Source organism: Pyxicephalus adspersus, chromosome 10, assembly GCF_032062135.1.
Source record: "Pyxicephalus adspersus chromosome 10, UCB_Pads_2.0, whole genome shotgun sequence".
Lineage (NCBI taxonomy): Eukaryota > Metazoa > Chordata > Amphibia > Anura > Pyxicephalidae > Pyxicephalus > Pyxicephalus adspersus.
The window spans coordinates 38,231,106-38,302,240 of NC_092867.1; the positions used below are offsets into that span (position 1 = coordinate 38,231,106).

At 37.3% G+C, this 71,135-nt stretch overlaps 1 protein-coding gene across 1 annotated transcript; it reads right to left on the reverse strand.

Moving 5' to 3' along the window:
- Positions 1–25,809: 25,809 nt before the first annotated feature.
- On the reverse strand, positions 25,810–60,402 carry SLC29A3 (solute carrier family 29 member 3). Its single transcript, XM_072424213.1, has 6 exons — positions 60,203–60,402; positions 54,604–54,884; positions 43,931–44,013; positions 39,503–39,729; positions 31,280–31,442; positions 25,810–27,004 (listed from the first exon to the last, which is right to left on the reverse strand). Coding segments are annotated over exons 1-6 (1,392 nt in total). The 5' UTR covers positions 60,204–60,402; the 3' UTR covers positions 25,810–26,367.
- Between the last annotated feature and the right edge of the window lie 10,733 nt (positions 60,403–71,135).

The following is a 71,135-nucleotide window of genomic DNA, read 5'->3' on the forward strand; positions in this document are numbered from 1 at the left end:
TCAAATGTCAGGAGTACTGCTAGGGTTCCTAGACTAAACCCAAATTAGGAGAAACAAAAATAAAATAAGTAGCACATCATATTTTCAGATATATAAGTATATAAGTATAGAATATCGATATGATCACTACACATAGAATACCTAAAAAAGGAGCCTAAAATACTTTTTTTTTTTTTTGGAAATCATCTGCTCAGGTTCCTAAATAGGCTACAGCCTCACTGAATGTTTCATATTCACAAAGCCAGGATGGGGTTTTGGAATGACCCCCAATATGCACTAGAAGTTTGTTTCACTGATGAAATATTAAATCTATACTCTGCACTCACTCAAAGATATTCTGTGGCACTTTTTCCCTTTACCTTCTCTTTATTTGAATACAGTGGACCTTGACATACATACTGAGTGCATAGCTCACCTGCAAAGTCATATGCTACACAAAAAGCCTGAAATAAAAACATTGTCACCACAAGGCTTTACTTACAGTCATCAGCCAAATTTAAACCTTACTGATATAGGAAACACAGTGTGATGAATAGATACACCACAGTCTACACAGACTTTGTAGGCAATCTTCATGGTCTTCTCTTGCAGGGGATCAGAGTCATCACAGTATGACAAAAAGAACACACTGCTGTCTCTCTCTCTGACACTTGTTCAGAGGTATTGGTTCAGCAGACCCAAACTTTGTGAGACCTTCTGGGCTTTCATAGCATCTGTGCCCCCTGGCCTCAGGCTGCAACTCCCTCTCCAGACAAGACAGGTGCCCTATTAATACCAGCCAGGTGCTTCCAATCTATCCTCAATTTCTGGCCTGGAAGAGGGACAGAATGCCTGGCCCACCCTTTCCTTCAAGGACACTCTGGGCCTTGATCCCAAATAAAGAGCCACAAATCTGCAGTGACACAATTACACATGGCCCTATCCAGCCCCCTGAAATCACTTTTTAAAGTTAATTGAGGTACATGATAGTTTCTGAATTTGGCATCACACTTTTCCTTCTTCTATACCTATTACACTGGGACAAATATAATTAACAGTAATAACATGATTGTAGGTTCTAACCCATCTATATTTTATTTAAATTATTTTTTTGTAGCCTGATAGAGGTTACAGCCCAGCCTTACTCTGCCCAAAACTTACAATAAAATTTACTGGATATAATCTTGAACAATATTTTATCTTTCTATCCATGACACATAAATACCAGTACTTAGCTGGTTAGTTTAAACCTGCTAAACTCCTCTGTACCTTTTCCACAGTCAGTTATATGTGTTATTGGTGTACGCATAGTATGCATAGTTATAATCAGTTGATGTGACGTTCTCTACGTTCTCTTGAATCATAAAAGAAAACAATGACGCTAAAATATTTTCTCTTCTTCTTCAGTCTACGGATTCTGCAATTAATTCTCTAAGACTATTTTCCAAGAGATTTACCTCTGCATTCTGATGGATCTGACCTCTTCTGAACATTGTGCTCAGGTTAGCACACGAGAGAGACTGCAGGTATTATTGTGCCAGTCATGTCTGTCCCTTTTAATGCTGTCCACCATCATCCCACTGCCATGAATTCTCACGTTGTGTAGATGATTACAAGTGTATACAAAGTTCACTGTATAAAAAAAATAATATATTTTCTTTATACATTGAAATAGGCAGATTCAATGAGGGAATTTATACATTGATTTTTAGTTTCTCTCTGAACAAAATCCATGGCCATAGCCTGCACCCAATACATTGAGGTGGTCCCAGTCTGCTCAATGCCACACCTTAGGCATGCATTGCCTGGGCTTCACGACCATCCTACAATGTAGGACCAAAATGGTCTTTTCAGCCCACCACTTTGAACACGAAATATGATGAGTTATAACTGATTTATCAAACTAAATAAATATTAAATCAGATTTATCCTAACGCAGGCTCAATAAAAAAAGTGCAAATTTTTCATATTAAAACATTATTCAACATAACACCTCTCAGACACTGTCATTTCAAATAAATGTCACGCTTACCTGCAAAACACACCATGTGTGAGGACAGCGATTTTTCAATAGTTTTGATTTATTAAATTCTAAATATGAAAGAAAATCTTTTGGATGTCATGCACCCGATAGATGCAGAAGAGATGAAACATCTGATAGAGATGTAAATTATTAGAGATAGGTAAAAGAATGTTGAATAACCAAACCTCAAACATGCTTTTTTGTATTACTCAGGATCTGTGCAGAAAGTTTGCAACTCCTTCAATGGATTTACCTGATTTCTGCAACAAAGTTTCAATGGGAGGCAACAATTCTTGACAACAAATGCAAACCTACACCTTAAAAATACCAGGAACCAGCTGCATAAACACTTGCATTATTATGTGCAGATCATTTTTTTCTTCTTTAAAATCATCTTTACACATTTTTACAGAATAGACACTCCCTGGTGAGTGAGGCTCATACTGCTTTATTACATACAGTGTCTTATATCGCTTTAATACACACAGTGCCTCATACCACTTCATCACACACAGTCCCTCATACCTATTTATTACACACATTGGGTCTGATTTATTAAAGCTCTCCAAGGCTAGAGTGAGTACACTTTCTTCAGTGAAGCTGGGTGATCCAGCAAACCTGGTATGGATTTCTTTAAAGTAATTTGCTGTTTGCTAGCTTGCCTGGTGGTATGAATAATGAGGATTTTTAAATGTAAAAGCCTCCCCTGGCCTCGTGTCCCCAACGCTCATACGCCAGGGAAAGCAGATGCCAGTCATCGCTGGAGGGCGCCACAGACATCGTTGGAGGATGCCGTGGGAACTGCTGGAGGATGCCACTGGAACATGAGAACTAGTTTGGACTTTTAATCTCCCTGGAAATTCCACCCCGAGTGTGGTTACCGCTTTTTGTATGGAAAATCCACCCCAAGCCACACTCGAGAATACCGTCAGGGAGGCTAACAAATGTTTTGAATACTGGACCAGATCCATTCCAGATTTGCTGGATCACCCAGCTTCACTGATAAAAGTGTATCCTCTCCAGCCTTGGAGAGCTTTAAAAAATTAGGCCCATTGCCTCATAGTGATTTATTTCACACAGTGCCTTTTACATCATATTACAGACAGTGCTGCATACTGCTTTAATACACACGTTGCTCCATATGCTTTATTACACATAGTGCCTCATACCGCTTTATCACACACAGTAACCCATACTCAAACCTCTTTATTAAACACAACATCCCAACTTCTATGTCACAGGCTATGTAGCCAGCATTACATTACACGGCAGAATATTAACAGAATCACCTTTAATATATGTTATAAACAAAACAAAATCGTTGGATGACATCAAAAAGAAAACATCTTACTTGTAATGCAAAGTTTCCAGGTCAAGTTTACAATCAAAATATTGAACGCAGATACAACTTTTTTTTACATTTGGAACATTTCACATTATGGAGCATAATGTGATCAATAAACAATATTCACGTTAGAAAATGGGGATTGTCTTCCTTGCCAAAAGACCTTATAGTGACAGTTCATTACATAACTAACCTTTAAATGAATCTGAAATTTTAGTATTTTAAACATCCCCAATACATCATACTAGAGCAATAGATTGGTATAGATTATGCTTTTAAACAACAGGTGATTCTAGTGCCCCCTTTCTCCTATATGTGTAAATGTGTATTATAATTATCTGCACTTACTCATTATATATCCGAAGTCCCAAACGCCTTCTCTTTTCAATGTTCTGTCCAAATTTGGATACAGAGATTCCACAAAACACTAGGAATTATATAAAAAATCCTGTTAGGAAAGTTGTCAGTCATATTCTCTTACACCTCCTACAGAAGTCAGATTACTGTCCCTGGAATAAATCTTTCATAGTTGTTACCAGTGACAGATGAATGAATGAGCACTGTACACTCCAGTACCATTATGTTCTACAGAGAGCAGAATGGGGGAGGATAAGCAAGGCAGCACCCCGCTGTTTTCTCCTCCATATGAAAGCACAGCAGTTGTTTTTGCTGAGACAAACATGATTAATCATCTTGGGTGACAATCTGACATGTTGTATGTAGCTTTACCCTTCTCCAAACAACAGGTACAGCAGGTTACTTTACCCACCAAAATGAATCACCTTAAAAGCAATAATTCAGGTTAGTTATTGTAGTTAAAATTCACCTTGCAAAGAATACCCAATCATGTGTAAGGAAATGTAAAATACCACAACTGTACTTTGTTTTCTTTACTAAACTAAGTAAATTATCTCTTAAAATTGATGATTTGGGTTGCTACGTGAACAGCCTATATTCTTTTCTAAAACAACCCCAGTTGACAATTTATGACCATTGTTTGCAATAAATAAATGTAAAAGAAAAAAAACACATAAATGGCAAAGCATAATGAAATACTAACAGCTAGAATAATAAAATTATGATGTCCAGAATTCCATTATTTGTGTAAGTATTCCCTAAAACTAACAGAATGTACAATCTGATTGTATGACAACATATATAGATTGATTATTGTCCACTTATAAACCAAATTAATGCATTTTAATAATTTTCAGATGTTGTTTAATAATAGTCTGCAAAATTCAATAGAGAGGAACTCATTCTTGATGAGTATCAAAACACAAGTTTTTATTTGTTGTATACTAACAAAGATCCGCTCGTGTTCAAGTTTATCAAAAAAAACTCCCATGAGAAACAAGGGGGAGATTTGTCCACTAATAAAGATGATCCACCCAACGCGTTTCGTCAGTAAGCTTCTTCAGGGGAAACAGAGACATCAATCAAGGTCACTAAAGTGAGGAATGAAGGACCTGTAAAAAGGTTTGTGTTGATTTGTGAATTTCATTGAAGTAATGAAAAAAAAAATAGAACGTTATTTCAATGAATAAATGGAAACTATGGGAAGTCCTTAGTATAAAAATCTTTTATTTTTTTTTTTACTTGCCCCCACCCATACCTAATTTATTAATAATCGATGTTAGTTTTGGTACTTTCCTGTATATGTGCAGAGTAACATCACCATGGTAACCGAAACACTAATCAATCAATGCTCCAGTATCACCAGCAGATGGAGTCCTATAGGCTTTTCCGAATACAAATAACAACAGGAATGAGAATATTATGGTAACCCATAGCAACCTATAAAACTTCAGCATTATGTAGTCAGGTCACACATCGCACATGATCTCTCTACTCCACATAGTAGCTCCATATATTGCCAATAGTCTGTGTTAGATTTGGTAGTATTTCTACCCCCAGCCCCGGGCTTTCTGGTATCTGCAGACACAATTGCCAGCCTATATAAAACTAAACTAATAATTATTTTGTGCAGAGACTATACAGACCTTATACACTACATTTACAAGGTCTGCAGTACATGAGGGCAAACGGAAGTGCCTGACTGAAAAACAATTACATAAGACAATGCACAAAATCACCTCATAAACTGCACTCTGCATGAAGCTGAAGTCACAAAATGGCTGACTGAAGTGCAATGAGACATTCCCACAGGCAGCAGCTGATTGGTTGTCACAGATCAGCTGGTTACTTCACAAGCAGAAGGCTGCCTAGGTAACAACTCAGCTGCTCCCTAATTACACCTGGCTGGAATCTGCACTCTCACAGGCTTCATGAAATGCCACTTTGAGGGTTTATTTATATCAATGAACACAAGATGTGTGTCAAAGAACATAAATGTGTGTTGATGAATTTTGATATGTTTCTGTTATTTAATTTATTACTGCGTCATTCAAAAAATGGTGTAAAAATGCCTGTGTAATCAGGACAATAAAAACATAACCAAAACAATAAGTCAGCAACAAATGCAAAAATCAACTAGATATATGGTGAAAAGCATATCAAATGCCCTAATAATTTCCTTTCCTCTGTGCCCTGACAGAATAAGGGCCAACACAAAATGGCTGCAAGGCCTCGTGTGAATAGATTTCCGCAGAGAAACATAATAAAGAAATAAAAATGTATATTTCACCTCAGTTTATCATGTATTTTCTCATCATTTCTTACCTCTATTGTAATACACCTCACATTGACATAGGTATGTCCTGGTAATGTAAATGAGGCCTATATAATGGGCCCATCAGGATGATGGATTGAAGTGAATCCAATTATGCAAACAAGCCAATTATTGAGTGAATTTTAGTAAATTAGCCTCCATGTTTAAGTAAATTTTCAAGTGAGAAGACCAATGAGAATCCTTGGAATACACACATGATGGAGCCACGACTTCATATGTGTCTGTACGGCCAGTCTATTAACCTGTGTAAACTCTTCGAGAAATATGTAAAGCATCTAAAAGGATCCTCTTGTTGGCTGCACAGATATTTTAAATATTCATATATAATATCAATACTGACCTGAAGGTTTTTTTTTTTAATAAAAATTTATTTTTTAGTCCTGACAACCAAAATAAGAACAAATATAAACAAAAGTAATATACTTCACATAAAGAAAAGAGGCTGAAAGCAATGTTCTTGTTATGATGGCAAAGCGACATTGGATTATCCAATATTTTCCATATTCCCAAAATTATCATCACCAGGCCTATTCAGCATCCGTATGACTTCAAAGGATGTCAGAAGCCTGGGTTAACTTCACATATGAATAGCTGGACATATGAATGAGAAGTGGGTCCAAGCAGAACCAAAAAGCTAATAAATTTGTTAGAGTCCAAATCCATACCCCTATTATTATGGTACACAAATTTTCAAGTAAAGATGGTTAATGAAAAGCAGCAAATTCAACTTCTATGCAAATTCCATAAACTTAAAACTGAACCAATCTAATACTACATATGCTGTGCTTGATTGGCTTAGTTTCAAGTCAGTGCATTAAATGTGAATAAAACACTGTATCCCAGAAAATGTGGGTAGGGCTTCATTTTGTTAGTGCTTGAGAAAGTGTTACTACCTGTGCATTCCTAAAGGTGATTTAAGAGGGCCAGAAATTGATTCAATAACTATGCAATCATTGCTCTTATGTTTCAGTTCAAATACATTTCTAAAGCACAGTTTAGAAGGTCAGTGTGCTCTTGTTTTTGTTATTGTTTTTATAGCACCATCAGATTCCACCGTGTTGTAAAAAATATGAACCAAAGTGGAGGTGGATGACACAGTGGTAAACAGCATTAACCACCTGAGCGTTACACTGAGGTCTAGATTTCTGTACCAAAAGTGATCCACTGTTCTTCATGAAACTTTTTTTTTAAATGGTAGACCTGTAACTTACAGAAATATGTACGAACAAGGGTTCTAGTAGATATTATGAATATAAAAAATGTTTGAAACACACAATCATGTAAAAAAAAAATACTTTTAATAAAATTAAAGGAAATTAGGCGAAGATCAGCAAAGGTAAGATAAGACACAGTGTTACACACTAGCCATCCAGGGAATACCTGGCAATTTTTAAAACTTTGATTCTGTATTTATTGGGGGTTTGTTTTGAATTATTTTGTATTTGATTGGATACGGGAGTTTGTATCCAATCCAATACAAAATAAGAATTTGAATTTGCAAGTTATTTACTTTTATTTTATTTTTTTTATTTTTTGTATTGGATTGGATACGCAAGTTTGTATCCAATCAAATACAAAATATAAATTTGAGTTTTCCAAGTTATTTACTTTTATTTTATTTATTTTTTTGTTTTTTGTATTGGATTGGATACAGGAGTTTGTATTCAATCCAATACAAAATGACAGTTTGAATTTACCAATTATATACTTTGTAATTATTTGAATCATTTTGTATTGGATTCAATACAGGAGTTTGTATTGAATCCAATACAAAATGAATGAATGAGTTTCTATTTGAATTTCCCGCACACGCGCCGACGTCATCACACACGCACAAGAAGCCGGCCGGCTGTTTTTTTCCTCCGCCGGACGGCTTCTTGTTTCAGAGATCACCTGGCGCTGGAACGAGAACGACGCTGGATGATCAGCGGGAGCAGGTAAGAAACCGGCCGGCATCTTGTGTTCCGCCGGCCGGCCAGCGGAGCACAAGATGCCGGCCGGCTTCTTACCTGCTCCCGCTGGTATACGAGAAGGCACCCGACGCTGGAAACGGAGACCGACGGACGACGATTGACGGAGGATGACGCTGGAACACGAACATGACGCTGGATGAGCACAGGGGGACGGAGATTTTCCCTACATTAAAATCCCCACTTACCTGGGTAAGTGGGGATTTTAATGTACGGAAAATCTCGGGCTTAACGAAAAGAGCAACTTTTTTGAGCCCGTACGAAGGTCGGGCTTAACGGCAAGGAGGTTAATGTCACACTAATTCAATGTCTACAATACCTACAACAATTACAAGAAATGGTAAGGAGAGGACCCTGCCCTATGTCTGTGCATATCGGTCCAAGTTACAAGAGAGTCACCTTTCATGACTTCTTGGCTAAGTGTCTACCTACTTGAATTTGGCTAAAGCTAAAGTTTTGAATTGTCAGTGAAACAGAATAGGACGGAAATCTTACAACAGAGATACTTGTTTAGGTGACAGTGTCTGAAAATGGAAGTAAAGTTAGGATAATAAGAAATTATGACCGGCAGGCTTAATTTTTTTTTATGAAAGAAGATTGTGAAGTATCCTCAGTTAAAGTTGTTGGTAGAAGACTTTTTTTCAAAAAGTGTATACCAAGCCACACACGTGCAACTCAGTAGTATCTAGGCCTTTCTCAACCTTTTTCCCACAGAGGAACCCCAAAAATAATAATCACTTCTCAGGGAACCCCTTTATTGGGGGTCTTAGGGAAAATGCCTCTTACAACAGTGTAAAAAATTTCCCCCTTGCAGTTGTGTTTTAAATGCAGCCTTATAGACAGCTAAAAAGAACATTAGTGTCATTCGTGTGGCTTTGCCAAGTAGCATTAGATGTATGCAGGCACCATCAGATAGGAGGTCAGTCAAACACAGCTAAAGGAACCCCTGGCAACCTTCAGAGAAACCCAAAAGTACCAAGGAAACCTGGCTGTGAATGGCTGTATTATGCCTGGACAAAGTAACTCTGGCACACATCCAGATCTAGAAAATCAAGGGTGAGGGTTTCAAACTCAGAAGAATTGGTGAAGAAAAAAGTTGAGGGGAGGAAATGATAACCCTGCCCCAGAGGGCAATGTTCTGCCCGGTAAGTGTGCCACAATGCAAGTTTTTTTTTTTTTGTGCATTTTTGTTCATTATGGTGCACAGCTCCTGGGTAATTAAAACTTTTAGCAAGTTACTTCCACTTTAAGCTCAGCACAGATGACGTGCAACCCTTATCAGGGACCATTTCAGGAGACAGCTTTACGAATAATTAATCTACAGATAGGCTGCTTGTTTTTTGCCCAGAAGCCTGTCCTATTTGTTGGAAAGAAAATGGGGGAGTAATAACGTTTTTTGGAAAAAACATCAGCCTTCTTTTTTTAATACTAATCGGCAACAAAATACATTTTTTAGTAGTTTTAGCTATTTATTACTATTATCTTTTATAATTATTTATTATTATTCTCTATTCTCTCGCGTTTAAAGCAGACCCAGCAGCTTGAATTCTACCTTGGTTCCACTGCTCCAAGGATATTGGAGAGCCAATTAACCTGTGTGCTTTAGGAGGTATGGAGGAAGCTGGAGCATCTGGATGAAACTGACATGAACATGGAGAGAATATGCAAACTCCATGCAGGTCATGGTCAGGATTCAAACTTAGGACCCAGCGCTACAGATTAGATAGTGATAAAAAAAATACTGCTCTTACAAATCCAGTACAGTGGCAACCTGTACTGAAGCTACATTTTCGCATACAGATCATTTTGGTGGACAAACCATCCAGTGTCTGTGCAAAGCATAAAGAGAGTTTTGCCCCCTGTTTTTTTGCATAAAAATAGATAAAAACAGACTAGTTTCAACTTCTGTACTGAAAACTGAAAAAAGGTTTTGTATTTAGCACAAATCTGCTCTTCCTATATAAGGAAAAAGACAGCTGGGCAGGCAAGCCAAAAATGAAGTCAAAGGCCAATTATAGAGTGAATCCAAATCACAGGGGTGCAGAGAGGATGATTTTGTTGTAAACGCAGATATGATAGTAGACATCAGCAGTACCTGCTCTTAGGCAGGACATTTATTTTAAATATTTAAAAAGACTGACAGGTATTCTTTTATAATATGACATTACAGCTGAAATGACAGGCCTTACGCTTTGTGATGATACATTTCTCCTAAGGCAGAGGCTCCAGGCAATTCCCACAAGTCTTTATTCACTGCTCTTCCCACAGCCAGTTTAGAGTTAACATTCTCCATGTCTAACAGTTTGCAGTGCTAATGTGATATGTCTCAGCGCTACTGTCACCGGAGAACATCCATATGTAGCGGCTGAATAATAGATGAACCAGAACCTCATCAGAAATGAGTACAGTTACACAATGGAGTTTTGCTATGCCTAAGAGATGGCACTGTTGATTGTTTTGTAACGGAGGACTGCAGTTATTCTGTATCTATATTATTCTGAATCACCTCATTTAAAAAGTTGACTTTGGGGAAGCGGAGCTCATTTCTTAGGAAGACGTTTACTTGTCTGATCTGTGAGCACAATGTGTATTCTACACTGCAATGCAGCACATGGCTATAAGGATCTATGGGATGGTGACAAATTTTCTGCAGATAGAAAATATCTTGGGATGGGGAATTATTTATCATATATTAAAAAATCATGAAACAAAATAATCACCAGAGAATTTAAAAGATGTATATACTTAAAGATGAACACTGCATAATTGTAATATATGTTGTAATTGTTGACTTTGTTCTTTAAATTGAATAAAAATCAGGCTATGTCTGTTCTTTCCCTTGATTCCTTCCGACATTGGGCTGTGGTCATGTCTCCCACCATCTCATGTAAGTCTGCCCATTCACAAAACACAGTCCGATGATGCTGAAGCTGTGTCATCATGGCCACAGTCCATGATTTGTAAATGTCAAGCCTACACAGGCTCACAGACTAAAACTAGCACCAGTGTTAATCATGGAAGCATCCCTGGTGTCTGCAGGGGGGAACTGAAATACAGCGGAAGCTCTATAAACAGATGGAACCATAACCTGAATTTTTACACAGTTTGAAACACAGAAGAAAAAAAAAGACAGGCACAGCAGAGGTTTGGTGATACTTAGTTGAAATATATTGAAATCAATTTGCTTTGAGTTTAGCTTTAGGAATATATAAAACATTTGTCTGAACATTGGATTCGGATAATGCAGATGCAAAAAAGGGAATATATTTGTATGGTTTAGGAAAGAAAATGAGGCGTGCATTGTGTACGTGCACAAAAAACAAATGGGATTTAATAGAGTCTTTCTTTAAAAATTAAAAATCCCTAGTGGGATAGTTCCTTGTAGTATTACAGAGGGGTCCTCACCTTAAACAAACCAGCTGTAAACAATGAAGGTACTTGAAGTACCAAATAAGGTCCAACCATGAAAATACATCAGAGAATTATTTTATTTTATTGACATAAGTTCACTGTCAGATTTTAGTAGATGCTTGTGATGAAGTAGTAAAAGAGTGTTTAGGTACCCAGAAATCTGTACAAGGGTGTACAAACTTTTCTTTAAAATGAATTGGGTCCATGATGCACATGTTCAAGAAGATCACCTGGTAAATGGGAGAATTTTGAAAAAAGAGGCAATGGCTTTTTCATCTAATGAAGGTTACAATGACACATAAAGTACACAAAAGTTTGGAAGGGGGGAATTGTTTCAGATTTATCCAACATTCCAATAATAAATCTGTTGTTTAAAAGGATTCCTGTTAAAGTATCCAACACCCAAAACTTTATATTAAAGTTTTATTGATGTATGGGATTTTCACCCATACTTTTCGTCCTGGTGACGATTGTCACTTGGACTGAAAGTAAAGGAAAATCCAATTTAATATGTTGTTGCTAGAAAAAGAATAGAACGGAAGGCTTCTAATGGAGACACGTGTTCCAGTTACAACTGTTTAAGAAAAGATTTCCTCATTTAGAGAGATCTCACCAATGGGACATGCATAACAAACCTAAAGTAGTTTAGCCCTTCCCTACTCTGCTAAAAAAAGTTTTGACTTTGCATATTCTTGCAACATATTACACCAATTTGGAGCACCATAATTTCTATACCACTCATGGTGCCACCCACAAATTTATTTGAATCCTGCTTCGGAAACAGCAGGGACATATCATTAAAAGAACAGTTATACTTTAAAGAATCCCCTGTAGGGGATATAAAAACTTAAGGTGCAGTAGGAAAGGAGCTAAGGCTTTATTTTATATGGTATTCAGAAGCAACTGGCACCATAGAAATACATTTAAAAAAAGTTAATAAGGAAATAATTAATGTAGACCAGGGTACCCATTTATACCCCACTGCTGTTATATTAAAGGAAAACTCCCCCTCCCTAAAAAGCTGGGGGGGGGCTAAAGGTTCAATATTAAAATCTTAAACCAGGGGTGCCCACACTTTTTTGGCTTTTAAAATGACCAAGTCAAAATGATTTACCAACAATATCAACTTGGACTTAACTTGTGATCCACCTGTGGGGCACCCCTGTCCTAAGCTTTGCCATCAAGCGCTTCCATGACATTACATAAATTTATTCATCCTTCTTTAATTCTGATGTAGTCAAATATATTTAGCTTGTGGCAGACTTCAGCAACATACAATATAAAGCTTACACAGAGCTGAAATACTCTGCAAAAAAAGATGACAGTACATCAATCCTTAAGAGTGAAATCTCAGTTTTTCTGCCTGGTGGAATACATGATAAATGATTGGATTTAGCTGCGCGAAAGCTTAGAAAAACAGCATATCTCTGGGTATGGCTTTGAACTCAGCAGGGGACCCAGTTCTGTGTTTTGAATGAAAACACATATTTATCTAACACACATTAGTTTAAGTATAAGACTGGTGAAATCTTTTGTCAGTCCACTTTGATATTTGTGAATGCTGTTTTACCTGCTTTGGCTGAGCCTGCTGTTCTTCTCTCACTGAATATGCATAATCTATTTATTTTGTTACCACAAAAATTCAATGCAGGCTATACTCACTTTGTGTCTCTGTTGGTGCGTCCCCCATGAAATTGCTGTTTGCTATTTTGAAAGTGAAGCAAGGAAATTCCAGTAGCATAATTTGCCTTGTACAGAAATCAATAGCTTCATATCTTCAAGCATTTCTACAATCAATATCAATACCCTAAGCCACAGCTGGAAATAATCTCTGTACAAGTTTTCACTAGTGCAGCTCATACAGCAGAAACGATGCTGTAATGAATATCTTTTCAGTCAGGTCTGTCACCTATTTGTTTTCGGCATGCTTTCCGTCATCGACTTTGTCTAGCTGAATGTATGAAATATTAACTTTTAAAAGCTGTTCAGATTTTGTGAAATTTTGCAAGGGAACTTTGTAGTCTTTAGTTTGCTTTTGTTCAGAAAGCCATATTAATAAAAGTTAAGTGTTGTGTCAAAGTGCTTAAAAGGTTTGTCAGCAATTGCAAAGTTTTTTTTTCTCTTTTAGTAACCTTGCATGGTTTAAAGGGAACCTTTAAAGACTGAAAAAGGAGGTGCTACTGATGAATTGTCAATTGTACAAGCTTTAGAGCATCCTAATCAGTTTAATTGTACGCAGTGCAGGGACTTTTCACTGCACAATTTTATTGTTGGTGGCGGCTATGTTACATCTGACACATGGATTCTGATTTCTTGATATTATTAAGTGTGATATTCTGTCTTCTATAAACACATGATCCGTTCAAGTGATTTAATACATGAAAAACTCTAGAAAAGCAGCAAGTCAATCACATGAGCTATGGAGTGAGGTTCAACTTCACTGAGCAAACACAATAAGGTTCATTCAACAGAGTTTCAAGGTAGTCACAACCACATTTCATTTATTTAATAAACGTGGTACAAGTTTCTTCCTATGCATGATTATTTAATAGTTCTAATTCAATTGCACTTTGTTGAAGAAGCTGTTTATTTGGGTCCAATTCAACTGCACCCTAATAAAACCTATTTAGTGAAAAAAGCAAAATTCCTAAGACTGACCAATGCTTCTGAGAAAAATGCCATAAAATCAGGTTGCACCTCTAGAAAAAGATCCAGAAGGCACAGGCTGACATTTCCCTAAAAATCTTTAAAATATGATAGCCAATGCTGCAAATGATGAGTGCAAATGTTCATGAATTTAAGGTTGTATTGACTATCATTACTAATAAATGTAATGCTGCCATAAGGCACATACAATTATCAACTGGAATTTCTAGGTAATTAAAAACTTTTTTTTATACTTTTTGATAGTTGAATTTTTCTTTTAACTTTTGGTCTGTACGTCAATCACAAAGCCTGCACCTTTAAAACAATTTCAGCCTTGGCAGCTCCTATATATTGTCCCTTCAAAAGTGCTTAGTTTTCAAACCATTATTCTAAACCTTGAGTCTTACCAGTTTACAGGGCCTCTTAAAATCTCTTGCTACACTCTACAGATTAAAGTATTATTAGGTGAAATACTTTGGGCAGTCAATTAACCATTTGAATGCTTGTTTTGAGCAAAAGAAAGCCTAAATAAAATTGGTTGTGAGAAAGAGGAGGGTCCGTTTGATGTTTGATGGATGTTAACTGCAGATTATATCCAGACGGGCAAAACAAATGACCAAGGACACTTCATAAGACAAGGTTTCCACATGAAAGCAGTTCATGCATCTTTGCCTCATGACAGCAATAAATACATATATTACAAATTGGGCTGCAAAACACTTTATTTATGTAGAATACTAAAGACTTGGGATTTTGCTGGAGGAAGTCAATTTACTGGCATGGCAAATTGTAATACAGGATGCTAATGGAATATCTATAGCAGTATACAAAATTGCAGATAACTCTAGAGATGAGTGAGTTTACCGCTTGAAGTTCTAAGCTGTAAGGCGATCAAATACTGACAGGCCAATAGATAAATGTGCAGGCGAGACTATACATGCATTTCCTGTAAAAGAATGGATCATCTCATGGGTGAGGGTTATGAAAAGTAAGCATTCATCCAAGCAAATCGAGTAGGATTGGTGTATGATGCTTTCCATTGGTTGTCACTTTTGAAATAGCAGATAGTTGCAACATTCTTCCTACACAAAATAAAAAACTTAGTAATTTTCCCAGCTATTTCTTTCCACAAGAATAGTTGGGCTGACAGTTAAAGAGCCTATGGTGTTCATTTTAGATTGCCTTTTTCTACGAGATTTCTTTTTACGTTTGCAAACACAGAGGAGGGCATTAATCAAGAAAGTTATTGTTAAAGTTGTTATGTGCTGCAGTTTGCAAATCCTTCACAACTTACGATTAGTTTATATTAATGTTTTATTTCATGTGATACATGTCTCTTTGTACCCATTATGTCACACTACTACACTATGCATATAAAAGTGCAGCAGATTAGCTGCAGATTTTACAATTTCTCTCAATCTCCCGAAAAGATTAGTAAAAAACACTGCAGAAAATCCATACATTTTTAACTAAATAATCATAAAATGTAAACTAAAAGTGGAACTAAATCCCAAAAAAAGATTCATGGAGGAAGAGGTTTGTGACAGAAGAGAAATGCAAAGTTTCTTTTGCCAAAAAAACTTTTCCCTGGCTTTGCTATTGGTGATCAGAGCATTGGGCGGGGGGTGGCAATAATTGGCAAGGACATCACTTTATGGTCCTTAATACCACAGCAGGACCTCAAATTTATTCAACAAACAAAAAATCCCGCTTTCTCACAGAAACAGCTTACTTTTATCATGTATTTTCCTTCACATGCCAAGTTTTGGTTTGCATTATTTTTGTTTAATTTCCTCAAACAAAATGTTATTGTCAATTCTCCATGTACTTTCAGGTCAATTGAATTACTGATGTGAAATGGAAAAGGCTCAGAGCAAAACACTTACATTAAAATATAAATGTGATAAAGTGAGGAGAGTTGTCAAAATATTAAAATGTACATACAACGCCTGCAGGATATTATGTGCCGACAAGCAGAGCTTCAGATTTTATGAACCGCACTCCAAAACTTCTCAGGATTTTCAAAACTTACTGATGGACATGATTTGTTCTTTGAACAGTAAATTCATCATGCTTAAAAGAGAATTCATTTAGATAAATTATTCTTACATAGTTACATAGTTAAGATGAAAAAAGTTCAACCTAGGGAAATAAACACATCCCAGATATAAAACCCTATAGACATAGTTGATCCAGAAAAATGGCAAAAAAAAAAATTACGATTTTCTTTAATGAGAAAACATTTCTTCCTGATTTTGTGAGGCAATCAGATATTCCCTGAACAAACAGTCTCTGTTATCCTTACTTTAAAACTTAAAGTTAAATTATGTGATTCCAGAAAAGCATCCAGCTTTTTTCTTGAAGCAATCTATAGTATTTCCTAAAACTACTTCCTGAGAGAGCCTATTCCACATTTTCACAGACCTTACAGTGAAGAGTCCCTTCCCTATCCGGAGATTAAATTTCTTTTCCTCCAGATACACACAGAGTATCACCTTGTCCTTTGTAGCGATCTCAAAGTGACAAATTAGGAAGAGAGTTGTCTATATGAAACCATTTATATATCTGTACAACAAGAGCTACAACAAAATGCTTCCTGTGTCCTGCTTTTCTGAGGATACTATGATAGTCAATAGGTGCTTTAGATTAGCAGTCGCCAACCCTTTCGGACCAACGGACCACTAAATTTACTAGTTCCGGACAGTGTATGCGCAGGGAGCCAGGTGTCACTTAAAGGGGAGGAAACTTCCCCCATAGTGAGATCATGATGCCAGAACCCACCCACTATCCCATCGCAGGTCTGAGCCTGTGATTAGAGAGTAGGAGAGTTGTGTCCAGAAACACAACCCACCCACTGCCCTGAGCCTGCAATCTGTACGGGGAACATGGTCCACGGCTCCGCTTGGGGGCGCACCAGCCAGAGCCGTGGACGATCAAAATTTTTCAGTTGGCTACCGCTGCTTTACACCCTTCCAATTTTACCCAAAAGTTTTTTGTCTGGGATCTTGCCAACTTCTGAGGAGCCATCTGTTGTTCATGAGCCTGAAAAGTAATATCTATTTTGTGTGCCACACAATGACAATTACTTAGCTGGATGTAACTGGCCACAACAACTTATGACAGCACTAGTCTGCTGGGCTTGGTAGAAAAAGGTTTCCCTAAAATACTATACTTTACTATGCTAAAAAGGCAAGCAGTATTATGCTGAAAATACAAAAGTTAACTGCTGTAAATATCTACTAATTGCTACTGACAACTTTCATACTTTGTCTCTATACCAGGTATTGCCAGGGCAAAAAGAGTGGTGAATCTTCCTAGTGGGAAAACAGACAGCAATTAAAACCTGACATGAAGGTCTAATCCTTACTTACCTTAAAGCTTTAAAAAAAGGAAGTCTTTACATATACTTGAAGTAAATATAAAGCAGGATAAACATCAAGAAAATATGCAACTAGTTGTACACAAAAGAAATACAAAAAAAAGAAATACAGTCAATTAGTTTCTTTTAGCTTTTAATTATCACGGGCCTCTGAGAAATCAAGCACAATTGGCCTGATTTATTAACCTCCCTGGAGGTATGAATAATAAGTAATTTTAAATATAAAAGCAGTACATTTAGAAATACTCATTTTTTTAAATTTCCCGCCTGGTCCTGCCTACCAGCCCCACAGTGCTGCCCTCCAGCCTAAGGCCAACGAGCAGATGCCCGGATGGCATCTACTTCCCCTGGCCTCGCGTCCCCAACGTTCACATGCCGGGGACGCAGATTTTGCTGCTCAGCCGGCATCGCCAGAGGAAGCAGATGCCAGGCATCGCTGGAGGATGGCGCTGCAACCTGGAAACCAGGTAGGACTTGAATACACCCTGGCAATTCCACCACGAGTGTGGCTTGGGGTTACTGCTTTTGGCACTGAAAATTAACCCTGAGCCACCCTCGGGAATACCGCCAGGGAGGTTAAAGCTCTCCAAGACTGGAGAAGATTGACTATGGTAAGAGAACCTGGTTGATCCAGCAGAACCAGAAAGGATCTCCTAATAATTATTTGCTATTAGTTGGCAAAGGTTTTCAATTCTGAACCAGATTCATTCCAGGTTTGCTGGATCCCCCAGTTTCTCTTATGATAGTCTATCATTCACAGCCTTGGAGAACTTTAATAAATCAGGCAAAAATGTGCCACTTGTAAATCTACTACCGCTCAGTGTAATACTGTTGATGGATCAACCAGTTTAAAAGCCACATATACAGTGAGCGAGTTCATTGACTGAACTGTCAGTTTAAATAATGTTAGCTATTACAAGGGTCGTTTCTACTGGGTAGGTAACACACGTCTTTACTATTAAAACCTGTCCTCAAACACTTCAGGTAAGTCGGTTTCACATACTATTCCATTAGTAATGTGTCGGATGATATGACCTCTTCTTCATGCAAAAATAACTTTTCTGTTGTACTTTAAAGCTTTGAATTTCAACGAACAAATCAAATAATGTCTAGTACAAAAAAAAAGGCAGAACCTGCAAATTAAAATTATTCCAACTGAGAAATCAAAAGACTACCTAAAAAGAAGTAAAGAATGATATTTTCAAACCATTATAATGAGCTTTTCCTACATGAGAAATCTTTTTTTGTACAGCTAGTCTGTGGGATTTGATAACTTTTTACTAGGCTTTGTTCCTTTGTATGAATTCGGAGTATTGTATAAACATGTTGTCTCTTCTTACTAAAACTTTTCTAATCCAGATTCTTAGTTTGGTGGTAGTTAAAGCAGTTAGCTGCAATGGCAGTGCAGTTTGGAAGTCTTATACTGGCCATTTACATGGCAACAGTTAGAATTGGCTGACCATTCTTTTTTTTTTTTTTTTACTTAATTTCCCCCATCCCCAAGCACAGTCTATTGATCATTAATTTTTGTCACAATCATGGGTAATCAGCTTAAATCTAAGCATTTTTTTCCTTTGACATCATAACTTCCATATGCTTTCTTTGGAAAGTCCTAGGGCATGGGAAGGACATGTAAAGAGGAGAAGAAGGAAAGTCTAGGGGAAGTTACAGGGGAATTCTCTTCTCTATTACCACCAAAGTATCTGGAAAATGCTTTTGCTTCACTCCACCCCCACTGCAAGCTTTCCTTTTATGGTATACTAGAATAAAATTATTAATTGCCTATTGTTTGCATACCTGATTTAAGTGTATTATAATTTTTTGTCTTTATTTAAATTTTGCATACGTGATTTGGGAAAATGTTCTTGTCTATTTACAAAAATTCATGGGTTCCAGGCTGTCCTACAACATTTTGAAAGTTGTAAAACTCAGCTGAAAAGTTAAAGCGAAGTAAATTGAAAAAAAAAAAAAAATCTCACTAACCTTTACCTTTTCAGATCCATCCCATTTGGAGGTTTCCTGGATCAGGTCCTGCATCATCCCACTATCCTCCTTTGTTCCGGTGCCATGTTCTTTGGCATTGACGGGATCTGTATTTTTTTTATCTATGGAAGAAAGAGGGCCTTTTGCACATGCCCAGAAGCCTCCTGGGATGTGTGATGTATTTGTCCCGAGAGGCTCTGCACTCCTATTCAGTCTTGTCTCTTCAGTCTCCTATTCGCTGCAGCGATCAAGACAGAAAGAGCAGAAGTTTTACATTTTTTTTAAAAAAAAAAGGGTTTTAACCCCCCTCCCCCCAAAAAGCTAACTTTTACCTTATGTTAAAGGTTTGTCCACCCTATTTATGTAAGGCAAAAATTTTAGTTTAGGTTAATTTTGATAAGGTAAGCATGTGGCATCATTTTTTTTTTAATTTTACAGACACTTTTTGGTAATTAACATTTCTCATGTCTAGTGTATACCGGCCTGGTCATACAGATTCTAGCAGTAAGAGATCACTACACAAAGAATACAAATTCTTCCCTAGGTGATGCCTACAAATGACAGACTAGATGACTGAAAGAAAGGAAAACAAATAGTTGAAAGGAAAGGGCCATGGGCAACCCAGACCAATTGGAATAGGCTCGAGGACGCTTGTAGCCCATCAGACAGGAAATGAGGTTGGCTCAGGATACCTGCTGCAGCTTCTAAAGCTTCTTGTGTGTATAGTGAAGTGTCTAGGGGAATAGGGCTAATCTCTTTCATTATAGAAGAGGACTCCCTACAAATATGAAAAAAGATATATTATGGGAGTTTTGACCTAATTTTTCAGGTCTCCAGAACACATGTATAATAGATAACCAATGAGAAATAAGCTTGCATAGGTTGGACCCCTTTTAAAAGTAAAAAATGATCAGTCACCAGTTGTTGATGTGAATGCTTGTTTTGTACTTCTATTGATTTGCTTTTTCAGCTGGAAATAACACAAAAATTGGTTCCTTAGAGCTGAAATTGCTCAAGATGATGGCAGGATAAATGATCTCTTAAGAGACTTTTTGTGTAACTGTTGGAAGTTTCCAAACATTTTTATCTTTAATATGATGTTGGACAAAACAGGTTAAAATAATGTTAAAAAAATAACAATGTCCCAAATTTAATTATAATTAAAAGATCTGATAAGTACATTAATGGCCTCACGTACAACCCAAACATACTGCAACCTTCTTGGTACTGCAGACTCTCCTTGAACATAAATACTTGGGGATTGAAATAAATTTTCATTTTCCTGCCATCTCGTGTGTGTTTCAGGATAACATAACATCCAACTCTCCCAGTCTACAGTGCTTCATTGATAAATAAATGATGTTATAACTGTTTTTTTTGATGATCAGTGACAGTGACCATTGAAAAAAAAGTGTCCAAAAATCAAGAAAATTAGCGGCTAGATTTTTAGGAAAGGAAATATAAAATACTAGAAGACAATGGCTCCTATTATGTCTTACAAGAACAAAAAAGTTATATAGTTCTTAGATATGTTGGTGGCATTCATTTTGTTTTTAAAAAACCTGTTGACTGTTCACCAGTAATACGCTTCTGTCCTAGGCTTGAATTCACACCAGCCATTTCTGCAAGCCGTTTTAAGTATTTGTCCCACCTGCAAACACTTAAAAGCTTTTGCACAAAATAGCTATCATTACAGCAAATGGGTTCTTTTTTCATCACAAGTGTTTTCAAGTGGCAGCATTTGCAAGTGTTGCTGCCCAGTTGCCTCTGTAGACATTGGGCCTGATTTATTAAAACTCTCCAAGGCTGGAGAGAATACTTTCATCAGTGACGCTGGGTGATCCAGCAAACATGGACTGGATTTCCTAAAAGTAATTACCTATTTGTTAGCAAATGTTTTTAATCTTAGACCACGTACATTACAGGTTTGCTGGATCACCCAGATTCACTGATGAAAGTGTATTCTCTCCAGACTCGGAGAGCTTTAATAAATCAGGATCATTGAATCACTTGCAACCACTTATTTGCAAACTTTGTTGGCCAATGTTTACAGGTGTTTTTGACATCTGGAAAGTTTCCTCCTTTGGAAAAAATAGAAAGGTAAACAAAGACAGCTTTGCAAGGCTTGCAAGTGCCAGCACAAGCATGTGCAAATGAATGCAAAAACTAAACATTTTTCATGAAATGGTTCCTGGCCATAAAGCTGAGGACAATAGATGTTAGTAGGTGCATGGGGGTGGTAAAAAACACTAGTCTGCACCCGGCCTATGGAAGAAACAGCAATTTCATCCTAGTTGTTAGAACAATAAAACACTCCTCTCATCCAAGTGACATGGGAGATGTTTTTAATTTAGAAGAGGACTGGCAAGGGCTTAAAAGAACGTAGAAACTCACTAGTGGGATGTGTTTTACCACACCTGTCAAACCAATATAACAAACCTGTTCAAATGATTGTTTAACCTAATAAAAGGGAGCAAATAGCAGTATATAATGGTTAGGGATTTTGTACACTTTATTTAATGGTCCCACCAAGGTATCAAAGTAAAACTTGTCCTTATATAGTTACTACTGAGCAATCCCAATGGCTGGTTTTACTATGTAGATAACACAATACCAGTGCTTCAGCCACACAAGCTAATGCTACTTTAGGCTCGGAAACCAGATGATTTCATACAATAAAGCTAATTTACTAAATTTCTTGAGAACCATAATACAATAAATGTTGTCAATTGTCTAATAAATTTTCCAGTTATGTGCAGATAAAATAGCTACAGCTCTAGAAAGCAACAATGCTGAATACTACACTGCCATAATGCTTACAAATGAATGACAAACTGACAATTTTAAACTGACAACTGTTGTTGTTTTAATGCAGAAAAACAGACTATTTGTTAAAAATTGGAGCAGATTTTGTTTTTAAAATGGAAAAATGTCAAATACTAATCTCAGTAAAAAGTACTTTAATGAGGTGTTTATTTTGTATTTGCTTTTGAAGTCATTAAAGTAAACTTCTACAACTTTTGACTTTGTTAAAAAAAAAGTAAAATGAACATTTCTGTGTGGGCAAAAGACGAAAAGGTATTTTTTTAACCATGGACTTAAAGTATACACTTGAATATAAACAAGTTATTTTCCACTCAAAATACCATTAGAAAAAGAATCTCAGATTATTTTCAGGTCACATCGGTAGATGGCGCTATGTCCTCAAAAATAGTGTGTAACAAACTCTTGCCATCAGAGACAAGAGATACCCAAGAGTTTGTAACACACTTTACATGTGGACACAGCACCATCCACTGGTAGCAAAAAATAATACACAATCATTAAAGAGCAAATGATCCATAATAATCAACTCAAAATTACAAAATACATATACCTGGGGAAAAAAGATAAACAGATTGTGCCTATGTGATTTAATTTTTTTCCTCCTTAATAAATGTTTTAAATAAAACACACCATGGATGTATTTATTCATGTTCATTTTATTTGTATTTCTTTTGATCACCATTTTGAATGTATAAGCAGTAATGGCCACATTTTGTGTTCTAGGTTTATACTCAAGTCAAAGCATGTTGGTAATATAAGGCGCCCCTACACTGTTGCAGTCTGGCCACATTGCATGAGTGCAGTTTGTAGAATAATAAAAAGCTCATTAAATCTGTATGCTTCCTGACTTTCAAATACATATAAACAACAGTTTATATAAAAGGAGAAAGACAAGGTGTAAGGAGACGCTTATCCGTTTGGCGATCCCGCTCTGAGCAGGATATCACGCCCTGTCTATTCTGTCCTGCGGTATCGCTTCAAACAGAAATCAATATGTTGTCCACCCTCTGCCCAGCAGCTGCAGCATTTCTTGCTTACCTTTAGCTGTACAGCCTGCCATGTACCATCTGAGGCTGAGCGGGGACATACTAAAGGAGTTAGATTAGGGGACTGACATCTGGTGAGCACTGGCGCTGGACCAGGACCTTACAATAATAATATAAATGGATAAATATACTTAACAAATGCAATATCTTTTTTATGTTTATTAAAAATAATTGTAAAAAGTAATAAGTAAAGTAATATCCACTTTAAAACATTTCTACTGGATTTCTACTATTTTATGGCCTAAAATCTGGTCTAGCAGCAGGTTCAGAAAAGTTAACTTGGCCTGTTAGTAGTTTAATATTGAATAATAATTACATTTGACCAGGAGAACATTGTTCGGCCCTAAAAAGACATTCACCTCTAATTGCACACAATTCAGCCTCTTTTTGGCTGAAAGTAATGAATTTTTCATGGCAATTGTTTAAAAAGAAAGGAGAATGGTTTTCTTAACTAGTGTGAAATCTTGCAATTACAGTACATGACTTGATGAAAACTCTACTAAACTTCACAGCCACAAGTTTCTCTTAAGGTCAGTGTGGGACTAGGTCATCCTTCTGCTGTGGCAGCACTCCTAGTTAGTGATCTCTGTGTTCTGCACTTATCTAAACTGTTTTCTGAATCATTTTAATGCTGCCATAGTGCCTGATACATCTCACCGCAACCTATTTCACAATCCAATTACCTTCTGTCTAAAGTAATACTTTATCTAACCCAACCAAGCTGAAGAGAACTTGCTACTCTTCAGCACACATTCCTAGCACTGAGCGGTGAAATTAAATTCCGAGGTCCAGCTCTTTGATACATCTTGCCCCTTATAAAAGTGATAGTGTTTTATTGGCATGGAGAGTTTTGGGTGTGACTTACCTTAGGAGAACACATTAATGATGAGCCTGCATGAGAAGAACTAAGACACAAGCATTAAAAAAAAAACAATTGAATTGTATTTTATTGCCTTGTGTTGTAACATTGTACATTTTTAACCACATTAATATTATATAGTACAAAGTTATTTCATAGTGGCTACATTTTTTTTAGGGTTTTCTTCTAGTCGGTATTGTCCCACATGAAAACTTCATATTTATAGTGTTTGATGGTGGAATGCTTTTTTTTTTTCCATAACAATACACATAGCATTAATAGCACATAGACTAAACACCAAGTAAAACTAGTTTAATTTGGGTGAAGAATTTCTGCCTCATAGAATAATAATTACTAAGATAAAGTCTGAATAATTAGGGGGCCAAAGGGATTTTTCCTTTTTTTTGCTATTTTCCCTGGGTAAAGTAAAAAGACCATGTGTTGCAAATCGTATATTACATTTTCTGAAAAACCCTAGTGGTAAAGAAACTCTTGAAATTTTAATAAACCGTACCATGGAAAACTTCCTTCAAGATTATTTTACCCCTGCTGCCAAAAAAGAATTACAGACAGTTCCTTTAAATAGTTACAGTTACCTGAGAAAAAAATCTAATGCACATTAGTGCATTTCAACTAATGTTATGAGGGGGAGAAAAAGTCAACCAGCTAGACTATATCAGAGCCCATCTTACACTCCCTGTCTACACTGAAATACATCAACTAGGAAAAGACCGGAATTTGAAGTGCAATTACTTTGTATATAATCATACTCCAACCTTGGTTTCCGTATAAGAGCTTCCCAAGAGTTCTTGCATTGATATGAAGGCCAAAAATACGTATGTCATATCCTTTAACATTCAAGTGTCCTTAAGCAAGCCTTAAGGACACTCTATACATAAATTATGTTACAGAAACATTATCATTATGTATTTAAGTCAATTACATCTAAATTAATTTATAATACTAAGTACATGAAACCACTGATATCTTCCTACAGAAGAAGTCTTCCTGGAAAGTCCAGACATACATAACAACACGTTCAAGCATCAAAATACCTATTTATTCATCACCTATAGTGATAAAAAAAACAGATATATGTATCATAGAAATAAGATATATTTATTTTACAAATACTCTTTTTAGTAGAGTGGTAATGAGGTCTTTGTATTTTCTGCAGTGGTAACAACAATAATGAGGCATCACATCCATAAAAGTGTAATGCTCCGTACATACGCTCAATTATATGTACATTTATATTATGTAGAGAGGACGCCGCTCTGTTCTATGGAGAGCAGATGTAGGAGGACAGGTAGGGAAAGATAGTAGATATTGTAATAAACATGCCAGTGACTTAATTGTCAAAGCAATTTTGTCATTGTAGTATTAAGTATTACAAAGTCCAAAAATATCTCTGTACAATTTCTGTAGGACCAATTTAAAACAATGTTAAATATGTGTTAAATATGTGTTAAAATATGTTAAAAATGTGTAAATAATGGGACTTTTTAAACATTTTTATACTTTCTAATCCCAAATAATCAGAATCCAGCTGCAATGAATGTCAAGCAACCAGATCTCTCGCCAAAACTTTTTTTTATATTTTTTTTTTACAGTTTTAGATCTGTGATAATCATGACTTTATCTAGAGAAATATACCTCACTTTTGAATAATTATGTGAGCGAGGCCTCTGCTAAGAGGTGGTCTACAGAGCCCCTTTACTCTGGAGTGCAAACATTTCTAAAGGAGAACCATTAGAGGACCACTGGACATCATAATGACCTTAAGGAAATTCTCAGGAATCCAAAACGCTGGAAAATTAGGAGCACATTAGGTAAAAAGCACCATTAACTGCTTTGAATAACTGCCACCCATATGAGCATCAAAAGGAACACTGAAATTCAAGTAATGTTATAAAGAATAATTTAAATAAAAGGGGTACATTTTTAAGGGGTTGTTTACTTAGGCAAAGCGTTCCTAAACATAGGAAATAATCTAAGGACTCCACAAAATTAAATTATTACCCAAACATTGATTTTGGGTATTTTTTTAAGCAGCTAGGTATGTGTGGAACAAAATATTTTGTTAAAAAAGATATGGTTAAAAAAAGGAAATATTCACTGAGACAAGAAAATGTTAACATCTCTGTCTTTGCAATGTAAATTATCACCATTCTAAAATACAAATAAAAAAAGACTGTGATTTGTGAGTTATATTAAATGAACAAGAGATGAGAAAGCGGATCCAATAGCTAACCCTAACCCAAGGAAAAAAGACATCACGATTGCAGTGCCCTCGGAGAGCTCCTTGGGGACGACCTTAGGGCCATACACCATGGACAGAGTTCCTAAATAACCATTACTCAATCCCAGAAATGTGATAAAGATAACTGGATAGATATCACTTTGGAAAAAGACTTCATATATGTGTTTTCGAGGTTGGTAATTACAAAACATAAACAAGGGGATAAAAAACGTTCGGAGGAAGACAAATACTGGCAGCATCTTGCTGTGGGGTCCCGGGACTTGGATCCATGTTGTGATCTGCCGTCCGCTCCAGTCAGCAAAGTTAAAAACTAGGAAACAAGTCAAGGGGGTGAAATATTTGTTGGTCCAAATGCTACCAGTGTGTTTTTCGACAGACTCAATACCAGCAGAGATGGTGGGGAAGATGATGATGCTGATGAAGAAGGTGTAAAATAAGCAAACAGCCAGCACTTTGACTTTCTTCAGGATAGGGATTATTGGGGGAGAGTTGGTCTTTGATGAAGTTATGTCAATCGCCTCATCAGAATCTTCCGAAGCAGAACTGACTGTAGGTTCATCTGTACCTAAATTTAGGTAATATCTAGACAAAACACAAAAACAAACAGGTCATAATATTTATCAAAAACAACTAAACTTTCAAATTAAGGAAGAACAGCACAAAGCACTACATAAGTCTGAAGCAATCACATATCCAATAATCAACAGATTTAAAAATAAAGGCAGCAACACCTAAATGTAAATACAGATACAAGATACAGAATGAACCAGGAGGTCAATCAGCAGGAACAGAGCCAGGAACCAGGAATTTCACAGCTTACAAAATATTGAGGAACTGCCAAGCCCTCTGATTATCATTGAGAGAGGTTGAAAAGTCTTGCAAGTGTTTAGCAGACAGTGTGATTGCTTTGTGGTTTTTGGTCAATGCTGAGATGTTGCATGGCAGTGTCTCATGGCTAGTCATTTACTCAACTGCTGTCATAGACTTGAAGGAGAACTTAAAAAACCGGATACATGACGTAGGTATCCCAGGAAGCTCTGCACTCCAATTCAGTCTTTACTACCAGGGCAGTAAGACAGAATAGGAGGGGATTTTCCATTTTTTTGGGGTTGACATTGTCATCATTATGGTTTGGCACAGCATGTTACCACAAAGCATGGTAACGCAAGCAACATGTGTTAGTATGGGGTGTTAGTGCTATTAACTCTGAAGAATTTTTTTCCACAAAGATATTTGGTAGTATAGGTAGTATAGTAGTGTAACTTTAATTGGGAAAGTCACCTTAGGTGCATTGATTCTGGTTACATAGAAAACATAAAACAGAACAGTGTGGCTATGTTAGCAATGACAAATGAGGACACTGAAATGTTTAGTGAATACTGAACTACTAAAAATCTGACTTTATCTTTTAGCACCTTTTTTGTTTAGTGCAACTGCCACTGCTGTGTTAATAACCTGAGATTTACCCTAACCAATATTTTACATCAATAGGGCCCTACAATTAATCCCCACCATGTTCTACCTGCATAGAGTCTGTATGTTCTCCCTGTGTATGGGTATGCATGGTTTTCTTCCAAGTTCTCTAGTTAACTATTACACGCTAACATTAGTGAGTGATTAACTGGCTTCTTTCTAAATTGGCCCGAATGATTGTATGTGTGACTGTGACAGATTTTTACATCGCACCAAAGTAAGCTGATTATTTCTGATTGGATGCTACAGGTTGCTACACGTCATTGCTCTCATGAATAATATACACTATGTGTGTCTATTGCAGCACCATGTTGTCTGCAATAATAATGTCTTCCTGCAAAAAAAGAAAATCCTAAACCGAGCAGCTAAATTGTTTCAACCCAGCTTGGCACTGCCACCTGCTGTCAATAAATGATTTTGCATGTATCCTGTTATGTACATAATACTAAAAATTAGAAATTTTGTTATAAAAAGAGTTTGAGCTGCAAAAAAACCCAGCAAGAAGTATGCGATAGATTGGAAGAGAAAAGGAATAATCAGCTACTCCCGTGTCTATTGTTTATGAAAATATGATATGATGGGAAATGTATAATTGTCACAGAACATGAAAGTACAATCAGACAAATTTTTTAGGGACAGCTGCATTTTTCCTAGTTTGGTCCATGCATACACTCGAGCTGTGAATGTGATATTCATCTTACAATTTTGCTGCAAGATTAAAACAAGCGTGCAGGTTGTGATCCCTGATGCCAATGCATGCTATGTCAGTAGCTTGCACAACAGTAGAAACCACAGGGTGAGAATGGCTCACTCCAGAGATGCAGTTAAGCGAGTCAGCAGGTGCAGACAAAGCTATTAGCAGAAACCCAGTGCCCAAAAGTGACAAAGAAATGACTAGGGAACAGGGAGAAATAATGGACAATATTCAACAAGGTTTAAAAGTGTGACTTGGAATCTATTATTGGGCATGGGGGGTCTCTAACATAGTTTTCTAATAAATAATATGAAAGGATATTAAGAATTCATATCCTTTTAGTTGATATTTAAATAATTGGAGCACCACAGACATATTAACCCCAAAAATCTGACCCAACTACTGCAAGGAGTCACACTGTAAGACTAGGTAAGACTAAAGGCAAGAATGCACACAATGCTGTACAGGAAAACCACTTGAAAACTTTATGCTGTATTCTTGTATGATTATGTTAAAGGACTCTCAAGCTTCCCAACCTTTTTAATAGGTGGACAGTCATAGATATGGCTAGGAGACACAGACATGTATCGGAGGCAGAAGGAAGTTTAGATGAATGCATCTATTTGCTTTTTCTAGCAGTTGTATTTGTAAAATATGATTTTCAGCTATTGAGCTCCATGAGCAGATTTTTTTCTTCAACAGAGCATGGGAGAAATAACGTGGTGCTATACCTATTAGCTGTAAATGTTAGTCTTTTATCTATTTTTTCTTGAACATAATATATAAAGAAGGTATAGATACAACACTATGGCCTAATTTATTAAAGCTCTCCAAGCCTGGAGAAGATATAATATCATGAGAGAACATGGGTGATTCAGCAAACCTGGCATGGATATGGTCCATGATTGAAAATGTTTGCAAATTATTAGCAAATGATTTTTAGGACATCTATCCCAGTTTCGCTGGATCACCCATGTTCTCCCACGGTAGTCTATCTCAGTGTTCCTCAACAAGGGTTCCTCGAGAGGTTGCAAGGGGTGCCTTAAGCAATGAGCAGTTGTGCCTCTCATGTCAGTTTACCTGATACCAATGATATTTTTGGCTATCTGGAAGTGAGGCATTTTCCTACTGGTCAGCAATATAAGAGGCATTCTTACCACTGACCACCACACTAAATTACTCTGAGCTGTGGATATATTAATTATAGAAGGGGTTTCCTGAGACCTGATTTTATGTCAAGGGTTAGAAAGATCAGGTAACACTGGTCTATCTTCTCCAGTCTTGGAGAGCTCCAATAAATCAGGTCATATTGGGGCCCTATATTAGGCATAGAGAAGCAATGATATAAAGGCAAAGGGTAAAGGCCAGCTTTTATGGATAAATTCACAGACCTATACAGTGGTATAAATACATCATCTGTGCTGAATTTTACTGCTGATCCAGTTACACAATTTAATCAGTGACACTGCATTACAAAGCATTTATCAGCCACAGAGAAACCTAAACAGCATGTACTATACGTGGGAGGTCAGTGTCTGTGATGGACACAAGGGTGAAACATTGTGCAACACCTACATACGGTAGATGTTTGTGTCACATGCATTGTCTTATTGCTTTAGAATAGAACTTCTCCTTTTGCTGTGGGATGAGATAGACAAGTTATAATCTGAGGCAGGAACTACCAAGTTTCTGTCTGTGGTTTTTTTTTGTCTTTTTTTCTTCAAAAAGCTTACGTAAGTGTAGTCGCATACAAAATAATATGAACAAGACTTTGCTAGAACATCTACCCTTGTGATGTTCCTTTCAGTGCTGACAAGAGTTTTCTTTTTGAATTTATCTACCAATTAAAAAAAACAATGAGAAGGTGCTTTTGGATTATGCTTGGCGTCCTGTAGAGCTATCAGCCTTGACACTGCCTCCAAGGCTAAAACTACATGGACTGTTTGGGAGAAATCCAAGGGTGACCTTCATGTAACTAATGTTGTCACATCCCAATACAGATAGGAAAAGAAAGATAGCTAAAGTGAGGGACTTTCAAGGCATCAAAACCCATATTTTTATGAAAACATTAAAAACATTTTAATAAATAAAATTAATAAATTGTATTTTTGTTACAACTTGAATTGTAACAAAAAGCAAGAAGCCATTTTTAGGACCATAAATAATAAAAACCTTTGCAGGGGCATATAGCTATTACATTTCAAAAGGTCATATAAGTACATTACAATACAGAAAAGTTTAATGATCCATTACTCATAACCATACTTATTCTACGCGTTTCCCAGATCTACCCCTATTCTTCAGGAAATAGGTTGTATCAAATATTTTGCTGCAAGAAAAGGAGTGCTTGCTGTAATGTGAAACACGTCAAATAATTATGATTATGAGCAACGGGTCATTAAATTTTTCTGTATTATAATGTACTTGTATGAACTCTTGAATTGTAATATCTATATGTCTATTTCCATATATGTCCATGTATTTGTATGTCCTTTTATAATTATAAATAATAAAATGTTTTTTCTATAAAATATGTTTTTTGGATGCCTTCAAAGTTCATCCTCTTTGCATACAGTAATGATGTGGTATGGAAAGAGTGTTTACAGACCACATTCTTCAAACAGTGCTCAGTGGAGTTTGTTTTATCAATCACTGCTTAAAAAGGAAAATAATTTAATCTTAAATCTTACCTGGAATATGCAATTCTTGGTAGGAGCAGATAGGCAGCAATGCAGATAAGGAGAAATATGTCTGCAGTGAGGAAATATGCAAGAGCACTCTCTGTCACACTGGAAGCTATTGTAAGATCCAAAATGGCTGCCAGAGCACTAACCGTACCACCCATGGCTTGGCCTGCCAAAAGAAAAAAGATATATTATTCTATAAAATATGACTGATTTAATATTTATGTTTGCCTAAGTTAAAGAAATAGCTTTTTTGGCACCCCTTATAATTATTCACTCCCTTTCAAACAAAAGAAAATTTTCTAGGGAGATTTGTGCATTTCAAAAAAAAAGGGCATTGACAGTTTTCATATATTTCTTCCAGCCTAGGTTTAATTTTACAACCATACACATAGACATAGGCTAATGGCTCAGATCCCTTCCACGTTATCCAACCATTGGCTGAGAAAGTAAATGATAAGATACAAAACAAGTTGTTTGTGCTACAAAGGCTCACCTCTTCTTATCCACAGTGGCCGGTAGACTTTAACCCAGCGAATTATACATAAACTCCGCTGTCCTTCATTCACAAATCAGTAATTGCAGTATACTAAGTCTTTACATATTTTTAAACATACAATAAGGGAGCTTGAGACATTTCTGGCCTTTCTAACTGCCTGCACTGTGAAGTTATTAATTCAAAAAACTCACAACAAAGACTTTGAAGTTGTTTTTATTCCGTTTTTATCAGTTTGTCCACAGTGTGTTTACAGTAGAAGACTATAGGGGAGTGTGTATATCTTGCATTCCCCACTGCCTTTACTGGTTCATTATTAATCAAGCAGTATTCATTGGTGTGGGCAGCCAGAGATGTATTATCTTTCCTCTCTATAGGTGCATGCCTTGTTATGTCTCAGGATAATTTAAGTAAATCAAAGCCACAGAATCTTGTGATGGTGTTACTATCTGAAAAGCAACCTTGCCGTACATCAGTTAGGCAAATCTATCCTTTCTTGTATATATATATATACTATTTATAATCTGTAGCCAGCTGTATTTGCAGATTCCTTCATCAAACGGTCTTCACTTATGCAGTATTTGCTTTACAGCCCTGAGCTTTGGGATTAGTAATGAAAACTCAGAGACTTGGGCTATTTTATTCTATAGCACAGTACTTAATTATAACTAATTAGACCTAATTCTCGCAAATACAATACCTGCAAGCAAAAGGGATTCTTATTCCAGTACTTGAAGTAATACAAAGGCAGTGAATTAGTGAGACTGTGCTGAAGGACTCTTATTCACTGAAGTCTATTTTTTCTTTGTTCATTAAGCTTTGTCAATATTCTGACACAGATGGTTAGGCACAAAGCAGAAATATTGTTTACTACATATGTTTTATATGCGGATAAAATGGTCCATCTATTTTGTTTTTATTAATATGATCCTTAACTTGGAGGATTCAAATATTTTTTTGGATTCACAGTGCTGAAAAATATAATGTACAGCACGCAGATCATATATGTGATATTATCCCTAGCATCAACTGACCACAGCATGTGAAGAATCTGGAAAAGGAAGCACCACCTTGAAATATGGCACTGTGGTATTCATTTGTAATTTTTTTTTTTGGTTGAGTCTTCTACATACAAGTTCATATACCCTGGCATTCTGTAGTAGACTGACTAGTAAGGATAGAAATAATAGGATAATAAGGAGTCATGTATATATTTAAGTACACCTAATAAAAATAGTCCTTTTTTAACATATTTGAACAAGCAATCATTAGACTCAGTGTCTACAGATAAAGGGAATATCTTTAAACAAAGTGCTCATTAAACAGATATGGTGTAATTATTCTCAAATTCTATATCAACAAAAAATTATCACTTCTTTCAAGCGTTTTGAAATTAGAATCAGGAGTTCCAGATTAAGTGTCAATAATAAAAATGTCTTTAGGGACTACGCTGCTGGAAATAGTTATTTGAACCTTGTATATTGATCGTCTGGTGATCCCTTTAATAATGGCCTATGTGTTCCCATCATGCCAAGATCAAAAGAACTCCCCAGGGCCATCAGAAATAAGGTTGTAGACACCTATGAGTCAAGCAATGTATATAAGAAGATCACCTAATTACTTGAACTCAGTCATTTCACTGCAGAGAAAATAATCCACAAGTAGGGTAGATTTCAAATGATGTCTAATTTGTCCATAACTGGCTGACGTAAAAAACTTAGGCCAAGAGCTGACAGTCTGATGCTAAAACAAGTCTTCAACAATTCTAAAACTATACTGTGTGATCTGGGGGTAGCTCTTACAACAGTTGGTCAGTGTATGTATCTACATTAAGAGGGATTATACCATTAAAACTAACGAGGACTACGAAGATGGTTTGCAAGGAAAACAATGTGCTGTGCAAAAAGAACATTGAAAAAAGACTACAATTTTCCATTTAACATGTTGGCAAAATTGGCTTTTTGGATGGTGTGGACAGATGACAGTATACCTACTTGGTGAAAAGTGAAGAATGCATTTTAGAAGAAACAACTTTAAGGCATGGTGATAGAAATATTATAGATTGAAGTAACTTTGATGCATTATGGTGCAAGAAGCTTTCAGTCCTTGGAGTTGATTTATTAAAGGTAATTCACACAATTGAAATACCTCTTGTATAAGAGAATTTGCATTTAGCTTAGGGAATTTGGTAAAAAGTCACTTTACAAAGTAAACCCAATCATGTGCAATGATGTGTAGAAAAACAAAAAAAAAAGTCTGACTTTTCTAAGTTCTTTGGGAAATCAAACCCATGGAGTTAAATTAATTCTGCCTTTAAATTCTGTTGATAATGCTTAAAAAAGACCTAACAGTTTCCAGTTTAATAAATGAACATGGGTATACATATTTTTTTCATGACAGAAAAGGTAATGCACAGAAGGTGAGGCATGATGAATGGAATGCAGATTTACAGTTAGAGAAAGAATAACTGAATGCCAGAGTTATGGCATTTTGATTGGCATGACAGTACATTTTTTAAATATGTATTTTTTAATCTATAAACATCATCTTAATATTAATGGTTTTAGGGTTAGCTTGAACCTAAACTCCAGTCTAACATCTAAACACACATATGGAACAGAGGGATGGGAGTTTCATCTGGCACAGCATTTCTAACCCAGTACTGAAATTTACAAGGTTCTGTCATATAGCACAGCTATATCTTCTCTGGTGCCATAAGTAACACTTGCAGGTCTTGTCACCAGAGAATCAGCAGATAGATGAGCTAATCTCTGTCACTAGGCTCAGATCAAGTTTAAAATAATATAAATAAAAAAAACACATAAAGAAAAAAACCCTCACCCTCATATACATATAAACATAAACCCACACGTCAACCAGAACACCAATGAATACAATTGTGCCACACATTGGTTATTGCAGTGCAGCTCATACCAATAATTCTAGAGCAAAAAATTATTCTTTTGATTTGTTATCTATTATTCGGACACCACCTAATTTTTTATATTTTACAAAAAATTGGGGATTGTGTATTATACTGAAGACTACAGATTTAATAAACAAAAGCATACATTTTAGGTATCTACGAAAATATATAATATTTTAAAGTATTAATGTAAAAAACGTAATTTTTTGTGTGAAAAAAGACTCTAACTTGGTGCTTTGGGTTTGGCTAGGTGTCCATGGCTGGCTTCTGGTTAAATAGTATTGGCCAACATTTAAATGTTTAAAAAAAAATAAAAATCAGAAAGATAATCAAATTTTTTAACGCGGACCTATTATGTCATTTTTTTAAGTTTGAAGGGGAGGCCAGTGATACATACGTCATGAGTTCAGACATGCAGAGGAGCTCTCCTGCAATATAAAAAAAGTGCCGATCTCATCCATGCACAGGGAGATTGGCACACATTTTTTTACATTTTCAGAAAGGCGCTTCATCTGATCTTACACCTGCACATTGCTACATCAGGTGTGTTCTGGAGAAGATGGAAGAAGGTGGTGGTGCCTGGTGTCCAGTCTGCACCATGAAAAAGAAGGAAGACGGGACGGTGAAGGACCTACTGGACTAGAATTGGGGAGGGATCGATGGCTTCTACCTATGTAGGCTTCGATTCCTTGGCACCTGGGACGAAGATATTAGGACGACACAGGACCCAATCCAGGAAACCTCCGGAGGGATCAACGAATCTGGGAGGCTAAAGGTTTTTTTCTTCTTCCGCTTCAAGTGCTTTTTGGGTACATTATATTTGTGTCAAACAATCCTACAGTCAAACTCACAATGTGCAAATTTTATTATAAATTTATAAATAAACTGTACCATGTCATTAAGACCCACACCATTTTTCCCCCTGATTTGGTCAGTAGATGAACATGTTAGCAATGACATCTTTATTCCCTTGCAAATTTCCCCTTATTTTCTGTTCTAGTGACGACTAACATTTTTCCTTCACTTTCTGTCCTAATCATTGGTCACCATAACAAATAGAATGAAGTAAAACAAGCTGTCAGTATTGGTGGAGTTTAATAGATGTCAGTGGTGTATTATGGGGCTGTAACATACAGTAGAAGTGGATGTGTTTGGAAAGTTCTTGATCTAAACAAGATTTGGGTTCATGTTTCTACATTTTATCATTTGTACAAATTCTATTCTAGCAATCATTTAAAGAAATGCTCACAGTGTGGGGTAAAAATGAAGTGAGCTACAAATCTAAAACAAATGCTCTGAATGTCCCATTTCTTTCCTAAGGGAGACATTTACAAATAATAAATAACATGAGTTTCTGTTTATTTGACAAATGTTCAGTGCATAGGGAAACACAGAGAAAAACACCAGCATATCAAATCCTGCAGGGGACTCATTACTCATTGGAATGTATTACTAACTTATCAAATATGCAAATGAAGCAGATCCCAGGCAAGTGTGTCATTAAAGAAACACAGATGACTGCTAGGACACAAAGGCCGATGGCTGGGCTAGTGAAATTTTACCACCATCAGATGGGTTTCTTGGTTAGCACTTTAAACAACTCTTGATTGGTCTATATAGTAAATACCCTTGTGTGTTCAATTAAAAACACAAGACAAAGCTAAATATTTAGGGGATCATTTATAAAAGGACAACTCCAGTCGATTGCCAGAAAGTCCTGGCACTCTTTAAGTTGTCCTGATCATAAAAATGGACAACTTTTGGAATGTAGTGGATTTAATCAGTAAACAAAAGCTTACTTCCATACAAGCCACATGACAAGTAAATAAAGTTTAAATAGCAGTGTATTCTTGATGGATGTTTGTTAACCATCGGCATATTCCTAACAAGTGGAGGTTCAGTTGAGGGAGTACTACAACTGACCAGAGACTTGATGTTAATTTCTATGGTATGGCAGATACATTACAGTGCTCAACCCAGAAATTTTTTTAAGCCGGGTGGGAAGAAGTTGTAGGTGGGTGGCAGCCCCTGTATTGTGACCAAACTTTTAGTAACTACCCAAAAACAGCCGGGTGGGTGCTGAAAAGTGCCGGGTGGTGCACCCAGCTAAAAGGGCCTGGGGAGAACCCTGCATTAAGATATGTTTCTAAGGTAAGAAGTTCACGTGGATGGAGGTTCAGTAGTTGTAACTTTGTAACAGTTAAAGGATCCTTGGTGAAGTATTTGTAATGCAAGGTGGAGGGTGTATTTTTATTGAATGGTGCTGTCTGTAGTTGTGTACTTTTATTGTGTAGAGGTTCTGTAGTGGTATAACTCTACAGGACAAAAGTTTGTACTGATTGTAGACCAAGGTATATTTTTGAAGATAAATCAGTAATGTGTTTCTGTTTGTGAAAGGCATAGAAAACTGTGTAATTTAAGGTGGATCAGCAGGTACATGATCCCACTGAATGGGAACTTAGAGGTGAAAGTAATATGTGAATCAAAAAGAGGTATTCCTAGAGAGCCACCAAAAGCCAAAAAACAAGTTTTGTAATGGTAAAGTGGAAAATGACCCATACAATTTTTGGTAAAATTATTTAAAGCCTCCCTAATAGCACATCTTTTATGGTAACCTCAATATGCAAAGGTAGAGAGCTTGGTGACTTGGTAATTGTAATTTGCTACCTGATCTCATTCACTATAGGGATAAACATTTACCCCTACAGCAAGCTAGCGTTGATTAAATGTTTGCCCCAAGTGCTAACTTAAGTTATGGCAGATGGTATTTGAGAGATTCAGCCACTCAACAAATGCCCTGTGTAAATTCCCCTAAGAAAATAAAAAACTAGATGGTTTTCATCAAGACTTTAGGTGTAGATTTGTACAGTAACTAATGTGACATTCACAGCTGGTGCATTTTTAAAACACATGTTTTATTGCACAATGATTGATTCACCTGTAGTGAATATTTAATAAATGTTACATTTACCACTTTATACATATGCCATATAAAAATATCTCCTTGCACAGCTAGAAATGTGTATAATTCTACATTAATTTTGTGTAGCTCCATTATTTGTGTATGTATATATGTACAGTATGTATAAGTATGCCTCTTTAACTCCAAATCTATGTAACTGGCTATTTGTTTAACATCCAGGGTGTCTGTACCTAATTCATACACTTATATATGAAAACAATTTTGGAGCATTCCTTGTGCTTTTAGGGCACACTGGTTATGAAGACAAAGTGGGAATCACTGCTCTTGACACATTCACTTAACTTATTGTTTTAATAACACTGGAAGCAGTCAGACAAAAGGTCTGAGGCTGAACAACGAAGTATCAAATGAATCAAAGATATGTTCGAGATGTTAGAGAAGCATCAAAGAAGCAGTATCAGGGTTAATATAGCAGCACACCAATAAAGAGGAGGACACATGGCCTGTTGCCTCACACAAGAGAAATACTGTTTCTTCATGTTGATTCCATTAGCAGTTTTGTTTCCTGAAAATCAAATTTTGTTAAATAACTAAAACCAAACGCAACCAGTACAGTCCTTCGCTAACCACAAAGACACAAGTGCCAATTAAATAATATGGTAAGAGTCACACGTACCTTTTAACTACCAGGACCAGCCTTACGTTTTTTTGACGGCCTCATTACACAGAATCTACAGTATTTTAGGATCGTGCTTTTGATTTTGTACGTCTATGATAGCACATACCTGTAGAACTTGTTTGTAAAGTTTGTAACTTGTTTACTGCCAGTGACAGAGCGTGCAAATACAATTACCACAAATGTGTATTATAATCCTATAGCTACATGACTTAGGTTTAGTATATAGGGCCTGATTTATTAAAGCTCTCCAAAGCTGGAGAGGATGCACTTTCATCAGTGAAGCTGGATGATCCAGCAAACCCGGAATGGATTTCTTCAAAGTCATTTGCTAGCAAATGTTTTGAATCTTGAACCAGATTCATTTCAGATTTGCTGGATCACCCATCTTCACTGATGAAAGTATATCCTCTCCAGCCTTAGAGAGCTTTAATAAATCAGGCCCATAGTGTTGGACTATTACGTCAATTTATTAGAATCCATTCGAGAAAGACGTAGATAAACAAATACGTGGCAAAGATGCTGGAACCAGCAGGGGAGCTTATAGACATTGAAATGCTGAAAGAAAGGTGATTATCGTGGACTTTATTTCTGTTTTAAAAGTACAACAAAGGTAGGTAGAGATAGAATATATATAAAATAACATTTTTTAGAAATTTGTAGAAAAGTACTTTGTCTCTGAAATACACTCACATATAAAATCTGCATTAACATTCAAGACATATTAAAGTCACTGGATAGGTACAAAATAAAAATAGGGAACCAATATATGCACAAAGTGAAGAAATTGAAACACTGTGATAAATGAAACAGACTTTAGTCTAGAGGTAGTAACCATATACTAATTTTAGAACTTGCACAAAATTACTTTTAATAGTGTTCTTTTCTTCATTTTTGCAAGAAGTATTTTTTTTTTTAATTCAGAATTCAATACAACTTAGAAGTGCTTTTTACTATGTCAGGTTCCAGTAATAAAATGAAATAAAATATCTTATTGTGTGGTAACCACAGGACTATAAGCAATATAAAAAACTTATCAAAAGTTATAAGCAGCCATTTCCAGATACTACAGAACAAATGTATTAGTCATTTCAGTTTCAATTATGTGTTCCAATTGACAGCAATAATACAGAAGAAGCTATCATCTTCCTTAAAACTCAAGACTGAATCACTTTTACCCTAAATAGCAAAACAATAACTGAAGTTACCTGATATTAGGGACTGAGAGTGTTTCATTGGAAACCGTCCTGTGACACCGAAGACACTGGCTGTAAGGACGTTTGATGCTCCACTAAGAATAGCTACACACACCAAAGAAAGAGCAAAAAACTCCATAGTCCATGTAGAGGTGTCCACTTTCACCAGCACTGTGACCAGGATAAAAACAACAAACATGACAAGTAGTGATGACAGTATTCGCACCTGAGAACTAATCCTAAAAAAAAGAAAGAAAAAAAGAATATTATTAATACAGAAAAGATAAATATAATGTCAAATCTAAACAACTATTAGGACAAACACATGACAAAATACAACAACATAATGTAAGAAAAGGTGTAGCAGAAATCCACAAAAAAAATAAAAAAATGATTAAATAATCATCGATATTTAACGGGCTGGCATTTTCCAAACCTATTCATGCACAAAGCCCTACCTGCACTATTTAGAGAGGGATCCACTCCAAGAAACTCCCTCAAACTCGAGCATCACAATACAGGGGCTTCCACCCACCTACAAATTTTTCCCATCCAGCTCAAAAAAAACAATTCTTGGTTGAGCACTGAACTGGTGGGAAGTTATGCAAAATGCCTGTGAGAAGTATTTTTTGCAAAATGAGGCAATACCAGCTTACAGGGTGCTAGGTGCACTTAATTTTTTACACACTACTACTACACTACAGTACAGTAGTGGGGCTGTAAAGATAGAGGGGTCAGGGGGCTTCCCCTTTTAATAATAATAATAAAAAAAAAAACATTTAGAGGAAAAAACAAATTACATTTTGATTCATATAAAATTTTTATCTACCCTTTTACATAAAGTAAATATTTTGGTGATATTATGTGTTATATTTTGGTGACTTTATGTATCGATCTCAATTTAGGAAAAAATCACAAGGTGCCAAATCTGGTGAATATCTCATATAACATTTCTGGTCGTATTTTTCTGACTCTCTCAACTTTGTTAAAACTTCCTTATAATAATGTTGGTTCACTGTTGTTCCTTCTGGAATCCATTCTGCCAAAATGACACCCTTTATGTGAAAAATACAATGGTCATGGCTTTGAATTTGGATTTGCTTTGACACACTTTTTAATTCCTTAGTTATGAAGGGGTTTTCTAGTGCATTGACTGCCGTTTTGTTTCACTATCCGAGTTTAGGATCCAGATTTCGTCACGTAATGACTTTTTGTAAAACATTTGGGTCCACCCCATGTTGCTGCAAAATGTCAATGCAAATTTTCTGGCAACATGCTTTTTATTCAGGTATGAAATTTTACTAAAGATTTTATATTGACGAATTGCTCAACTTATCATGATTTCAACACACGAGGAGAAACACAACTGCATTAAAAAGTCAATGACTACAATATAAACGTCAGAGAGTGCCGTTGTTTGTTGTGCAGCTTTGGACAAGTTTAAACATTCATGACAATGCTCATAATCAGTTCTCATTGCTTTGTTTAAGAGATAGAAACACAGTCCCGGTATTTAATAGACAGACCTTGTATACAGTGCATGTAAAATATTAAAATGTCAGGTTTTTGTGATGTAATAAAATGAGACCCCAATAAATCATTTCAAAACTTTTCCTACCTTTAATGTGACCTATAACCTGTAGAATTTAATTGGAAAACAAACAAGTCTGTTGGGGGGGGGGGGGGGGTAAAAAACTGATAAGCTGGTTGGTAAATGATGGGTAATGCCGAAGGCACACACTGCTTCGAAATCAAGTTCTAGCGGTTTAACCCTTTGTTTTAAATGGCCACATAAGCATAGGAAAAGTTATTATTTGTACACTAAATATGTGTGTGTATGTTTATTATTTATAAAAACATTTTTATTAACTTTTGTGGGGAAAGTTTGGGTGTGTGTACACAGAACACAGACACACATACAAGTCCCCCACATGTCTGTCTGCAGCCAACTTTGGATATCATAATTTGTATAATTTAAAAAAATATTCATGTGCTTTGAAAGCTATTAAAATGTATTTCTAAATAATAATAATGCAGACCATGATACTTTCCCTATGCTTATGTGGCCAGATTCACAGCTTATAAAACAAAGGGTTAAACCACTAGCACCTATTTGTGATTCAGTGTGTGCCTCAGCATAAAATGACATTACCCATCATTTTTGTGACAGCCAATTATACCAGGTAAATAAGTAAAGATCCTTGTTGTTAATGTTGTTTATTTTTCTAGGTGAAGAAAAAGTTTAGCCCCAATCATGAACTGCTATTTTGTTAGGACTGTATTGCTGCCAGTTTGTTATTTTTACCAACCCCCTTCCTCCACAAGGTATGGATATTTATTCTTAGCCGTAATAGCATATATATCGGTGACAGAGAAGAGATGCTAATAACCTCTGTTCAGGGAATAGAGAAACAGGTCTGAGAACTTTCCCATGCCTGCCATCAGTAGGAGATAATTGGATGTCTGTACTGGGTGCAAACTTATAGATCCTGTCTATACGCTTATCAGAAAGGTAAAATAAACACATTAAATAATAGAAGATGAAAAGCTGGTCCATGTTTGGTGATAAACATCTCAACTATTAAGTTTTTCTACAACTCCAAAGTAGCGCTATTGAAGGGGCAGACCAGCTGTTGTTTTATTTATTGAAGATCCATTGACAACATGAGACACCCTGCTCATATAGACTACCCTGCCCACTATTGTGAGCATGAGTGTGAACAGGTCCAATAAAATATTTAGGTTCAAACTTTAATCTGTTGTAGATCCTCCCACAAAAAATGGTTCTTGGTGTACTGTAAGACTTACTTAAATCTGAAGTTTAATATTGAGGTCCTTCCCCTGCATACACAGGCTATTTAAATTTTTGATAAAACCTATTTTCATCAAATGCCCTAATTTCAATGTAGTAACATCATGACAGACTGTATTTTTTGGGAAATGTAGGCAGATTGAGGCAGGAGGCTGATAGGACTCTGTACATAGCTTTCTGAAAAGATCATAGCACCCTGCTTCATTACTTCTCTCAGCCCTAAGACAAGAAGTTGGGTGACTCTTAGGGAAAGTCATGTTTTCATGGGTAGGTGTCAGTCTGGACAAGCGTGTGTCCCTAGCTAGATTGCATTTGAATGCAGACTGTCCATGGTACCTGGCAACTGATTCTGAGCTTCCATTAAAACAGAACTACAAAAATAAAAGAAGAAAAGCACACTTAGGCTACGTACACACATGCAATAGTTCTCGTCCGATAATTGGCTGATATCAGAGGAGAATCTGGCATGTACAGTGCTTGTCGTTTGAACGACATGGTCGATCCATGGATTGCGAATGACTGTAAGGCAAGTGAAGGGGAAAGAGCTCAGCGGGGTGGCGCTCTGTTGTTCTACCCCCTTCCTTCTCTATAGAGCAGAATGGTGCTGTATGTACAGCACTCGTTCATGCATCATGCAGTTGTTTGCTGTTGGAAGTGATCGCAAAAGATCCTTTCCAATGACAACTTTTGCACGTGTGTACGTAGCCTTACCTTTAATCCAGCAGATCCCTCGATGGCCCTGAACCTTTCTGCAATCTGGTCCGCACCTTTCTGGAATTCTTTTTCACCCAGGCACGGAGAAGCGCTGAAATCTTTAGTCTTCCTTTTTGGTCTTCTTGCTACATCACTCGAACTCGCACTAAGAGTGGGTGACGTAGCCCACTGTAAAGGAGAAAAAAAAAGAGCTGATCGCACTGTGCATGCGTGAGATCAGCATCTCTTTCTCCTTGGAAAGAATGCTCTTTCCCAGTGGAAAAAATGCTCCTTCTGGGCATGCCCGAGCAGTCAGAGCCTCCCGGTATGCGCAATGTAGGTATCCTGAAAGCTCTGCACTCCAATTCAGTCTTGATCGCCGCAGCGAATAAAAAAGAAAAATCAATTACATTTCTTACTTTACATAAAAGGGTGGACAACCCTTATATATAAAGTAAAAAAGTTGAGTTTAGGCCCGCATTAAGGAATGGGGGCAGAACAGGACCTTGGGAAAAAGGCTAAATTATATTAGATGCCCTCCAATTAGAATTAAGGCAAGCTCCATCTCACTTGTAGCCCGTGTGAAAAGCTCATGGTGGGAAGTTAAATCAGTGCAAGCCATTTTACTACAAAAAAAGGACAACTACAAATGTACAACTGTGCAAGACTAAAGCAAAGGCTGTAGTTCAGCTTTAACATTTATAGACTAAAGGAAAATCAGCCCTCCCACGTAACCATAATGCATTCAAAACCACGCAAGAAAAACAGCTCATCCCTCTAGCTTAAGTAAATTTACTGAAGATACCCAAAGAGCACACTAAATAGCTTTCTACTATTGTTTATGTAAATTTGACCTTTCAATACAGTTTCTTGCTGTTCAAATATCATTTGTAGAAAATGCTAACAAAATAGATGTTAAAGAAGGCACTGTTTACCTGTTTACCAGGAAGAAATTCAGCATAAGACATGGCACAGACGGTACAGAACTGGCAATGGAAAAGTAACTTTCGAAGTAGTCCTAGAAGAGAAAAAAAATACGAGGCAATTAAAATACAAAAACACAGAGGCATTCGGCATATGTAATATAATTATGATAGGTTAAAGATGCATTTTGGTTATTACAAAAAGGGAAAGTGTTTCACCTGAACCTAAAGCAGCATTTCCAGTTAAAGGTAAAGTGTATATCAGGGCAAAAAAAAAAACATACACAATGCATATCTGTAATACATGCACGCTGCAAGTACAGAAGAATACCTGTCGAGTTCAGCTACTATGTCTGTTGGGGCCTGACATCATACAGCATTTTGTGGACTAAGTTTTTTGCTCTACTCAGTCTGCTCTTCATACTTCTCAAACCTACTTATTCTCCAATCTCCATAAAAGAAAAGATCAATTATTCTGCAGACTCAAAATAAGGAACAGGAGGGCTATCAGCGCTCCTTGAGATAAAAAGGCAAGTGTGCATAGGATGTGATCAACATTATTGTTTCTTTTATTTAGATTTTTCAACACATAGATAGTAATAGATATAAAAAATGCCTTCTATGGTAACCACCATAAATAAATATTGGGTATTGTTAGGGTTTACGTACACTTTTGAGAGAATAGTCACCCTATTCTGCAATCTGTCTCCTTAATGACCTCCACTACTTCTGCAGCATGTCAACCACATAGTCCTGCAAGCTCAAACTACCAGAACCACTGGAAAGCAAAAAATCCTGTACCAGGAGTTTAATAGCACACTTTGAAGGATTTTAATGGCATTATAAAAGTAGAGGCAGGTCAACTGACATGCTTTGTTATAATGATCGTAACTAAAAAGGTGAACAACAAAGTTGTTGGGCTTGCTTTTGAAATGCATCCATTTGCTCATTTGTGACCTGACACAAAAACATGACACTTTTTATTACAGCATTTGACATGTTGACCCGTAGCGCACATGTACTTGAAAAAAAGGTCATGTGAAACAAAGAAATTAAAAAGAACACTTTCCAGTCCTTGCCAACACGGAATAAAATGGCATCTTGCATTCGGTGTTGAGGTGATGGTTCAGTTCCTCAGATGGCGCACAGGGCTGCTCTTGTGGATGAAACAAATAGTCCCAGTTTTGCTCTAGTAGAGCATTTAGCAGGGTGATACCTTCACTAACTGCAGATTTCAATATTTAATCCCAGGATATATTAAATATTTTTCAAGGTTAAACAACTTTTGCACAATTCCTTAGCTTCAACTTTCAAGAAAAAATACTCTTTAAAATAAAGAAAGGAAGAAGAATAGTAAAGGTGAAGTATCTATACCATATAGTAGGTAATTTCATGATGAGGTGGGACTAGCACTGGGGGACACAGTATATAGAACACAAAATAAAATGCTAGCATTGCCTCACATGCCTCTCCACCCAAAATATATTTGAAGTTCTTCCATTTGGGTAAAGTTCAAACTCAACCTAACTTGATTTTTTTATAACTTATAATCTGACCAAAGCTATTTTAGTTATTAGGTATATATATATTATTATTTTATTAAACTACCATGGTTCAAAACTAAGCTATGAAGAAAGTGAACAGTGTCATCTTTTATACCTTTTTTAAATTCCTAACTACCACTGACTTGCATGGGCAAAGCCTTTTAAACCTGCTCTTTTAGTCTTGGTATTGCTGTATTTACAAATTGTTCTATCTATGTATACTAAGTTCAACTCTACTCAGCTCGATGATATGTGAAGTAATACGTTTTCATCTATAGTAACCCCCAGATTTACTTTTATTGCCACTGTGCAGTAAGCTGGACCACAGAAAATGAGATGAAACCCAGCACAACTGGCAAATGGGGTGGCAATAAAGAGCAGAACATGATTCAGCTCTTACAGATCGGAATCCATACTAGGCTGGTGTAGTAGATGAATGTAAAGTGGTTGGCAGAATTATACCGTTAGGCACTGCACAATGGGGAGTCTTTTGTTATGTCACTTACTGTATATGAAGCACATTTAGATTTTCTCTGAACCACAACTAACAGTATTACAGTTTTTGTGTTGGTCTTCACATAACTGGGTAGCTGGGCCCAAAGGAGAATAAAGTCCATAGCATAAGGTGTTGCATTTTTTCTGTACTACAGTGTTATTGATAAATAGGCTCAAAACATACCATGACAAATTGTTTTTTACAGTATGCGTTGTGTCTGCTATGCTGATTTTTAATATATATACTATAGGAAAGAAAGACATCTGGTGTGGGAATTTTTTAAATGATTAAAATGAAATATTTAAACCATTTTGCAAAAAGTCATTTGTTGTGACAATAAAATGAATAGTTACTAGAGCAAAGCTATTAAAATGTATGTTAGGTTTTACAGGGCTTGGAGCAGCTTAATAGTGCCTGTGCACATAAAAAACAACTTTCCAAAGCCCTAAATAACCGCACTAGTAAAATAAAACACATAATGTCAAACATAAAATAATGATGGAACACTGCTCCTGATTGGCTAGGCTATTTCAAAACACAAAATCACAGGTTCTGTGATAAGGCACCGTAAAGGAAGATATAGTTGAGAAAGTGGTGAGGCATGAGACATATTGTATAGCTTGGCTGGGCTGGGTATTTTACCTACTAAATGTCCAATGGATTTACATTTTAAGCCAATCACTTGAACGGTCAGCTACAAAACAGTAGTTTTCCTGGAAAGATGGCAGGTTCAGTCATGTGATTAACCTTTTTCTTGGCAAATCCAAGTTTTAGAGAGTGAAGTATAAAGAAATTTACCTGAAAGACTAAGGCTCTCGTTTTTTAAATCTCTCCAAGACTGGAGAAGATAGACTATCATGGGTAAATCTGGATGATCCAGCAAACCTTTAAAGGGTCTAGTCAAATATTAGCAAATGATTTTATGAACTCCATTCTGGGTTTGCTGGACCACTCATTTCCATTATTAGTAGTTTATCTTCTCCAGTCTTGGAGAGCTTTAAAAAAATCAGGCCCAATAAATCAAAGGTGGACTGACCTTGCAACCTTGATCTTGGCTAATCTACCAACCTTTTTATATTACATTGATTAACAAAAATTAGCCTTTTTTTGAGCATACAAGGGATAATTTTTGTAGTTTATACAAAGATACAAAAAATAGCAGTTAAAGATTGGTAACAAAGAAAATAATTTCCATCCAGTTGGACAAAGTTTCAGTGAGCTTCTATCATCCTTTGACGTATAAAAAGATTGTACATGACAGAAAAGTTTGCAAATATTGTACAAAATCATTTTAGATCAAGGTATGAAATATTATGTGTATACTATTGTAACTATGGGGTGCTACGAAAGACCTGTCATTCTACTACCCAGGGAGATTGCCCCTACTGCTCACAGGGGCAGTCCTATTGGGCGGAGGCTTAATGTGGGTTTAATGTGGGAGGAAGTTGGATTGACTCGGCCGGAAGGTCCTAACCTCTGATCCTAACCAAACAGGATCAGAGGAAGCTCATGCAAGTAATAACACTAATAACAAACATCTTTTTGTGTCTTCTCTTAAGCTAGATGATTGCTTTAGTTTTAAATGGAGTTACAAGTAATTTGTATAACAATATTTTAGGGACTGTACTGCAATAATTGCAATGATTAAATGATCATGGGGCCATGCTGTTATTGCCTTGTCTATAGAGAAAAAGGAAACATGACTTTCACCTTGGGACCACCTCTATTTGAGTTCAAACACCCAATTAAACTAAAAATTGAAGAAGGTATATTCAAATAGCAAATGAATACGTAATTGATTAATCGTAATTGATATTACGATTCAGCTTGTAGTGAAGTGAGAATCAATCTTGTGTAACAAAATTATACCCAAAGTAAGAACAGGTGCTAAACAGCATCCCTGCATTACAGGGAAAACAATGCATCTACATAAGGATGTTGGACTTGTAGTCATAGAAATTAGGTGATTTTAGGACCTCAGTCTGTTAACAGGAAATTAAAAGAGATCATGAGATATCCTGGAGCTGCAGAGCCAACCGGGCACAAGCTACAAATTGGGTTTTCAAACCTGAAAAGCTATTTAATCAGCTGCCATAATCATGTCATAAGAAAACAAATTCCGTTTTACGTGGGTCACACCAGTAGATGGAGCTGTGTCATCATATAAAGTGTGTGACAAACTGTTTCCATAGGAGACAAGATACATGAGTTCCTTGCATACTTACATAAGTACACAGCACCCTCTACTGTTAGCAAACATTAATGCTCAAAGGAAATTTAGGATCAAGTGACCTATCATACCTACAGTGTTCTCCCCTGCCCCTTTTTGCCTGACGTACCATCTGACAATTTTCTGTAACCACCCAGCTGTTTTTGGGTGGTTACTAAAGAGTTGGGTCACAATACAGGAGTTGCCACCCACCTCGATTTTCTTCCCACCCTGCTTATCAATATTTCTGGGTTGAACACTGTACCTAGTTTAAAAGGGCAAAATACATTAACCTGTAAGAAGGGGAAAAGATATATACAGACCATGTCCATGTGATTTTAATATTTCCCCGTTTTAAAATGTATACACCATGGATCTAGTTATTCACATTCATTTTATTGACATTTCTTTTGATTATTGTTTTGAATGTTAATAGTGTCCAACCATTTTCCTGTTTTTTCGTGTAAAAATAAGCACCTTGCTTTATATTTGGATCAGTTTATATTTGAGTTCACATGGTAAGTTCTAAAAGGTAATGCTTTAGAATAACAAACAATTGTCTTAATCAACCCTGAAAGGAAATGACTATAAGGAGCTCAAACAGATTTCTCACTACCCAGCAATCTCAGTGAGACATCTACTTGTCTATAGCCAGCCAACTCCCAATCAATCTGTTCACTTTTAGTCTAATGACAAAGAAACTTTCCCTGTTCTGTGAACAAGAAGTATGCCTGAATCCAAACAGGTGCTGCTTCCAAACACCATCTGATATGTCACATTCCCCCTATAGTAAAGTATTGTTCACTCTGAGGTGAAAGAAACCAGCATAAAAAATAGCTATACGAGTGTACACGTTGTGACTTTTTATTACACAGCTGTTAAAAAGTATTGGAATGTTTTTTGTTTCACAATAACAAAATCAAACTTCATCTGTTATAAAGTGCTTTCTTCATTCCAGACATATCTAACTGAATGCAAGGACACACGTTTTGTAATTCTGTGTATATGAAATGACCCTTCCTATCTGACTAGTGACTGTGAAAACAGGCTGGGGATTCCTATGCCACACTGCACCCATCAGGGGTATAATAAATTATGTGCTTCAGTGATGGAGACTCAATCCACATTTCACTAGAAAACAAGGGAAAATCACACTGTTCTGCTTTATTATTTGTAGAGTTCATGCACTTACGTTCCCTAACCTTTCCAGAGATTTATAGCTGAAGACATGCAATGTTCTTCAAGTCAGAGCTATAAAACATAAGCATATTTACAATGCATTTATACATTTCATTTTCAATTACAAAGACAATTATTGTGTGATTGACAACAAAAATGTCTCTCTGCACGGGGAGAATTGGTTCTATGCATGAAAACTATGCATCAAAAATGACCACCAGGGCATCCTGGCATGGGGAAAGGATTATATTTGAGTATGCATTTCAACACAGATCTAGTATTATCTGCAGAACATTTTAGCCAGCATAGTGTTATATTGTCTATCATAGCCTTTCCCAACTATTGTTACACGGATCCCTAAAGTTCCTCCAGAGGTTGCTAGAAGTTCCTTGAGCAATGGGCAATTTGTGGCAACAGGTCAGTTTAGGTAACACCAATGATTTGGATATCTGTAAGAGTGACATTCTTCCCAATGGCCATCAATGTGTATGAGCTGTGTATATATTTATATAGTATTTATATTCGTGGTTCCCTGAAGACCTGAATGTTCCCCCATGTTATAAAGGTGGTGAAACACTGGTCTATCATCTAATAGATGTTCATGGCCACTTCATCTGCAGCTTGCTTTGTTCATGACTGCCTCTCCTGCATGGTGCACTGTTCCAAGCCTCCTCTCCAACACATTCAGCAGAAGCCTCCAGGGATGACTGATATGAATAACTTTCTTTATGTTCAGACAAATTCATAAAGTATGAATGAGTTTGAATGTAAACACAGCTGTTCATATGAATGTCAGCTGGTAAAGTGCAGAATGACTGACAAATTCATTCATATATGTATGAAAGTGAGACATCATGACATCTACAAAGTTCTACATGTGCATACTATCTAATAAATGGATTTTCAAATAATACATTTTCTAAGCATGCATATATAACCCTGCAGATGTGATTTGGGGTTTCTACACTGACCAGCATGTTGAAAAAAGAAGTAGTTTGTATTTCAAGTTCTTAGTATATTGCAAAATTGCAAAAAAAACGGTCACACTGCCTGCTTCCTCCAAATAATAACTCAGCACAAAGGAGCAATTTAAACTGGACAAAGTGCAGAAATGACAATTTACTGAGTCATGTGAGATTCTTAGGTCACAGGACTACTTTGTCAGCAAATTTATTTACTAGCCTGGAATAACCCTTCTTAATTAGTTTACAATGAATGTTAGAACAGGAATTAGCTAATTCAGTTATATTATCACGTGCTGACAATACACGTGTGATGGCTAAACCTGGCTGAAAACAGAAAAACATGAGCTTGTCCGTTACTGTGTCCCTGGTCCACTGCTTCCCACGTGACTATATGCAAAATAGGACAAGAAAGATATTTGAAGCTTAGTAAATGCTTTGTAAAAAAAAAAAAAAAAAAAAAAAGGCTCCCATAAATATAAAATTTCATATTAGGGGGCATTTGGCATGCAACCCCAGCCTGATCTTAAACAGATAAACCCAGTAATACTCAATTAAGTGTCAAATACTGAACACATGTCATGTCAGCCAATCATTCATGTATATGGGAGAACTCAACTCAAAAGGGTGATAATGTGCTAATTCAGCAAAAAAGCAAGTACGTACTGATACCAGTAAATGATGGAATTGGGTCAGCTAGGGTGGGAGAAAGGCCTTCACTTTTCTTATTTCCCAAAATGTAGAGAAAAGCACAATTTAACTTTCCACATTACAACATGTACTCACAATTCCTTAACCCCTCCGATGCTCTGTTCAGCCACTGATAGCAAATAATAACCCCCAGAACTTCCTTTTTTCAATATGCAATAGCTCATATTTAGTAAATGAACCAACACTGTCACAAAAGTGGGTGATGGGCTTTAGCCCTGTGTGGGCTTCAGAAAATTAATTTAAGGCTTATGCATGAGGAAGTAGAGGAGAAGATGGGAAGCAGAGTGACCATGCTGCAAAGCACAAAGTCTCTTTAAACCTATTACTAACAGTGAAGCTTGCAAAATGGGTATGGATGGGCCAAATCAATAGCTCTATATTCTCAGGGAGTTCTGGGAGATGAGGTGTGTGTCCTGAGTTGGGATGAAGGCTCGGATGTGGTAACCTGCCATCAAAGTTAGGATCTATGTCTGCGTCTGATATGCCAGGTGGTGAAGGTGCAGACAATTTAAGCTCTTTTTATGTTTTTTGTTTGTTTGGCTAAAAAAAGCTGTGTTAGTTTTCGCAGAAATAAAGAGACTCATTCCAGCACATGGCTTCAGTACATAAGATACACACCAGGCTGATGGAGGTCTAAAAGAGGCCAGTTTCAAAGGTTTTGGAGTGGCTTAATAATCGGGTAAGGGCAGAGTGACACTTATCTGCCAGCAGACAATGGCTGCATTTAGTATGCTCTACACCCACAATGCCCTCTAACTGAAGCTTTACCAGAAATACTTTCCAACTTTCACAGTGAAGCTCACTCTCTTAACATACATGCTTGCTAAACTCTCCTGCAAATTCTACATACTTACGTAGTCATGTTGACTTTGTCCATTAGGTTAAACTATAGAGCCCTATGTTTGTAGGTAACCTGCCTAGTTGCATTACTACTTAAAATAAGCAGAAACAGAAGGATGGTGCCTTGAGGTGCATGCCTATACCAGCAGCTTACTTCCTGAGACACAGGCCCTAGAGACCCCTTATATGTAAATTACAAATTGAGTGGGCAAAGGCGAACCTCAGCTTGTCTCCTCAGTAAGCAAACAGGTTTACATGACAGAGCCCATCAACTTGTGAAAAACAATATTTCCAAGTACGATGGAACGCATGATATCCCCTTCTATTCTTGACAGTGGTGCTTGTGTGGTGCAAAATAATATAAAGTCCGTGCACAGAACTCGGGTAAACTGGGCAAGCAACCTTGAAGTAACTAACCTATTGCTCACTAAAATATTGGTAGTGGCTGCACAAAAATATTGGCTGCACTAAGAATATATTTATGGGTAGTAACTGATCAACCCTTTATTATGGTACCTTTATACTGTTTACTTGTTTATTGTGCATGTGATTAACTTTACATATATTATAAATGTCCAATTAAATGTAAACCGAATAAATATGCTTTGAAGAATATCTGTACCAGACAAAAAAACTTTTTGGACAGACTTGAGTGAACCCTTTTGTCTTTTTTGTTCTCTGTCATTCTTCCATGTATCTAGATGATTCAGCAGCCCTTCTGGGTAACAGAAGAGCATGGAAAAGGTAACTTAAAAATCAAAGCTGAGGTCAATAACTTCATATAAATTTTAGCATGCTATTTTAATAAAAAACATTGACCCTATTCACATTGTACAGGAATGGCCCACTGTCACCCTCAGACAGTCAGTCCTAAGAAATTACATGCTGCTGACATTGAAACAAGTATATGTAGACAGAAGACAAAAAAGGATCAAGAAAAGAGAATTAAAATCTTTATACAAAAAAGGAAATACATATTTGGGTAAAATATAAAAAAATTAAAATTACAGCAATTTGGCTTATATTATAAAACTAGCAAACTAAACTCTTGCAGGTAAGTACAGATCACTTAGCATAACAGCTATCCAGAAAACTCTAAAGGAGGGGGTATAGGTTGGCTTTAAGCAAGGATGGAATAAAGATTCTACTTCTTAAACTGAGCAGAAATAACACAAGAAACATTATGCATTTAATACGAACACCTTCCATTTCATGTCATTCCACTTCTGTCATCATCTTTTCCACAACACCCATATAACCTGTTGTTAGTGGTAAACAATTTAATACAGTAGCTTTAATTGTAAAGCACCGTGTAACATGTAGGAGCTATATAAAGAGAGATGTCATAGATTCATTATTCAAGAATTTTTACGCAAACAAGTCCTAAGACTGTCCAAAAAAAAGAGAACAAAAAGCATTATTCAGTTTCACCCAGAGTTTTGTTTAACATTTTGGTACAAATCACATACCCTGACAAAAAGAAATATGTATTGATTTTGACTCTATAAAAGTCCATACACTATCCAGCAGTAGCTTGTATTGAGATTCATTTGAGCATTACCTGCAATGCCTGGGCTATATAATAGTAAAATGTAATAATGAGCACTTCTGATACTCAGGAAATCAGTCAAATACCACTCACTCCTGTCTTTACGTAGATTATCCACATATATGAACCACTAGGCTTAACCAAGAAGAACGCAGCAGGTCCTGAATTGCAAGAAAGGATAAGACATAATATTTCTCCACTAGCAGCTCTTATTGAAATATCTACTCATCTAAAGCGATTCACGTTGTATTGCGGGTGTAGGGTTTCCCTTTCTCATCTGACAAAACACAAGTAGATTTACTCCACTAATAACCCACTGCAAAACCTTTGAAACTGTTTTCTTTCAGACCTCTATCGGCATGGAGTGGACCTGATGCATGGTAACATCTTGATGCAATAACTTGTAAAATGAGATGAAGCAGGAAGTTTCAGCAGAACAGAAACAACCTAGTTCTAAAAGTACTAAAACTGATTTTACGGTCACCCATACTCAACTCGGGATAACTCGCCTGTCCCCATTCCGTTGCAGACGCTACCATCTTCCTTCCTCTCTTCGGCTTTTTTGATTTATTCAGTCCCAGCACCCCCCGGGGAAGGTGCTGGTTATCCTAACAGCCAACGTTTGAAAACGTGTAGTGATCAGGCAGGCAAGAATACTTATTGCAGAAAGGATATTGTCTGTCCCTTTCTGCAAAAAAAGCCCTGCCTGATGACAAAGGTGTAATCTTCTTTTGCCACCGTTGCCCTCTGAAGTGAATGTGGGAAAATAAACTAAGCACATATTGAAAAGAAAAATGTTTTTGGACTTACCTTCAAGTTTCAAACAATAAACATAGATAATTGTGAGTGATCTTGCGGAGCTAAACCCCACTCATCTGAACCCCCCAGTAAGGCCACCGATTATATGAAAGTACCTATAGAGAGGCTTGGGGAAGTGATCAATATCTGACAATCCCTTCAGCTCCCTACATCTCTGTATGATTATTCTGACATACTAGTTTTCAATGCATGTTTCCAATGTGTTTTATTTACTTGCACAAAATACATTTCCCAACTCTGTGACAGGTTTACTTTATTTAGTAAGCAAAGCATGCATGTGGAATAAAAAAAAACAGTTCTAATGCACAGCTTATTATAAATCTCCTATGTAACAAAAATTAAACAAGCATAGTTCACAGATACAAATCATACTTACACTCAGATCTGACTCGTCATGTTTTTCTATCACTGGGATATCCGAGCAGTTTCTTAGTTTAAATATCCAATAGTGTTTTGCTGTGCAAATAAAATTCCATGGAAGTGAGGATCCCACCCCAAGCAGAAAAAATATAATATAAGTTCCATTAAAATGGTCCACCGGCTTGACACGATAATTATTTATTCTATTCTCCTCCAGCAGCGAGTCCTGTTCATCTGAATGACCAGCATTCGAGGGCCTAGAACGAAAACTTGTGCTGCCTATAGCCTCTTCCAACACTGTAAATAGACACAAAGAATTGCATTATACCAAATCAATGTCACCACTGAACAAATAAAAAAAGCAAAAGATATGAACAGATTATCGCTTTAAATGTGGTAAATAACTTTTTGGAGGCAAAAGGAATCATTGTAAAGTGAATGCATCAACGAACAGTCCATTTCCATATCATTAACCTCTGGAACTTACTCTAGCAATATAATCCCCATAACAAATTATATAATATGCTGCAAAGCATTCCGCCTATCAAAATGGAATGAACAAGTCATAGGAATTTGAAAATTCTCCAATGAAATTTGAACATTTAAAGAGATGCTATCACTAAATATTGGTACATGAATTTAAACTGCTTCAGCGTGCTTACAACCTCCCATTAGGGTTTTATATAAAATTTCACATTTTCCTTAAACGCTCACAGGTTCAATGGCCTTCCAAGTTCTTATAATACAAGGGAACATCCTCTATCTACTTGCTCGGAGTGTCTCCATTGAAAGTAGCTTTGGATCCAGGGAGTTCATTGCCATTTTGACTTATAGACTTTAGGTATATCGTATATATTTTTATTCTTGGGCTCCAATAACCTCTCTTGCTGACAATCTTTGAATGGTCCAACTACGAAAGTATGCAGCTACAACCAGGGCAACTCTTAACAAAATATAAGGATTCAGCTCCAGTTGTCTAAGTACAGCCTGCCAGAGATAATTGCTATGCACACAACAGTAGGGGTTATGTTGGTAGCAATTAAAGATTAAGAAATACAACTTAGTCCAAGATCTATACTAGTGTAGGTGGACATTGATGGGAGCATACCAATAGGGTCATTCTTTTTCCCCTCCTACAACCTTGAAATCAATCTGACAACCAAGTGCAGTATTCTCCCCAGAAATTTTAAGCTGGGTGGGAAGAAGCTGTAGGTAAGTGATAGCCTCGGATTTATGACCCAACTTTGCAGTAACCACCCACAAACAGCCAGGTGGTTACTGAAAAGTGCAGGGTGGTGCGCCCTGCTAAAATAGGTATGTAGCAAGGGGAAGAAAGCATGAATTAGGCAACGAATAAAAGTTGTATATAGTAGTTTAGGGAACTCAGTATCACTTCCATGGCATTGTGATGGGTCCAGCGAATGGTGCACAACCAGGCTAAAAGGGGCTGGGGAAAATGCTGGGACTTTTCTATATTTTTGAATTATCCTTTTTACCTTTATAAAACATTTTTAAGGACATTATGTACACATCCAAAAGAAACATGTTAAAAAAGTGCTCTGTGGATTTTTCTAAAGTTAATGAGTCTTGAAGACATTAGGATTACTGCCTAAACATTGCATTGTCAGAAGAAAGGTGAGAACTCTGGACCAGTAACCCCAGCTTCTGGCCCTATGGATTTTCTTCCAATCTTAAACTTTACTAACTCTCTAACTCCCCGCCCCATATGATCTCCTCATAGAAAGTTTCCTATGGGTACTATAGTCAGGACTATGACAGAAAAATAAAATAAGGGATTCTTTCCTGCTAGTAGATAGAAGAAATGAGCTGGAGTGCAAGTCTGGGAGATGAGCCATTGTGGGCCATGCAATTACAGGCAGCATGACTGCAACCTTAGTGAAGAACCCTCAGCAAACCCCACAGCTCGGCATGACTGCCACCTTAGTGAAGAACCCTCAGCAAATCCCACAGCTCAGCATATCCCTTAGTGCAGAAGTCTGACCACCCAGTAGCTTCCTACTCTGCATTCAAGCTGAGCAAACATTGTGAAAGCAATATATGTTATGTATGGGCACCTTTATGCATTTAGGGGCAGATCTTATTGCTCAGAGATATGGATACAATACAAACATTTGTCTTGTTGAACTTGCTGTTGCATGGATTGTTTTTGAAGTGATGTAGAATCATCAGCTGATAGCTTGTGTTTTTGCAGAAGCCAGAAAATTGAGCTTGAAAGTCAAGTCTGGGCTTGTGTTAGACAATGCTCATCTCGTACTTTGAATATTCTGAGCCCTTGTCACTGACTCACATGGGGGAGGGAAATGCTGCACTGACTGAGGGTTTAAAAAACAAGATAGAATGTCTGATAAAAACTGATAAAAGGCTTTTGATCATAGTAAAATGTGTCCATCGTAGTCAAAGAACAGCCCTACTTCATGGTTTAGAGAGATATTGCTTGAGAAGTACAGAGACTACAACTGTTCTGTGTTCCAAAAGTCGAAGTTCATGGTGTGTCTACCTTGTACATCAACAGGAGGCTATATTGAATATTTTGGCTGGGTGGTCTTGCAATTGTTTGCCATGCCCCATTCTTACAAAATAAAATCAGATTCCATTTGGCTGTGCACATGATCACACCTTAAAATGTAGCCAAGGCACATTGTTCTCGCCCAGGCTGACCTCTCTTAAGTTTCTGTATGGCCCCAAACACCTGTATAGAGGTTATACCTTCAGCCTACATCACACAGACACCTATACCCCTATTGTGCTTTTTGCAGTATTTTGCGAGGTAAGCAATACACTAACATAGAGGTACTACACTACAATTACATGTTAGTAACAATATTGTCTAGGTAACAAAAATACTTTAAGAACATAACAAAATTGTTATGAAACATAATGACAGACAACCCCAATGCACTAGAAACAATACTCTGCTATACTGACCATATGTCAGGGACTGCAACATATATCTAAAGCATACATGTAACAGAAAACCCTGATACACAAGACTTATTACTCTGATTAGAAGCCTGCAAATACAAGATCCCACAAAGGGGGTGCCTGGTCACCAGTAGAGCCCACTGACCTCCCATAGTCAGGTCTCCAGTAATTACATTTTAAGGGACAGCTAATAAGGAGGGTTCACAGTTTGTGCAGATTGATGCTAAACTCACTCCACCCCATTCCACAAAAAAGAGCGGTTCCCTAGTAAAGGCCACAATCTAGCACCACCCTGTTAAAACTTCACCTTTTTTAGCAACCTGTGCATCGCCAGACTCTCTTTAGCTGTGATGTTTCTATCTTTTTCGGCATCCCCTGCACAGACACTGACGCTGTGCTTAGCTGAAAGGAATTTTAGAGTATATGCTGCAGCAAATGAGCAGAATGTTTCCTGAATTGAAACCTCCCTAGACCCAGACTCTGGTTGCTGGATCCCTAGTGTGTTATCTGCTATTCTGCAAGCGTGTTCTTGTTTCTGCTCTTTGACCTCTACTTTGCCTGTGATCACCTCCTGCCCTGACCTCAATCTGTGTAACTACCCTGCCTTGATTTGCTGTGTTCCAGCCATTCGTAACTGAAGCTGTCTGATCCCTGTCACCCCGATGGGGAAAGCTTGGTGACCTCTGTGTAGCAAAAGTAGTCGGATGCCCATTAGGGTCACCGGCCCATCACTCTTTGTGGGGTGCTCAGGTGACAATAAGAGTCACTTAGATTCCCCCGCCTCGGGTAATTATTGGTCAGGGGGTGACCCATAATGCAGCATTTCCTTCTTCCATGGAACAAAGAATACTCACCAGAGTATGCGGTCACTCTGCACAATACTTTCTAAGTCATCAACTACATGAGTGTATTATACCTCATAATACCAATAATAATATTTATACCCATGCTACTCAGCACAGGGAGACATTAATATTTTCACAAACAAGATGTAGCTTTACAAGAATGATCCCAGGCATTATAAATTGGGAGAAAAAAAGCTAAACATAGCCTTCATTAATTCCATATTCCCCTTATGTAATTGTTGTTATAAGTGGTGTTAGTTTTTGGAATATTAAACTTTTACCTCTTGTTATAAACTCCTAACAGTTTAGACTCCCAATCCCTTTTTGTCTTAATGACAACAGTTGCTGGGTCAAGTAGGGTGAATCCACCCAGCAGAAGCAGAGATATCAATAAAAACTTGACAAGCATTCTAATGTGTCCCAACTGTCTGTAAGTTCTGGCAGAAGAGAGATGATTTATACTTTCTATCATTTCAACTCCCCATCTTCTGGAAGCAGTAATGACAAGCTGCTAACTTTTCACTGTAAGCTTGCTAGAAAAAAAAAGTACCTACTAGTAGGGTGGGCTTATAAGTTGGAACAAAGTCCTATTCGGCTTGCTCCTATTTTTTGCTCATTTAAAAGAGCACTCAAAACCCATTTTTTCAAACTTGCCTACCCATATTTTTCTGTCTTTTGAAACCGTCACTACTTACCCATCATTACATATCCTATAATTAATGCCATAACTGCATATCATATCATATGCCCTCCTATTGTGTGTTACTTTCCCCACCTCCTGGATTGTAAGCTCTTTGGGGCAGGGTCCTCCCCTCCTCCTGTGTGTATCTGTCTATCATTTGCAACACCTATTTAATGTACAGCGCTGTGTAATATGTTGGCGCTATATAAATCCTGTTTGTTATTATTATTATAATAATAATAATAATATTAATATAAGAGCAGAAGAAAACAGCTATATTAATAGGGGTTACAACTAGGAACAATAAAAATGTGTTGTGTGTTGCTTGAACCATATTTTTGACTGCCCAGATACATCGCTCTTCCCTCCTTCACCTGGCTGAAAACTATTTCTAGGGAAAACACTGATATCCATAGATTTCAATTTGAATATTACTTGTTATATATTATATAAGTGGTGGACACTAGATATTATTTTTATATACACAAGGGTTTGTGTTTCAGCAGCAGCTTCTTGTATGTATTAAAAGCATATTTCACCCTGCATCAAAAAAGTGTTCGATTGATTGATTCTGGCACGTTAGGAATTATGTCTGAATTTAAAGGTCATTCCACAGCCACTTTCTGAAGCTTATTTTTTTCAAATGCATTTATTTTTAACAGATTTGTCAAACGACTGATGCTGATAATTAGTTAAAGATTAATACTAAAATAAAAATTCACCTTCACTCGCTTATTCACCAAAACATTGGAGTGTTTGTACCCCCATCTACCCTTGGCCAATCACTGGCCATTATCCTGAATACAGGATGCTCTATGATTGGCTAAGGTACATGGCAATTGTGAATGAGAGCCGCTGCGGAGTTATACTGTAAATTTCTGCACCTTTTTATATACAGTGATATGGACAGGAGGCAGGATTTTTTTTTTTTTGTGCATGAATATTCACAGAATGGGATGGCCATGGCATTACCTCCAAACATTTATCATGTGTTTATAATAACAAATGAAAGTTATAAAAATAGTAAACTTTATCATCTTATAGGAAAGTAAACATTACAGGAGTCCCTGGTATTTGTTATTCCATCTGTTTGTAAACAAAAGAACTAAACAACAACAGCACAGTGCAGACATCTGTGGGCTTACTTTTGCAGGCACTTCCAGTAATGATGCCAAGGCAAAGCTGTGATGGGTTCTCTTCCTCCCCCTATGGGTGCTTGTTGTAGTCACTATGGATGTCTTGTCTGGGCATTCTGTCCAGCCTGCCTCTGTCAGGGACTTCCTGGTGCTTCTTGAGGATTCCTAGCTCACTCTCAGCTGACTCCTGTCCCTATGTATCACTGCCCAGAGGAGGTTCTCCTTGTGTGATGTATTTCCCCCTTTTTATTGTTCCTCCTACTCTTCTCTAATATGTTACAATGAGAGAGAACAGGCTCCAACAAAATGGCTGCTGGAGTCCATAACTGCAGACAAATCCTGTTTACAAAGTGAAGACGTCTGCTTTAGCTCTGTAGTCATACGAGTGGTCACGTGACTGCTGTGTTCCTTGCTGGAGGTACCAGTTCAGCTCATACACAGCAAAGCCTCAAGGAAGGCTCTCCTTGTGTGATTGAGTACTGCACCTTCTTCTTCTCTTTCGTTATAATACACTAGTGAGAACAGGCTTCAACAAAAGGGCCGTACGGCTCTATAAGGGCCGACACATCTTGTCTACAATATGAACAAGACGTCTGCTCTAGTTGGGCACATGAGTGGTCATGTGACTGCCGTGTTGTTCTCAGCTACTCAACTCATACACAGCGTATCCTCGGGTAAGGGCTACCTCCAATCCTGTAGGAGAGATGGGGAAATGGGCGGGGTTTCGTGAGGCAAACTAAAGAGCGGGAAAACTGCAACTGAGGGCCTGGGAAAATGAAAAATCACACTCATAGTCATACACCAGAAATGTGTTTGTGTATGGCTTCTGTATTCTAAGCAGGCAGGGTTATTATGGGGTGCCAAACTTTTATTGCAGGGGGGTATAGGGGATGACAGGTGATGGGGTGCAGTGATATTGCAGGGTGAGTGCATGTAGTGGTATTATTGTGGGGTGATATGGGAGTTTAGGAAGGGGTAGACAAGTGTTGAGGTGCACTGGTGCTATTACAGGGTGATATGGGGTGTACCGCTAATATTGTAGTGTGATATTGGGGTATAGGAAGGGGAAGCCAGGTGATGTGATGCACTACTAGTATTGCTGGGTGATATAAGGTGATGGGGATTCAGGAAGAATGGTCATATGATGGGGTGCAGGGTGATATTGGGGGTTCAGGAAGGGGAACTGGTAAGTGATGGGGTGCTCTGATATTTTTCAGGGTGATATGTTGGGTTCATGAAAGGAGAGTCGGGGAATGTAAGGATATGTAAGTTTTTTTACCCTGTCCAACTAAACCATGTAAGGGGCTAAATTCATTATGGTTAAGGGCTGAATTGTTTATTAAATGTTATCATTTATTGAACAGTCTCAAACTGAAAATGTTTTAACCAGAAATATGAATAGACTGCAAAAACCTTTTCCCTTAATAATCTAAATAAAATACTATGAATATTATGGCCTGAATACTTCAAACAGATCCTTCCTCACCCTGATACACCATCTTCGTCAATTTAGGTTTTAAAAATGCTCATTTGTTATCTGGCCTGATGTCTGACACCGTTTTCCCCTGTTCAGAGTGTCAGTGTCTGGTTTTAGGTCTTGTGCTGTAGCAATTCACAAAACATAGATTTTATCATCGGTGATGCGTGATCTCTGCTTGTTCATGTTTTTATTATTAAAAAAATAACTATTCACACGGATAGGTGCTCTCAAACATGTACAGAACACGGGCAGCATGAAGTCGGAGCTGTGGCATCAAGTCAGTAGACAGTAAAAGTCCTCAATCATGGCATCCTGGAACTTTGCAGGCCACTATCGCTTTGAAGCTCTATTAACCTGCTGAGCGGTAACCCCGTTATAGCTAAAAAAAAAAAACAGCTGAAAGCAGTAACCCCGAGCCACACTCAGGGCAGCTAAAAAAAATAAAAACTTGCCTGGTCCCATCTGCATCCTTTAGGGTCCTGCTGTCCTCTGGCTGCCTTCTTTTCGTCTGATCTGTCCCCCGGCGAGTGCGCTGACATTCCCCGGGAGTTCCCTGTGACGTTGGTGGATGCTGGAGCCTGGCGGGAATTTCAAATTATTTTTTATTGGATTCAATACAAAGTAACTGTATTGAATCCAATACAAAGTAATCAATTTATATATATATATACTGGTCACCCTTTTATAAGGCAGGAAGTCCTTTAGGAGTGACCATATATATGTATATATATATATATATATATATATATATATATATTACAGGTTTCAGTATTTTTGATTTATTTATGCACCCTTGTTTTAAAAAAATTTTGTGTTTTTTATTTAAAGTTTATCATTACATTTAATAAATATTGGACATATTTCAGTGAGTTATGCCTAAGAAATAGAGGCCTACAATGTAAAGACAAAATTTTCATGAAAGACAACATACTGCTTCTAGATATATAAATCCGGACAGAAATAAACCGCCCATGAGGTTAACTCCATCTGAAGGTAATGGGGTGCACTGCTGATGAGTTATTTACTGGATTCCATTTTCCATCTATTGATGTTTCAAGAATTCCAGTATTACATGTACACACGTCTGTAAAGACGAAAGGAGTGGAGACATTCCAAAATAATTAAAATAAAAGTTTTATTGTATAAAAGGGATAACCTCACTCTTTTATAGGGCATGAAGTCCTTTAGGGGTGACCACAGTTTGGCTCTAATAAGTGACCAACGTGGCTGCCCAAATGGACACACAGTGGGCATTAACCCATTACCATCCCGAAATGCTGATGTCTCCATTCTCATAATTGCTGGTGAAAAGGTAAAGGCACACATGGACATTATGAAGCATTTTTTCATCCCAGAATGCAAGAGGAGACTGAAGCATGATGCATACGAAGGGGGAGTGGGTCTTTGGTATCAGTGGTGGAAAGGAGTCTTTGAAATCAGCCAAGTGAATTGGTACGCCAGATGAGGATAGAGGGGCATCCAGCAGCAATGGTAGGTCATTGGTAGAACAAAGAGCAGACAGATGCATTGGGGGGCCACATAAGGTTAGAAAGCCGGCTCGGTGCATTGGTAGGGCAGATAAAAAGGCAGCTAGGTGCATTATTAGGCTAGATTAGGATGAAAAGACAGCCAGGGGCATTGGTAGAGCCATATTAAGAAGTAAAGGCAGCCAAGTGCACTGGTAGGCCAGATGAGTATAGAATGGCAGCCAGGTGCATTAGTAGGGGCATATTAGGATGGAAAGACAACCAGGTACAATGATAGACCAGGTTAGGATGGAAAGACAGGCAGGTGCATTAGAAAGCCAGATGAGGATAGAAGGGCAGCCAGGTGCATGGGTATGCCAGGTGATAGGTAAGCCAGCTGCATTGGTAGGCCAGGTGAGGACAGAAAAGACAGCCAGGTACATTGGTAGGCTAAGTGAGGTTAGATAGGAAGCCGGGTGCATTAGTAGGTCAGATGTGAATAGAAAGGCAGCCAGGTGCAATGGTAATGCCAGATGAGGCTGAAGGCAGCCAGGTGCAGTGGTACGTCCAGATGAGGATAGAAAGGCAGATGTATTGGAAGGGTAGATAAGGCTAGAAGGGCAGCCAGGTGCAAGTGTGGGCTCATTTCATGGCCATGCCTGCTTTTCACAATGTTTGAACAATTTTAGAAACAAAGAAATGTGCTCCCCTAATCACCCAACACTTCAACATCACTGACCTATTGCAGGCTCTACCTGGTCTCATCAATCTAGATAACTGAAATGTCACGCCTGCACAGTAGATCACGATTTTTAATGGTACTAGTACTTCTATTGATGTTGTTTCCTTCCTTTTTGCTCTGCGAATGCAACAGAATCTAGGATTTCCGCTGGACAATCACCTGGACATATAAAGGTGGGTGAACCTCCCTGGCACGGCCACTGGCTGTGGACAATGATTCACAGAGGGTTGGCAGTTTAGAACCACTCCCACCTTCCTGATTGGCGAGAACGTTTTTTTTGATTAGTTTTTTTCTCTTTTCCCTGTAATGTGATGATGCTTGACCAGTTAGGGAGGGCTCTGGGCAGTGAAGAAGGTCAGGAGAGGATGGCCAGGTAAGCCTACCACACACAAGATGGCCGCTTTCTCCCATATGATTATTGATGATTTCTAATATTAGGCCTGATATTAGAGTTTATGTCCACTTTAATGGAAGATGATAGCACATGTATGTGTGTTTTGGGGAAACACAACTATATGCAGGTAAGTTCTTAACTAAATAGGGATGTCCCACTTAACCAGGCCAGGCCATAAAGGATCACCAGTGGTGTCAGTGGTGTCTCCTGGAGCTGTCATGGCTACAGGGTGCCTATAAAAATGCAGGAGTGTGGTACAACATACTTCCTAGTTATGGCAAGGCTTATCCCCATCAATGAAGATTTAGGTCTAGGGGTTCCTGGATGAGGATGATGGCACCACCCTTCTGTTCCACAGTACTCTATCCATATGGGGAAGCTATCACTCCCAGAAATGTGGACAATGGGGGTAAGGTATGAAGAATGATACCTTTATCCTTCACAGGTAGGTTTTTCATCCACACATATATGATACTCCTCTACCCATGTGTACATAGCCAGAAAATAGTTACACATGTCAATAAACAATGCTACCATTAAGGTTACTCTGCCTGGGATTAAAAAGTAAAAAAATAAAAATGCAGGTATCCAGTTCCAAAATTATGCATAAACTGTCTCTAAAGCAGGGGTGGGCAAACTTTTTGGCTCAAAGACCATAATCAGTAAAATTTGGCAGATTGGCCGGGCCAGTATCAGATTCATCGAGAGCGTTTGTACGAACGGATTCCAATTACATGTAAAAGCGGGCCGAATTAAAAAGCCTATGGCCTGTAGTTTGCCCATGCTTGCTCTGAAGACTTACAGTTATGGCATTAATACATAATGCCAATATGAAAGGCAAAGCTTAGGCGATTCTTTATAGGGCTCCTAAAGAGGTTGTCCATAAGCCTGATGATACTACTAGAGCAGTGTTTCCCAAACTAGGGTTCCTCCAGAGGTTGCTAGAGGTTCCTTGAGCAATAAGCAGTTTGTGGCACTCCGGTCAGTTTAGTGACCCCCAAGGCTTTCTTTGGCAATCTGTAAGGGAGATATTGTTCCCACTGGCCAGCAATGTAAAAGACATCCTACTGACCACAACACTCATGCGCTGTAAACTGTGGATATAGTGATTATAGCAGGGGTTCCCTGAAGACCTGAAAGTTGAGAATGGCTGCTCTAGTGGCCCATATTTCACCCCTGTTGTCTGTGTAAAATAAGGACAGAATTCTACCCTTATTCCATTAAAACCTAAAACCACATTTGCATAGATTCATCTCTTTCACTTGTTACATTTGTTTCTGAAACATTTACAGATCTCCCTAATATTATAGAACACAATTCACACCAAATGATTGCACGCTTGGATAAGCCTACCTTGATGTCCGATCTGACCACATGGGGTACTGATCATTTTATGTTGGTGGCCACTTAAAGTTCTTTTTATATATTTATGTTTTTTATGATTGTATTGTACTGCTGGGACTTCCTATATATAAAATGTTTGAGCTTTGAAAAACCTGGCTGACCTTTATTTTCTCAAATATATGAATTCTGATAAAGCAGAATGCATTACCATAAGATTTATTCTGGTTGGTCACACTCTTTATGGTCCACAGACTCAAATAAACCTTTCTGATTTGGATCAGAGATCCTCAAAAATGAAACACGTTTCCCTCTACTAAACAAGACAAACGTTTGGATCAATGATTTTCGGAAGGTTGTGCTCTTTGTATAACATGGCTTGAAGGGTGCTAAAGGTTAAATACTTGTGAATGGATTTCTGTGCTTTTTATAATGTATTTATAGGATATAGGCGTGTATGTAACGTAGGAAAATCAATGCACATCAAAGTAATTACATGTCTGTCAGTCTGGGTTTCCAGTGTCAGTCTGTGTCTCTTGGTATTATTTACCATTGTTTATGTTCTGCACAATGTGTATCAGTAAAGCTACATACACATAGCTGACTACTGAAAATACTAAATGACCATGTTTTTCCATCAGTTAGGTTTTTTCTTCCTTGATGGCACAGGAATATTCCAAAATGACAATGGCAGTATCAATTGGGCTCAAATTGTGAAACAGTGGTTCATAGAGCCACCATTTTCACACATGGATTGGTCACAGAGTCCAGACTTTAACCTCATTGAGAATCATTGGGATGGGCTGGAGAAGGCTGGTCAGATGTCATAAAGCACCCATTTTGAGGAATCTGAGGAACCTTTAAAATAATTTTCAGGTATTGGGAACTCCTGCTATATAGTCAATGAGAAAAATGCCAAATGCATTGGTTTAAAGTGGTAAGAGTTTCCCTTATTGTTGTGGTCTGAATGGCAACTACAAAACTTGGATTTCATACATCTTGGGTTCTGAGGAATCCAAGGGTTCCTCTTGGATTCCTCCACAGGTTTCCAGTGTTTCTTTAAACCATGGCACAGTTTTAGGAAACCAGGCAACTTCTAGAGGAACCCTTGTTTTGCAAAGAAACCGTGGTTGAGAATGCCTGCCATAAAGAAACACTATATCCTCCGATAACCTGGAAAAGCTAATCAGCTATATTTACATTATATTTTCCCATGACTTGCTGCTAATATTTAATCTTAAAAATCATATAAACATCCGGTTGTGGGGTAGCATCAATTGTACTCCTTGCATGGAGCATACATTCTTGTCTCCAGTTCAAATTTTGGGACACTATGCCCACAATTACTCTGTAAACATGTACAAAAAAATTATTCAGGATTTTTTTCCTCACAGAGGATCAGTATCATTACCATAACACAAATTTAGTGAATTTAGCCTCCTGGTTCTCTTTGGCACACTGTCTCCAGCTAATGGTCCAACAGACCTAAACTTAGATCTTCTCCCAGCACCCAGGGTTCACACAGCCTTATTGCCTGAGCCACCTGGCCTCAGGGTCTAAATCCTCACCAAGACACACTGCCTTATATTATCAAACCAGGTGCTTCCTAACCATCTTCAATTTCTTGCCTGGAAGTAGGATGAAGTCCCTGGGTACACAATCCTTCCAGAACCCTCCGGGCCTTGATCCTAAATAAAGAGCTGCAAATCTGCAACACCACATTACTTACAGCCTTATATGCGCTCTTGTTACCCTTTTCCAAATTAAATTGAGGATAACCCATTTTTACTTTTTCCATTATGCTACAGTCTACTAAATATTTTTTTTTTATAACGTTTATTTTTTTAAAACATTTTTTAATCTGAAGGATTAGTTACACTTTAAGCAAAGGATACAGTAGGTATAACTCAAAACCATTATTTTGGACAGCCTCTGTACTACACACAGGCATTCCTCTCCAGTATTTATTCATCAGCTGTCATGCACCTCTGTTGTCTCCTTAACAAGAATCCCTGCTGTTTACATAACAGGAAGCCTTTTACCAGGCAGACCTAATTAAAGGAACCTTCATGTTCTATACTTTTTACCTTTCACTGTTATGGCTATGAGTTGTACTGACGACACCAACTAATTTGTATCATTTGGTCTTACCCTCCCCTGAAGAAGCCTATTCAGCGAAACGCGTTGGGACATGAGACTTTTATGAGCTGTTCATGAATGTAATTCTCCCTGCTGCAAGGGAGAATACACATAGATCCACAGTGTCTAGTGTGGAAGTCCTTTATTGATAACCTTCATAGGAAGTTTGGACTTCTAGGTATCCTAATCCGGAAGGAGTTATCTTGTATAGTACAAGGTCTTAAGCTGCGTACAGACTTCCAATTTTTATCGTTGGTAAACGAACGACGAACGATCCTGCACGATATCTGCGAACGATCGTATGGCACCGATCCTGAACAAAAAAATTATTCAGGATTTTTTTCCTCACAGAGGATCAGTATCATTACCATAACACAAATTTAGTGAATTTAGCCTCCTGGTTCTCTTTGGCACACTGTCTCCAGCTAATGGTCCAACAGACCTAAACTGAGATCTTCTCCCAGCACCCAGGGTTCACACAGCCTTTTTCCTGAGCCACCTGGCCTCAGGGTCTAAATCCTCACCTAACCATCTTCAATTTCTTGCCTGGAAGTAGGATGAAGTCCCTGGGTACACAATCCTTCCAGAATCCTCCGGGCCTTGATCCTAAATAAAGAGCTGCAAATCTGCAACACCACATTACTTACAGCCTTATCCGCGCTCTTGTTACCCTTTTCCAAATTAAATTGAGGATAACCCATTTTTAGGGAGAATACACATAGATCCACAGTGTCTAGTGTGGAAGTCCTTTATTGATAACCTTCATAGGAAGTTTGGACTTCTAGGTATCCTAATCAGGAAGGAGTTATCTTGTATAGTACAAGGTCTTACATCCCTGAATGGAAAGAAAGGATAGACCACTTGCATAAGCGATCCTTGTGATCATTATTTTACATACATCTTGTGAACTTTAAATTTCTAATACATGTTTGCCAACTATAACCCCCCTGCTGTCTTTTTATATGTTTTAAAACTCCATTACTAGTACATTTATTATATATTATGTGTAGGAAATAGATTTTTAGCCTCAATATAAGGACTTTTGTAATGAACTAAAGAATAAAAATAACAACTGAAACAAACAAAACCTAATATAGGTTGATACAGGATGCAAAGGCACAAGCACAATGCGAGGGATCTGTGTGCACATCAGTGGTCTTGGCCACTTATAGACAACTATTCAGTACCATTCTGGTGTACTTTGTTTTCTGCAGAAGCTCCCAGTAACAACCCAAAGATAGAAAGCAGGATGAGGGTCAAAACAGATTGGGTTGATATTTAAATGTATTGTTGTTGACAATGCTTATTGCTTGCTTGTCATTCCTATCCAATGACTTAAATACTTAAAGACTCTGACCTGGAATGGAGATCCGGTGTTTTATATTTGCCATACTTATTCTAAGTCAGTGACTCAGAAAATAATGAAGCCAGAAACAGCCAGGAAATGTATATTCTTAGTAGTAGGTCAGCAAGGGCAGTTCTTGCATTTTGTTCCTTTAACAGCCAGTTTTATTTTATTTATTCTATGGCTTATTATAGACATATTGAGCCTGCCTACTAAATACCACCCTGTAATTTACAAACCTTTCTAAGCAAAGAATACACACATTATCTGGCAAGCGTCACATTTTAACAATAGGCCAATTCGTTTTCACTACACATGGCACTAATGACCACTTAAGACTGGCACTGGGCACCTCTGATTGCCATTCATATACACTCAATTAATTCATTATAATTGTCACATTAGAGATGATAGGCTAATGATTCAAGACACAAGCTCAATCAGACTTTTTAATTGACATTTCTTTTTAAAATACCAAGAAAGTATTTTTTTTTGTTTCTGATAACATTTAGTGCTTTTTCATAATAATCATTTAATGTAACATGTCTATGAACAGACAGTAACCAAAGTGCCTTATCCTAAAAATTAAGTATTGTGTTAAATAATCTAGTAGTTGAATTGTAAATATGGAGTAATAAAAGAGATAAAAGTACTGATGTGACAAGCGAATTGCGGTATTCTCTAAGTACGTTATTTTAAAACCAAAGTTTCTCTTAGGTTGTCACTTTTGTTCAGTCCTAATACATAGAGGCCAAACAATACAACTACAAAGGAAAAGTTTTATCGTTTATTTTTTGTTATGTTGGTAACCTTGAACTGAATTGCAGATAAAAAAAATTAAATAGAAAACACTTATTTGTTACTACATAAAAGGTCTAGACAATATACAATAGAATAACATTAGTGATGGTACAGTGGAAGATCAATGCTGCCACATGGTGGACTAAAAGGAGAACAACAAGTTAATAGACAAGAATACATTTTATACTTTGCTAATCCAGATTACAATTATTAGTTTTTATTTAGGCGCCATCATATAATGCAGTACTGTACAATATGAATTAATAAACAGACATGATTCATGTTGGTTGGTTGAAATATCTTTTTAGCTATTCATTGTTCAAAAAATGACCAATAATTGCAAAGTCCTCTTTTATAATTGAAATGATTCAGCACAATTAAAGAGATTTTTAACGATTGCAGTTTTGTCTTGGTATGAAATGTCTTGGTATAGCGTCTTATGGCCAGTGGGCTTGCCAACTGCTTTAATAGACTCGAACAGGAAATGGGCAAGAAACTTTTTTTCAATTTGAAAGCTGAGCAAAGATAGACAAATGGATCATTATATTGGAATATGTACATTCTATAAATGTATAAAGACTATCAGTACTCATATTGATCAATAAATGATCACTATATATATATGTATAATATGCAGGTCATCAATGCAGTGTCCAAATGTAACAACAGGCCTGCTATGATATCGGAGCCTCATCCTGCTTGGACTCAGCAGGTTAGTTAAATAATGGATATTGTTGGCCAGTAATTGCAGAGAGGCTGTGAACATTTCTTAACTTTTCCCATATGTTTTTGTATCTGCTTCAAAAGACAGAGAGGCAAAAATTTTTCATGTTTTTCATAAAGCATGTTTTATTGTAGAAAGGACATTGCCTGTACCTTCTGCAAAAAAAAAAACAACCTACCTGATCATAATTGTTCTTGGCAAAAATTTACTTTGCAATTGAATACCTAACCACATGGAAATGTACAAAAAAAAAAAAAAAAACATGATTTTTGCTTGCACCTGATTGGATGTCTGAAGTCACCAGAATTTACCCTAAATCAAATTATTGACTTCACAAAACTTCTTTTGTCTGTGGATGGGTCATAAATGGGAGATGCTGAAAAAAACAGACACAAACAGTTTTCAGCAGTTGAAAACGTGGTGTGGTTGTAGTTGACACCCTTGAAAAACATCAATGAGAACCTGTGAGAACTGCCACATTGCTTTATTATAATAGAAATGAATGAGGGC

Bases quoted from the DNA above. Each gene is read 5' to 3' on its own strand.
- SLC29A3 (XM_072424213.1), bottom strand. The intron at 39,730-43,930 runs GTAAACAGTGCC...TCTTTTTTTTAG, and splicing joins AATTTCTTCCTGGTAAACAG to GATTAGTTCTCAGGTGCGAA. The intron at 31,443-39,502 runs GTAACTTCAGTT...TTCTTTTGGCAG, and splicing joins CTCTCAGTCCCTAATATCAG to GCCAAGCCATGGGTGGTACG.